This window comes from Brassica rapa, unplaced genomic scaffold (genome assembly GCF_000309985.2).
Source record: "Brassica rapa cultivar Chiifu-401-42 unplaced genomic scaffold, CAAS_Brap_v3.01 Scaffold0957, whole genome shotgun sequence".
NCBI lineage: Eukaryota > Viridiplantae > Streptophyta > Magnoliopsida > Brassicales > Brassicaceae > Brassica > Brassica rapa.
The window spans coordinates 62178-134266 of record NW_022610893.1 but is presented as its reverse complement, the minus strand read 5'-3'; the positions used below and the strand labels follow the sequence as shown (position 1 = coordinate 134266).

General features: G+C 41.6%; 2 protein-coding genes across 2 annotated transcripts in view; one reads left to right on the top strand and one right to left on the bottom strand.

Moving 5' to 3' along the window:
* LOC117131453 overlaps positions 1 to 5898 on the top strand; it is a 17789-nt gene extending 11891 nt beyond the window's left edge. The window contains exons 2-3 of the mRNA XM_033283583.1: positions 2780 to 5096; positions 5876 to 5898. Coding sequence (XP_033139474.1) covers positions 4085 to 5096; positions 5876 to 5898 — 1035 coding nt within the window. The 5' untranslated portion in view covers positions 2780 to 4084. The remainder of the gene's footprint in view (positions 1 to 2779; positions 5097 to 5875) is intronic.
* An 18308-nt stretch (positions 5899 to 24206) lies between these two features.
* LOC117131451 lies at positions 24207 to 52250 on the bottom strand (the record flags this gene model as incomplete). The annotated part of the gene is made up of 7 exons (XM_033283582.1): positions 24207 to 24446; positions 46086 to 46267; positions 46325 to 46691; positions 47280 to 47759; positions 47850 to 48368; positions 50559 to 51249; positions 51349 to 52250. Coding segments are annotated over 7 exons (3381 nt in total), but the record flags the coding sequence as incomplete, so codon positions are not given.
* Between the last annotated feature and the right edge of the window lie 19839 nt (positions 52251 to 72089).

The following is a 72089-nucleotide window of genomic DNA, read 5'->3' as shown; positions in this document are numbered from 1 at the left end:
AGACAGGAGATCAACCACAGGCTATTGCACATTCATTGGAGGCAACTTGGTTACTTGGAAGAGTAAGAAGCAGAAGGTGGTGTCTTGCTCAAGTGCAGAGGCTGAGTATAGAGCTATGCTGAAGCTTACCAACGAGCTGGTGTGGATCAAAGGTATCTTGAAGCATTTGGAGATTGATCAAGCCACGCCAATTACAATGCATTGTGATAACCAAGCTGCCATCCACATTGCCTCCAACTCGGTGTTCCATGAGAGAACCAAGCACATTGAAGTGGATTGTCACAAGGTGAGGCAGATGATCATCTTAGGAGTCATCCTACCATGCTACACAAGAAGTGAAGATCAGTTGGCTGATGTGTTCACTAAGGCTGCGAGACAGAAGACAATGGAGTCCATTCACATCAGGTTGGGCCTCATTGATCTTGGGAAGAGAAGGAGCTGATCCCCTTTGGCTGTGAGGTCTTTACTCTTTTTCCCTCATCAAGGTTTTGTCCCAATGGGTTTTCCTTGGTGAGGTTTTTAATGAGGAAGATCTCATGGCTATCCAAGCTTAGTCTTTCACAAAGCTAAGCTTGAGGGGGAGTGTTAAGTTGTGGAGATGATTAAGTGAAAGGATCAAGGGTTTACATGAGAAGAGAGATCAAAGGAAGAAATGGAGTAGTTGTGTGAAGTTAAGGAGAAGTGTACGGATAGGGCAAAGGCCGTACAACTTAGGTACCTTGGGAGGAAAGGCAAAGCTCACATCTATCCTAAAGTGGCCGATGACTCTACAAGAGGAAGAGGCTTTAGGATATGACCGTTGGAGGATAAGGTTGGGACGCGGCTTGAGCTGTTCCTAGCTGTAATGGCAAAAGGAGCATCTAGGCAAAGATACCTTTGGCATCAAGCGTGTAAAGCCTCACCTCCGTTCATTCAAATGAAGCGCGCCTCTCCTTGGTTTGACTCCACATGCTTAGTCTCTAGGATTTGCTTTCACTATTACAAAACCCTTGTATGCTGATCCATATAAATATGTTCAGCTTATCTTTGCCTCCATGGCTTACTCTTAGTCTTGTTCTCTAAACCTTACTCTCTACACTCGTTTCTTCTCTAATCTCTCTTAAATCTATTCTAAACACTCAGATTACTCTTCATTACTCTAAAAGTGATATTAGGATCAGCTAGAGTCAAGCTTGAGGGGGAGTGTTAACTTGAAGAGAAGAAGTGGAGAAGCAAAAGTGATGAGTTGAGTTGGTGCTTGTGCAAAGACATGGCAAGATCTTCAGAGATTGTATGTTAAGGCTTTGGGAGAGTCTTAAGGCTTCAGAAGTGGTCTGATGAGTGTGCAAAGATAGGGTTAAGTCCAGGAGGGACTTAGACACCATTTAGAGAAGATTTGGGTCAGACAGTAACTCCAAAGTTACCACAGTAACTTTGGAGAGTTACCACAGTAAGATTGGAGAAGTTTGGGCAAGTTGGTGTAAAAGTGAATAGTGAATCACTAGTCACTATTCAGGTTAACTATTCACTATTCAGGATGTGAAGAGTGCATAGTATATGGATAAGGCACCAAGGTTTGAATCTAGTCAAAGGGAATCAAGAAGATGCTGTGTGGAGCTGATTGGTTACTTTGGGGTATGGACAGGCTGGCTGGAGCTGTAAAGAGGAAGGCAGCCACGACCATGCACCTAGACTGATCTGTGGACAGATACAAAGGAGCCTAAGAAGAACCAATCAAAGCTCAGCCTTGGTTTGAATTAAAGTGAGCCAGCTTAGCTCATCCAATCAGCATACATCACTCAGATTACAACAAGACCAACTCATCCTCACCATCCATTCCTCTTAAGTTATTTCTATCCATTAGATATAGGTTTATGAGTTTGCAAGAGTGTAAAACCTATATAAAGACCCTCATGGGCGTGTGTAACTCTCTTAAGAGAGTATGGGGGTTTTCCCCATCTCCTTCATAAATATAAAAGTGTGTTCTTGCTCAGATTCTCTTAATCTACCCCTTTCTTAGTCTCTAATCTCTTAATCTCTCTAAGTCTCTTTGTTTCGAAATGATCTGCTTGAATCAGAAACAAAGAGACTTAGAGAGATTAAGAGATTAGAGACTAAGAAAGGGGTAGATTAAGAGAATCTGATCAAGAACACACTTTTATATTTATGAAGGAGATGGGGAAAACCCCCATACTCTCTTAAGAGAGTTACACACGCCCATGAGGGTCTTTATATAGGTTTTACACTCTTGCAAACTCATAAACCTATATCTAATGGATAGAAATAACTTAAGAGGAATGGATGGTGAGGATGAGTTGGTCTTGTTGTAATCTGAGTGATGTATGCTGATTAGATGAGCTAAGCTGGCTCACTTTAATTCAAACCAAGGCTGAGCTTTGATTGGTTCTTCTTAGGCTCCTTTGTATCTGTCCACAGATCAGTCTAGGTGCATGGTCGTGGCTGCCTTCCTCTTTACAGCTCCAGCCAGCCTGTCCATACCCCAAAGTAACCAATCAGCTCCACACAGCATCTTCTTGATTCCCTTTGACTAGATTCAAACCTTGGTGCCTTATCCATATACTATGCACTCTTCACATCCTGAATAGTGAATAGTTAACCTGAATAGTGACTAGTGATTCACTATTCACTTTTACACCAACTTGCCCAAACTTCTCCAATCTTACTGTGGTAACTCTCCAAAGTTGCTGTGGTAACTTTGGAGTTACTGTCTGACCCAAATCTTCTCTAAATGGTGTCTAAGTCCCTCCTGGACTTAACCCTATCTTTGCACACTCATCAGATGATATGATCATGGACCAGTCAAACAAAGAAGATAATGGGAGCATGGAAGATCCAGCTGATGGAGGAGCTCTAGCCATATCTGAAGGTCCTATGACTCGAGCCAGAAGCAAGCAACTCAAAGAAGCCATTGGAGGATTACTTAAGACATCACTGAAGCAAGAAGAGAGTCTTGGAAGAAGCTTGATCAACCAAGACACACTTACCACAATTCAAGCCATCTCAGCTCCAAGATAGACATCAAATGAGCAAGTAACATATGTGTGCTCTTTTTCCCTATCTTTGGTTTTGTCCCACTGGGTTTTCCAAAGATAGGTTTTTAATGAGGCCATATGTTGCTTTCCTATCACTCATTTGATGATCTCAGTTCAAGACTTTATTTTAATTATTTATCTTTGCTAGACTTGAGAATTAGGCTGCCAGACTTGAGAATTAAGCTGCCAGACTTGAAAGCCCTTATAAGGTTTTATATGGGTTTTATAAGGTTTATTTTTAAGGCCCATTTAGAGACCAAGGAGCATGTTCCTTGCTTTCTCTATAAATATGTGTCTGAAAATCCTAATAGAGTTATCCAATATTTATTTCTAAACTCTTGTTTCTCTCTAGTCGGCTGCAAGCTTGTCTTGTAGATCTGAGTGTTCTTGAGTCTTTGTTAGTGTGTCATATCTAACAAAACCACAAGAGTGATTGTCTTGGTGTGTCATATCCAAGGGATTCACTTAGGAGTATCAAGGAGACCTCTCACATCTCTTTGTGTCACCATTCAATCCACACACCTTGAAGTAGATTGAGTCTGTTGATTCTCTATTTGCAAGGATCTATCCCATTCCAACCAGAGAAGCATCCTAGGAGTGTATTATGTGATATCAGAGCAACTCTGGCTAGGGAAGTTCTCGATTTCTTTAAGCTTTTACTAGATCTATTCATTTTTTTTTTCATAACCATTGCTAGATCTGGGTTTGTTGTCTTATTTCTGTCGATCTGTTTCACTCTGAGTTCAATATTGATAGATCTGTTGTTCTGAGCTTTGAAAGTGATAAATCTGAGAATTTTTATTCTAGATCTGTACTGAATCTGTTCATCTTTTGGTGTTGTTGAGTTAGATCTATTGTTTCTATCAGTTTATCATCCGATCTGTTGATTAACTTGTGTAAACCTGATAGATCTGTTCTTGTTTGTCGAAAATCTGAGAAATTTTTATTCTAGATCTGTGCTGAATCTGTTTCATCTCTTGTTTGTTTTCCTTATTTGATTTTGATTTCGAACTCCTTACTGGTTGAGTGTTATCTTTTGGTTTCAGGTACCAATGGGTAATTCAACTGATGAAGAAGCAGAACTAATGAGGAAGAACAAGTTGTTGATGGAAGCCATGACTAATCAACTCAATCAGACTATGCTTACCAACATGACTGAGATGATGAAAGAAAGTCTGAAAGAGATCAGAGAAGAGATCAGACAAGCTACTGGTCAGGGTCACAGTAATGAATCCAGGAGGAACAGACGGACTCAACCACAACAGGAGCATGCTGGTTCACAAGAGACTGACAACTACTATGACCGCAACCGATCTGAGCGCAGTAGCTCTTCCTCTAGGGACAGTAGGAGGAGGCATAGGCGTGATCATGATGGAAGAAGACTTCACAGGGATGAGCTTGCTGGTTTAAAGCTTAAAATTCCCCCCTTTCATGGGAAAGTTGATCCGGATGCTTACTTAGATTGGGAGAAGAAGATAGAGCTTGTCTTCAATGTGCAACACTACTCCAATGCCCAAAGAATTCAGATTGCTGCCACTGAGTTCTATGACTATGCTTTGAGTTGGTGGGATCAGTTGGTGACGACTAGAAGACTTAACCAGGAATATCCAGTTGACTCATGGAATGAGATGAAGTCTCTTATGCGCAAGAGGTTTGTGCCAAGCCATTACCATCGAGATCTCCATCAGAAGCTTAGAAGACTTACCCAAGGATCTAAGACTGTGGAAGAGTACTATCAAGACATTGAGATGCTGATGTTAAGGGCTGGTATCTTGGAGGATAGAGAAACTACTATGGCCAGGTTCCTTGGAGGGCTTAACCGTGAGATACAAGACAGTGTGGAGATGCAACACTATGTGGAGATAGAAGAGATGTTGCACAAAGCTATTCTAGTGGAGCAGCAGCTCAAGAGGAAGGGTAACTCACGCAGCTATGGATCTTCTAGGTTCCACCACTCTAAGGAAGAGAAAACATCCTATCTGAAGGATAGCAAGCCTCAGCAGAAAGAAGAGACTAAGCCAAGCAGCACATCCAGCAAAGACAAAGGCAAAGCTGAAGCTACTAGTTCCAGAACCAGAGATGTTAAGTGTTTCAAATGTCAAGGGCGTGGGCATTATGCTAATGAGTGCACCAACAAAAAGGTTATGATTCTTCTTGAGAATGGAGAGTATGAATCAGAAGAAGAGAAGTCTGGGTCTGATCATGAGGAGTCTGGAGAAGAAAGTGAAGTAGAACCAGTGAAAGGAAGGTTGTTGGTGACAAGAAGGCTCTTGAACTTGCAAACTAAGCATGGAGAGCTTGAGCAGCGTGAGAATCTGTTTTACACAAGGTGTATGGTTCAGGGAAAGGTGTGCAGTCTCATTATTGATGGAGGAAGTTGTGTCAATGTAGCTAGTGAGACAATGGTGAAGAAATTGGGTTTGAAAATTCAGAAACACCCAAGACCATACAGATTGCAGTGGCTTAATGAGGAGGGCGAGATGAGAGTTTCTACTCAAGTGCTGGTTCCTATAGCCATTGGTAGATATGAAGATGAAGTCTTGTGTGATGTGTTGCCAATGGAAGCCAGTCATATACTCCTTGGAAGACCCTGGCAGTATGATAGACATGTGAATCATGATGGCTTCACCAACAAGCCATTTGAATTCAATGGAAAGAAGACTGTACTGGTGCCTTTATCTCCTAAAGAGGTTCATGAAGATCAACTCCAGCTTCAGAAAAAGAAAGAGAAAGAGATAGACCTCAAACCTGATCAGAACAAGCATCACAGCCTCTATGCCAAACAGGGAGATATCAAAAGAATTCTTTACTCTCAAAATTCTATTATCTTGCTTATGTTTAAGGAGACTTTACTAACAGTTACTGATCACACACCGGATCATCCGAGTGAACTAGTCTCTCTTTTACAGGAATATGCAGATGTGTTTCCAGAAGATAGCCCCATTGGATTGCCTCCAGTTCGTGGGATTGAGCACCAAATCGACTTTGTACCTGGTTCAACACTACCACAGACCTGCATACAGAGCTAATCCAGTGGAGACTAAAGAATTGCAAAGACAAGTAGAGGAGCTGATGGAGAAGGGTCATATCCGGGAGAGTTTAAGTCCTTGTGCAGTTCCGGTGCTCCTTGTGCCTAAGAAAGATGGGAGCTGGCGCATGTGTGTTGATTGTAGAGCAATCAACAACATAACAGTGAAGTATCGCCACCCTATTCCTAGATTAGATGATATGCTTGATGAGTTACATGGTTCTTGCTTCTTTTCTAAGATAGACTTGAAAAGTGGATATCATCAGATTAGGATGAAAGAAGGAGATGAGTGGAAAACTGCTTTTAAAACTAAACATGGCTTGTATGAGTGGTTAGTTATGCCATTTGGATTAACCAATGCTCCTAGTACATTCATGAGACTGATGAATCATATTCTTAGGTCTTTCATAGGCATCTTTGTTGTTGTGTACTTTGATGATATATTAGTTTACAGCAAATGCTTAGAAGATCATATAGAACATCTTAAGGCTGTTTTGGATGTTTTGATAAAAGAAAAGCTTTATGCCAATCTAAAGAAGTGCACTTTTTGCACAGATAACTTGGTCTTTCTAGGTTTTGTTGTAAGTGCAGATGGAGTAAAGGTGGATCAGGAAAAGATCAAAGCAATACAAGAGTGGCCGAGTCCAACTACAGTGGGAGAAGTAAGGAGTTTTCATGGACTGGCAGGTTTCTATAGGCGCTTTGTGAAGGATTTCAGCACTCTAGCAGCTCCCCTGACTGAGATAATCAAGAAGGATGTAGGATTCAAGTGGGGAAAGTTCAAGAAGCCGCATTCCAACTCCTTAAAGAGAAGCTTACTCAATGTCCTCTTCTCATACTTCCTGATTTTTCTAAAACATTTGAAATAGAATGTGATGCCTCAGGAATTGGAATTGGTGCTGTGTTGATGCAGGATAAAAGACCTATTGCTTACTTCAGTGAGAAACTCAGTGGAGCTACTCTCAACTATGCCACTTATGACAAAGAACTCTATGCCTTGGTGAGAGCTCTACAGACTTGGCAGCATTATCTCTGGCCAAAGGAGTTTGTCATTCACACAGACCATGAATCTCTCAAGTACCTCAAAGGACAAAGTAAGCTCAGCAAGAGACACGCCAGATGGGTAGAATTCATTGAAACCATCCCTTATGTGATCAAATACAAACAAGGTAAGGAAAATATAGTTGCTGATGCACTATCCAGAAGGTATGTCCTCTTGAATACTCTTGATGCTAAGTTGCTAGGCTTTGAGCAGATTAAAGAAATGTATGAATCTGATCCTGACTTTCAAGAAGCTTATAATTCATGTGCTAAGTATGCTGCTGGACATTATTTTAGGCATGATGGATTCTTATTCTATGACAATCGTTTATGTGTTCCTAATTGCTCTTTAAGAGATCTATTTGTCAGGGAATCCCATGGAGGAAGCTTGATGGGTCATTTTGGTATAGCAAAAACTCTTAAAGTTTTGCAGGATCACTTCTATTGGCCGCATATGAAAAGAGATGTGGAGAGAATCTGTGGAAGGTGCACAACTTGCAAGCTTGCAAAGTCTAAGGTTCAACCCCACGGTTTGTATACTCCTTTGCCTATTCCTACTCATCCTTGGAATGATATATCTATGGATTTTATTGTGGGATTGCCAAGAACTAGGACAGGAAAGGATTCTATCTTTGTAGTTGTGGATAGGTTTTTAAAATGGCACATTTCATTGCTTGCCATAAAACTGATGATGCATTGCATGTTGCTAACCTGTTCTTTAAAGAGATTGTGCGCATTCATGGCATGCCTAAGACTATAGTTTCTGATAGAGATACTAAGTTTCTTAGTTATTTTTGGAAGACTCTTTGGTCTAAGCTAGGTACTAAGCGTTATTCTCTACTACATGTCATCCCCAAACTGATGGCAAACTGAAGTAGTTAATAGAACTCTTGGAACTCTCTTGCGTGCATTCATTAAAAAGAATCTGAAATCATGGGAAGAGTATTTGCCTCACTGTGAATTTGCTTACAATCATGCTCAGCATTCTGCTTCTAAGTATTTCTCCTTTTTTGAAATTGTTTATGGGTTCAATCCCATCTCACCTTTGGATCTAATGCTTTACCTGAGTGTGAAAGGGTTAGTATGGATGGGAAAAGAAAGCAGAAATGGTGCAGCAGATTCATGAGCAGGCAAGAAGAAACATTGTGGAAAAAACCAAGCAGTACCTAAAAGAGCAAACAAAGGAAGGCGTGAGATGATCTTTGATGTAGGTGATAAAGTGTGGTTCACTTGCGCAAGGAGAGGTTTCCAAATGAAAGAAAGTCTAAGCTCAATGCCGCGGATTGATGGCCCTTTTGAAGTCATCCAGAAAATCAATGACAATGCCTACAAGCTTGATCTTCAAGGTAAGTATGATATAAGTAATAGCTTTAATGTTACTGACTTGCTCCTTTGTTGCAGATGAGCTAGATTTGAGGACAAATCCTTTTCAAGAGGGAGGGGATGATATGACCATGGACAGTCAAAGCAAAGAGATAATGGGAGTCATGGAAGATCCAGCTGATGGAGGAGCTCTAGCCATAATCTGAAGGTTCTATGACTCGAGCCAGAAGCAAGCAACTCAAAGAAGCCATTGGAGGATTACTTAAGACATCACTGAAGCAAGAAAGAGAGTCTTGGAAGAAGCTTGATCAACCAAGACACACTTACCACAATTCAAGCCATCTCAGCTCCAAGATAGACATCAAATGAGCAAGTAACATATGTGTGCTCTTTTTCCCTATCTTTGGTTTTGTCCCACTGGGTTTTCCAAAGATAGGTTTTTAAATGAGGCCATATGTTTGCTTTCCTATCACTCATTTGATGGATCAGGGAAGACTTTATTTTAATTATTTATCTTTTGCTAGACTTGAGAATTAGCTGCCAGAACTTGAGAATTAAGCTGCAAGACTTTGAAAGCCTTTATAAGGTTTTATAATGGGTTTTTATAAGGTTTATTTTTAAGGCCATTTAGAGACCAAGGAGCCTGTTCTTGCTTCTCCTATAAATATATGATCTGAAAACCCTAATAGAGTTATCCAATCTTTATTTCTATCTTGTTTCTCTCTAGTCGGCTTGCAAGCTTGTCTTGTAGATCTGCGTGTTCTTGAGTCTGTTGTTAGGTGTGTCATATCTAACAACCACCAAGAGTGATTGTCTTGGTGTGTCATATCCAAGGATTCATTAGGAGTATCAAGCAGAGCTCTCACTCTCTTTGTGTCACCATTCATTCCACACACCTTGAAAGTAGATTTGAGTCTGTTGATTCTCTATATTTGCAAAGGATCTATCCCATTCCAACCAGGAGAAGCATCCTAGGAGTGTATTATCAAGACCACTTCTGAAGCCTTAAGACTTTCCCAAAGCCTTAACATACATCTCTGAAGATCTTGCCATGTCTTTGCAGCAAGCTTGTGAACTCAAAACTCATCACTTTTGCTTCTCCCACTTCTTCTCTTAAGTTGGCAAAGAAGTTATCCCACTTTCAAATCAGGTGATTCCAGTTTCCCAGTTTGGGAATAGCACAGCTTCTTCGTCGTTCCAATCAAACCAGGATGAATCACTTTGTGAGAAGCTTGATTTGGATACATAAAGTGGTGGAGAATCACCAGGAAGTTGAATAAATCTCATAGGAGTTGGGATGAAGAAGTTATCCCACTTTCAAATCAGGTGATTCCAGTTTCCCAGTTTGGGAATAGGACAGCTTCTTCGTCGTTCCAATCAAACCAGGATGAATCACTTTGTGAAAAGCTTGATTAGGATACATAAAGTGGTGGAGAATCACCAGGAAGTTTAATAAATCTCATAGGAGTTGGCATGAAGAAGTTATCCCACTTTCAAATCAGGTGATTCCAGTTTCCCAGTTTGGGAATAACACAGCTTATTCGTCGTTCCAATCAAACCAGGATGAATCACTTTGTGAGAAGCTTGATTTGGATACATAAAGTGGTGGAGAATCACCAGGAAGTTGAATAAATCTCATAGGAGTTGGGATGAAGAAGTTATCCCACTTTCAAATCAGGTGATTCCAGTTTCCCAGTTTGGGAATAGCACAGCTTCTTCGTCGTTCCAATCAAACCAGGATGAATCACTTTGTGAGAAGCTTGATTTGGATACATAAAGTGGTGGAGAATCACCAGGAAGTTGAATAAATCTCATAGGAGTTGGGATGAAGAAGTTATCCCACTTTCAAATCAGGTGATTCCAGTTTCCCAGTTTGGGAATAGGACAGCTTCTTCGTCGTTCCAATCAAACCAGGATGAATCTCTTTGTGAGAAGCTTGATTTGGATACATAAAGTGGTGGAGAATCACCAGGAAGTTGAATAAATCTCATAGGAGTTGGCAAAGAAGTTATCCCACTTTCAAATCAGGTGATTCCAGTTTCCCTTTGGGAATAGCACAGCCTTCTTCGTCGTTCAAATCAAACCGGATGATCACTTTGTGAGAAGTTTTGATTTGGATACATAAAGTGGTGGAGAATCACCAGAAGTTGAATAAATCTCATAGGAGTTAGGAAAAGAAGTTATCCCACTTTTCCAAATCAGGTGATTCCAGTTTCCCAGTTGGGAATAGGACAGCTTCTCTGTCGTTCAAATCAAACCAGGATGAATCACTTTGTGAGAAGCTTGATTTGGATACATAAAGTGGTGGAGAATCACCAGGAAGTTGAATAAATCTCATAGGGTTGGCTATGAAGATGTTTATCCCACTTTCAAATCAGGTGATTCCAGTTTCCCAGTTTGGGAATAGCACTCAGCTTCTTCGTCGTTCCAATCAACCAGGATGAATCACTTTGTGAGAAGCTTGATTTGAATACATAAATAAAGGGTGAGAATCACCAGGAAGTTGAATAAATCTCATAGGAGTTGGGATGAAGAAGTTCATCCCACTTTCAAATCAGGGTGATTCCAGTTTCCCAGTTTGGGAATAGCACAGCTTCTTCGTCGTTCCAATCAAACCAGGATGAATCACTTTGGTGAGAAGCTTGATTGGATACATAAGTGGTGGAGACTCACCAGGAAGTTGAAGAAATCTCATAGGAGTTGGCGTGAAGAAGTTATCCCACTTTCAAATCAGGTGATTCCAGTTTCCAGTTTGGGAATAGCGCACAGCTTCCTCGTCGTTCAATCAAACCAGGATGAATCACTTTGTGAGAAGCTTTTTGGATACATAAAGTGGGTGTCGAATCACCAGGAAGTTGAATAAATCTCATAGGAGTTGGCGAAAAGAAGTTATCCACTTTCAATCAGGTGATCCAGTTTCCAGTTTGGGAATAGGACAGCTTCTCTGTCGTTCAAATCCAATCAAACCAGGATGAATCACTTTGTGAGAAGCTTGATTTGGATACATAAAGTGGTGGAGAATCACCAGGAAGTTGAAATAAATCTCATAGGAGTTGGCATGAAGAAGTTATCCACTTTCAAATCAGGTGATTCCAGTTTTCCCAGTTTGGGAATAGCACAGCTTCATCGTCGTTTCAATCAAACCAGGATGAATCACTTTGTGAGAAGCTTGATTTGGATACATAAAGTGGTGTGGAGAATCACCAGGAAGTTGAATAAATCTCATAGGAGTTGGCGAAAGAAGTTATCCCACTTTCAAATCAGGTGATTCCAGTTTCCCAGTTTGGGAATAGCACAGCTTCTTCGTCGTTCCAATCAAACCAGGATGAATCACTTGTGAGAAGCTTGATTTGGATACATAAAGTGGTGTAGAGAATCACCAGGAAGTTGAATAAATCTCATAGGAGTTGGGATGAGAAGTTATCCCACTTTCAAATCAGGTGATTCCAGTTTCCCAGTTTGGGAATAGCACAGCTTCTTCGTCGTTCCAATCAAACCAGGATGAATCACTTTGTGAGAAGCTTGATTTGGATACATAAAGTGTGGAGAATCACCAGGAAGTTGAATAAATCTCATAGGAGTTGGCAAGAAGAAGTTATCCCACTTTCAAATCAGGTGATTCCAGTTTCCCAGTTTGGGAATAGCACAGCTTCTTCGTCGTTCAATCAAACCAGGATGAATCACTTTGTGAGAAGCTTGATTTGGATACATAAAGTGGTGGAGAATCACCAGGAAGTTGAATAAATCTCATAGGAGTTGGGAGAAGAAGTTATCCCACTTTCAAATCAGGTGATTCCAGTTTCCCAGTTTGGGAATAGCACAGCTTCTTCGTCGTTCCAATCAAACCAGGATGAATCACTTTGTGAGAAGCTTGATTTGGATACATAAAGTGGTGGAGAATCACCAGGAAGTTGAATAAATCTCATAGGAGTTGGCGTGAAAGAAGTTATCCCACTTTCAAATCAGGTGATTCCAGTTTCCCAGTTTGGGAATAGCACAGCTTCATCGTCGTTCAATCAAACCAGGATGAATCACTTTGTGAGAAGCTTGATTTGGATACATAAAGTGGTGGAGAATCACCAGGAAGTTGAATAAATCTCATAGGAGTTGGCGAAAAGAAGTTATCCCACTTTCAAATCAGGTGATTCCAGTTTCCCAGTTTGGGAATAGCACAGCTTCTTCGTCGTTCCAATCAAACCAGGATGAATCACTTTGTGAGAAGCTTGATTTGGATACATAAAGTGGTGGAGAATCACCAGGAAGTTGAATAAATCTCATAGGAGTTGGGATGAAGAAGTTATCCCACTTTCAAATCAGGTGATTCCAGTTTCCCAGTTTGGGAATAGCACAGCTTCATCGTCGTTCAATCAAACCAGGATGAATCACTTTGTGAGAAGCTTGATTTGGATACATAAAGTGGTGGAGAATCACCAGGAAGTTGAATAAATCTCATAGGAGTTGGCGTGAAGAAGTTATCCCACTTTCAAATCAGGTGATTCCAGTTTCCCAGTTTGGGAATAGCACAGCTTCATCGTCGTTCCAATCAAACCAGGATGAATCACTTTGTGAGAAGCTTGATTTGGATACATAAAGTGGTGGAGAATCACCAGGAAGTTGAATAAATCTCATAGGAGTTGGCAAAAAGAAGTTATCCCACTTTCAAATCAGGTGATTCCAGTTTCCCAGTTTGGGAATAGCACAGCTTCATCGTCGTTCCCATCAAACCAGGATGATTCACTTTGTGAGAAGCTTGATTTGGATACATAAAGTGGTGGAGAATCACCAGGAAGTTGAATAAATCTCATAGGAGTTGGCGTGAAGAAGTTATCCCACTTTCAAATCAGGTGATTCCAGTTTCCCAGTTTGGGAATAGCACAGCTTCATCGTCGTTCAAATCAAACCAGGATGAATCACTTTGTGAGAAGCTTGATTTGGATACATAAAGTGGTGGAGAATCACCAGGAAGTTGAATAAATCTCATAGGAGTTGGGATGAAGAAGTTATCCCACTTTCAAATCAGGTGATTCCAGTTTCCCAGTTTGGGAATAGCACAGCTTCTTCGTCGTTCCAATCAAACCAGGATGAATCACTTTGTGAGAAGCTTGATTTGGATACATAAAGTGTTGGAGAATCACCAGGAAGTTGAATAAATCTCATAGGAGTTGGGATGAAGAAGTTATCCAACTTTCAAATCAGGTGATTCCAGTTTCCCAGTTTGGGAATAGTACAGCTTCTTCGTCGTTCAATCAAACCAGGATGAATCACTTTGTGAGAAGCTTGATTTGGATACATAAAGTGGTGGAGAATCACCAGGAAGTTGAATAAATCTCATAGGAGTTGGCAAGAAGAAGTTATCCCACTTTCAAATCAGGTGATTCCAGTTTCCCAGTTTGGGAATAGCACAGCTTCTCGTCGTTCAAATCAAACCAGGATGAATCACTTTGTGAGAAGCTTGATTTGGATACATAAAGTGGTGGAGAATCACCAGGAAGTTGAATAAATCTCATAGGAGTTGGGATGAAGAAGTTATCCCACTTTCAAATCAGGTGATTCCAGTTTCCCAGTTTGGGAATAGCACAGCTTCTTCGTCGTTCCAATCAAACCAGGATGAATCACTTTGTGAGAAGCTTGATTTGGATACATAAAGTGGTGGAGAATCACCAGGAAGTTGAATAAATCTCATAGGAGTTGGGATGAAGAAGTTATCCCACTTTCAAATCAGGTGATTCCAGTTTCCCAGTTTGGGAATAGCACAGCTTCTTCGTCGTTCCAATCAAACCAGGATGAATCACTTTGTGAGAAGCTTGATTTGGATACATAAAGTGGTGGAGAATCACCAGGAAGTTGAAAAATCTCATAGGAGTTGCGTGAAGAAGTTATCCACTTTCAAATCAGGTGATTCCAGTTTCCCAGTTTGGGAATAGCACAGCTTCATCGTCGTTCAATCAAACCAGGATGAATCACTTTGTGAGAAGCTTGATTTGGATACATAAAGTGGTGGAGAATCACCAGGAAGTTGAATAAATCTCATAGGAGTTGGCGTGAAGAAGTTATCCCACTTTCAAATCAGGTGATTCCAGTTTCCCAGTTTGGGAATAGCACAGCTTCTCGTCGTTCCAATCAAACCAGGATGAATCACTTTGTAGAAGCTTGATTTGGATACATAAAGTGGTGGAGAATCACCCAGGAAGTTGAATAAATCTCATAGGAGTTGGCGTGAAGAAGTTATCCCACTTTCAAATCAGGTGATTCCAGTTTCCCAGTTTGGGAATAGCACAGCTTCATCGTCGTTCCAATCAAACCAGGATGAATCCTTTGTGAGAAGCTTGATTTGGATACATAAAGTGGTGGAGAATCACCAGGAAGTTGAATAAATCTCATAGGAGTTGGCGAAAAGAAGTTATCCCACTTTCAAATCAGGTGATTCCAGTTTCCCAGTTTGGGAATAGCACAGCTTCTTCGTCGTTCCAATCAAACCAGGATGAATCACTTTGTGAGAAGCTTGATTTGGATACATAAAGTGGTGGAGAATCACCAGGAAGTTGAATAAATCTCATAGGAGTTGGCGATGAAGAAGTTATCCCACTTTCAAATCAGGTGATTCCAGTTTCCCAGTTTGGGAATAGCACAGCTTCATCGTCGTTCAATCAAACCAGGATGAATCACTTTGATGAGAAGCTTTGATTTGGATACATAAAGTGGTGGAGAATCACCAGGAAGTTGAATAAATCTCATAGGAGTTGGCGTGAAGAAGTTATCCCACTTTCAAATCAGGTGATTCCAGTTTCCCAGTTTGGGAATAGCACAGCTTCATCGTCGTTCAAATCAAACCAGGATGAATCACTTTGTGAGAAGCTTGATTTGGATACATAAAGTGTGGAGAATCACCAGGAAGTTGAATAAATCTCATAGGAGTTGGCGGTGAAGAAGTTATCCCACTTTCAAATCAGGTGATTCCAGTTTCCCAGTTTGGGAATAGCACAGCTTCTTCGTCGTTCCAATCAAACCAGGATGAATCACTTTGTGAGAAGCTTGATTTGGATACATAAAGTGGTGGAGAATCACCAGGAAGTTGAATAAATCTCATAGGAGTTGGCGAAAAGAAGTTATCCCACTTTCAAATCAGGTGATTCCAGTTTCCCAGTTTGGGAATAGCACAGCTTCTTCGTCGTTCCAATCAAACCAGGATGAATCACTTTGTGAGAAGCTTGATTTGGATACATAAAGTGGTGGAGAATCACCAGGAAGTTGAATAAATCTCATAGGAGTTGGCGAAAAGAAGTTATCCACTTTCAAATCAGGTGATTCCAGTTTCCCAGTTTGGGAATAGACAGCTTCTCGTCGTTCCAATCAAACCAGGATGAATCACTTTGTGAGAAGCTTGATTTGGATACATAAAGTGGTGGAGAATCACCAGGAAGTTGAATAAATCTCATAGGAGTTGGCATGAAGAGAGTTATCCCACTTTCAAATCAGGTGATTCCAGTTTCCAGTTTGGGAATAGCACAGCTTCTTCGTCGTTCCAATCAAACCAGGATGAATCACTTTGTGAGAAGCTTGATTTGGATACATAAAGTGGTGTAGAATCACCAGGAAGTTGAATAAATCTCATAGGAGTTGGGATGAAGAAGTTATCCCACTTTCAAATCAGGTGATTCCAGTTTCCCAGTTTGGAATAGCACAGCTTCATCGTCGTTCCAATCAAACCAGGATGAATCACTTTGTGAGAAGCTTGATTTGGATACATAAAGTGGTGGAGAGAATCACCAGGAAGTTGAATAAATCTCATAGGAGTTGGCAAAAAGAAGGTTATCCCACTTTCAAATCAGGTGATTCCAGTTTCCCAGTTTGGGAATAGCACAGCTTCATCATGGTTCCAATCAAACCAGGATGAATCACTTTGTGAGAAGCTTGATTTGGATACATAAAGTGGTGGAGAATCACCAGGAAGTTGAATAAATCTCATAGGAGTTGGCAAGAAGAAGTTATCCCACTTTCAAATCAGGTGATTCCAGTTTCCCAGTTTGGGAATATGACAGCTTCTTCGTCGTTCCAATCAAACCAGGATGAATCACTTTGTGAGAAGCTTGATTTGGATACATAAAGTGGTGGAGAATCACCAGGAAGTTGAATAAATCTCATAGGAGTTGGGATGAAGAAGTTATCCCACTTTCAAATCAGGTGATTCCAGTTTCCCAGTTTGGGAATAGCACAGCTTCATCGTCGTTCCAATCAAACCAGGATGAATCACTTTGTGAGAAGCTTGATTTGGATACATAAAGTGGTGGAGAATCACCAGGAAGTTGAATAAATCTCATAGGAGTTGGCGAAGAAGTTATCCCACTTTCAAATCAGGTGATTCCAGTTTCCCAGTTTGGGAATAGCACAGCTTCATCGTCGTTCAATCAAACCAGGATGAATCACTTTGTGAGAAGCTTATTTGGATACATAAAGTGGTGGAGAATCACCAGGAAGTTGAATAAATCTCATAGGAGTTGGCGGAAAAGAAGTTATCCCACTTTCAAATCAGGTGATTCCAGTTTCCCAGTTTGGGAATAGGACAGCTTCTCTGTCGTTCCAATCAAACCAGGATGAATCACTTTGTGAGAAGCTTGATTTGGATACATAAAGTGGTGGAGAATCACCAGAAGTTGAATAAATCTCATAGGAGTTGGCATGAAGATGTTATCCCACTTTCAAATCAGGTGATTCCAGTTTCCCAGTTTGGGAATAGCACAGCTTCATCGTCGTTCCAATCAAACCAGGATGAATCACTTTGTGAGAAGCTTGATTTGGATACATAAAGTGGTGGAGAATCACCAGGAAGTTGAATAAATCTCATAGGAGTTGGCGAAAAGAAGTTATCCCACTTTCAAATCAGGTGATTCCAGTTTCCCAGTTTGGGAATAGCACAGCTTCTTCGTCGTTCCAATCAAACCAGGATGAATCACTTTGTGAGAAGCTTGATTTGGATACATAAAGTGGTGGAGAATCACCAGGAAGTTGAATAAATCTCATAGGAGTTGGGAGAAGAAGTTATCCCACTTTCAAATCAGGTGATTCCAGTTTCCCAGTTTGGGAATAGCACAGCTTCTTCGTCGTTCCAATCAAACCAGGATGAATCACTTTGTGAGAAAGCTGATTTGGATACATAAAGTGGTGGAGAATACCCAGGAAGTTGAATAAATCTCATAGGAGTTGGCAATGAAGAAGTTATCCCACTTTCAAATCAGGTGATTCCAGTTTCCCAGTTTGGGAATAGCACAGCTTCATCGTCGTTTCCAATCAAACCAGGATGAATCACTTTGTGAGAAGCTTGATTTGGATACATAAAGTGGTGGAGAATCACCAGGAAGTTGAATAAATCTCATAGGAGTTGGCGAAAAGAAGTTATCCCACTTTCAAATCAGGTGATTCCAGTTTCCCAGTTTGGGATAGCACAGCTTTTCGTCGTTCCAATCAAACCAGGATGAATCACTTTGTGAGAAGCTTGATTTGGATACATAAAGTGGTGGAGAATCACCAGGAAGTTGAATAAATCACATAGAGTTGGCGTGAAAAAGTTATCCCACTTTCAAATCAGGTGATTCCAGTTTCCCAGTTTGGGAATAGCACAGCTTCATCGTCGTTCAAATCAAACCAGGATGAATCACTTTGTGAGAAGCTTGATTTGATACATAAAGTGGTGGAGAATCACCAGGAAGTTGAATAAATCTCATAGGAGTTGGCGATGAAGAAGAAGTATCCCACTTTCAAATCAGGTGATTCCAGTTTCCCAGTTTGGGAATAGCACAGCTTCTTCGTCGTTCCAATCAAACCAGGATGAATCACTTTGTGAGAAGCTTGATTGGATAATAAAGTGGTGGAGAATCACCAGGAAGTTGAATAAATCACATAGGAGTTGGCGAGAAGAAGTTATCCCACTTTCAAATCAGGTGATTCCAGTTTCCCAGTTTGGGAATAGCACAGCTTCTTCGTCGTTCCAATCAAACCAGGATGAATCACTTTGTGAGAAGCTTGATTTGGATACATAAAGTGGTGGAGAATCCCAGGAAGTTGAATAAATCTCATAGGAGTTGGCGTGAAGAAGTTATCCCACTTTCAAATCAGGTGATTCCAGTTTCCCAGTTTGGGAATATCACAACTTCATCGTCGTTCAAATCAACCAGGATGAATCACTTTGTGAGAAGCTTGATTTGGATACATAAAGTGGTGGAGAATCACCAGGAAGTTGAATAAATCTCATAGGAGTTGGCGAAAAGAAGTTATCCCACTTTCAAATCAGGTGATTCCAGTTTCCCAGTTTGGGAATAGCACATCTTCTTCGTCGTTCCAATCAAACCAGGATGAATCACTTTTTGAGAAGCTTGATTTGGATACATAAAGTGGTGGAGAATCACCAGGAAGTTGAATAAATCACATAGGAGTTGGCGTGAAGAAGTTATCCCACTTTCAAATCAGGTGATTCCAGTTTCCCAGTTTGGGAATAGCACAGCTTCATCGTCGTTCAAATCAAACCAGGATGAATCACTTTGTGAGAAGCTTTATTTGGATACATAAAGTGGTGGAGAATCACCAGGAAGTTGAATAAATCTCATAGGAGTTGGCGAAAAGAAGTTATCCCACTTTCAAATCAGGTGATTCCAGTTTCCCAGTTTGGGAATAGCACAGCTTCTTCGTCGTTCCAATCAAACCAGGATGAATCACTTTGTGATAAGCTTGATTTGGATACATAAAGTGGTGGAGAATCACCAGGAAGTTGAATAAATCTCATAGGAGTTGGCGTGAAGAAGTTATCCCACTTTCAAATCAGGTGATTCCAGTTTCCCAGTTTGGGAATAGCACAGCTTCATCGTCTTTCAAATCAAACCAGGATGAATAACTTTGTGAGAAGCTTGATTTGAATACATAAAGTGGTGTAGAATCACCAGGAAGTTGAATAAATCTCATAGAGAGTTGGCGAAAAGAAGTTATCCCACTTTCAAATCAGGTGATTCCAGTTTCCCAGTTTGGGAATAGGACAGCTTCTCTGTCGTTCAAATCAAACCAGAATGAATCACTTTTGAGAAGCTTGATTTGGATACATAAAGTGGTGGAGAATGACCAGGAAGTTGAATAAATCTCATAGGTGTTGAACTGAAGAGAAGATGGAGCTTGTACAATAATAGGGCAAGCTCTAGAAGATGTCAAGAAGAGTTCAATCAAGCTTCAGAAGTGTTCTGAAGTAGTTATCTGGTGAAGTTAAGTCTAGGGAAGACTTAGACTGATCATGGGAAGGCTTTGGAGGAGTTAGAGAGAAGATGGTCCAAGGTGCAATTATAGGGCGGCCTTGTACGGACTGGTACGGCCAAGGACGAACCAAAGAAGATGGTGGATCGACCAAAGAAGTGAGGAAGAGTGTTGGGCAAATATAGGGCAAGTGGTACGGACAGGAGGTCCGTACCATCGACCGTACTGCCAATCATCTCGCCCACACATCCGGTTAAGCAATGTTGAAGAAGTGCAAAGTCTGGGCGTGTTTATCTTGGCTATGAGGACCGTTGGGAGCTACAGGAAACAAAGGGAATATCCCTTAGGATCAGAGTGATCCAAGAGACAGGCTGGAAAGAGAAAAGCACTTTACCTTTCCAGCCACCTTTCCATACGAGTCCATCTTAGCCTTTCATTCAAAATGGATCAATCCCACCTTCCATTCAGTCAAGGCACGACCACACTTTCCAGCTAGCATCAAGACCAGTCTACTCTCATCCTAGCCATCCATTCTATCATTTATTTACAACCTTAGGATGTAGGGTTTATGAGTGTAATGTAAAGGCATATAAAAGCCTTGTATATGTGATTGTAAACACTAAGTGAGAAAGGGGGGAAACCCTTCTCCTTCCTGTTCGTTGAAAGTCTGTTCTTGATACTAAGTCTCTTCTCTAAGTCTCTCAGTCTCTTTAATCTCGTTACCTAGTCTCTTTCATACTCTAAATCTCTCCCCATACTCATAAGTCTCAAATCTGTTCACATAAACTCTCCTAAACACTTTCTCACACACACCTTGAGTAAATCCTTATAAAATCTCATGGTATCAGAGCCAGGTTCATCAGAACCTGGTATCTAACTTCCGCAAAGCTCAAGCCCACTTCCATGGCTGTTTGAAGCAAAGAAGAAGCTCTTTAGTCCAGCCAACGGTTGTTCATCTTCAGGAGGAAGATAAACACATCCGAGGTGCCTAAGAAGCTGTATGTGCTCTATTCTGACTTATCAAGCTCGACTGAAGAAAGGAGACCCTGAAGAACAAAGCCTTGAAGCGGTTTGACAACACTCTTCAAGAGCTAGATCCGTGAGTCTTAGTGGTGGTTCAAGAAGAAAGGTGACAGCTTTCTACTTGGTACTGGTTTTGGCGACTTGAAAGGGAGGAAAGGAGGTGTCTCAGCCATGGGTGGGTTCAAGAGGATGGTTCATGGAAGAAGAAGAGGTGTGATACAACACCAGGAACTCAACATCTGGCCATGAACCATGGAGATTCAAGGAACTAGCAAAAGTTCCTTGGCTGTAAGCTGAATCTCTTTCCCTCTTTTAAAAAGCTTGAGTATAGAAATGCTGAGGTGGTGTGGTGATTGATGTGCTGTGTATATGCCAGGATGCCTTAAAGGCTTGTTTAGTGCTTTGAAGAATAAAAAGATTGATCTAGTTCGGTCATGAGTTTGCTAAGACATTGAAACTTATTATTTGAATCCTGTGCTCATGAACTGAAATTGATTGAATTAGTGCTGAGAACTGTGTATCTCCGGTTCATAATGATGCTTGTTGTGATTGATTGAATCTGCTTGCATACATGGATTGAAACCGAATTGAAAGCTGTGGCATATAGTCTTGTGGCTGTCTTACATTGAAGCATTAGATTCATTTCTAAATGCTGAGTAAAGAAGCTTTAAAATTGCCTTAGTAGCTTGCATAATCTGAAAAAGAAAATGCTTGTGCTTAGAGAGATTGCTTGCAAAGATAGAACTTGAAAATGACTTGTTTTAATCTGTTGCAATTATGAGATTTGAGAGCTTTGGCTGTGTATGTGTATGAGAAGCCATTAGAGGCAAAGAATAAGGTCTTGAACTAGTTGAATAAGAGGTCTGATGAAACTAGTATGAACTTGAATCAGAAACAAAGAGACTTTGAGAGATTAAGAGATTAGAGACTAAGAAAGGGGTAGATTAAGGGAATCTGATCAAGAACACACTTTTATAATTATGAAGGAGATGGGGAAAACCCCCATACTCTCTTAAGAGAGCTTTCAATTTCGTCCATACACATGCCTTATATAGGCTTTACATGTTTGCAACTTAGAAACCTAAATCTAATGGATAGAAATGACTTGAGAGGAATGGATGGTGAGGATGAGTTGGTCTTGTTGTAATCTGAGTGATGTGTGCTGATTGGATAAGCTAAGCTGGCTCACTTTAATTCAAACCAAGGCAAGCTGGCTCCTTGCTTGTGATTGGCTCTCCTTAGGCTCCTCCTAATCTTCCCATGCATCTGTCCAGGTTCATGGTCGTGGCTCCCTTCTCTTTACAGCAAGAGACAGCCTGTCCAAGACCAGAACTAGCCAATCACACACAAGGAAGCTCCCATTGGTTGTTTGCCTCCACAAAGCATCTTCTTGATTCCATTTGACTAGATTCAAACCTTGGTGCCTTATCCATATACTATGCACACTCTTCACATCCTGAATAGTGACCCAAATAGTGAATAGTCAACCTGAATAGTGACTAGTGATTCACTATTCACTTTTACACCAACTTACCCAAACTTCTCCAATCTTACTGTGGTAACTCTCCAAAGTTACTGTGGTAACTTTGGAGTTACTGTCTGACCCAAATCTTCTCTAAATGGTGTCTAAGTCCCTCCTGGACTTAACCCTATCTTTGCACACTCATCAGACCACTTCTGAAGCCTTAAGACTCTCCCAAAGCCTTAACATACAATCTCTGAAGATCTTGCCATGTCTTTGCACAAGCACCAACTCAACTCATCACTTTTGCTTCTCCACTTCTTCTCTTCAAGTTAACACTCCCCCTCAAGCTTGACTCTAGCTGATCCTAAGTCAAGCTTGGAACCTTGAAGAACTTCCTCATTAAAAACCTCACCAAGGAAAACCCTTTGGGACAAAACCTTGATGAGGGAAAAAGAGTAAAGTCTCCAAGGCCTAGGGATTGGCCAGTGAGTCTTTGTGCCTTACCAACAATGTAAGGGACACAAAGACTCTGGATCATGGCCTCTACAATCATCCCACGCCTTGTACTCTCCTTACTGCCTAATCTTGGTCTCTCCCCCTTTCACCTAACCTCTTGTTAGGTTGAAGTGCTCGGACACACCAGATCAGCCTCTTCTTGGAGATACAACTTCTCTTACTGAGTCTTGGCTGCTTCTTCTTCTTATAGAGTCGCCACCTTGTTGCTTGAGCTACATGAGGATGCTTCAGCCACTCTCCAATCACCTCAACACTTGAAGCCGCCTTGGATATTGCTTCTTCATCCTTCATCATACTTCTCAACAGGTTGCTTCCTCTTCTAGAATAACCACCAAGCTCTCTTGGATCATGTAAGCTTCAACACTCCCCCTCAAGCTTGAGACTCTCACAGGAACAAGCTTGAATGGATTGCTTCATGATCCTCACACACACACCATTGCAGCCTCTCTTCTGATCTTGCCATCTTTATGGAATGCTTGTGGAAGCTTCAGCTATCTCTCCAATCACCTCACACTAAAGGCCGCCTTGATAGAGTAGTCTTCATCTTCTCACAGCCAAGAGTACTCTGTCTTAGTTTGAGTACTCTCTTGAATAGACTCGCCACAGCCTAAGCCCGGATGGCTCCTTCTTCAGATGCTAGCAATGGACTTCTTGGATCGCTTGGAAGCTCACTAAACTCCCCTCCTCAAGCTTGGATTGAGTATAGGTCCAAGCTTGCAAGTGAGCTTCAGTGAGACTTCACACCAGTGGCGCATCACCACTTCTTTCTCAACTCTCCATTGCTCCACACAATGGGCAAAGTCTTCCTCTTTCAACTCGGATGGATGGTGAACCAAGAACACCTCTTGTGAACCTGAAACATCACTCAAACTCCAGCAAAGATAAGACACAAGTGCATTGGGTCAACCCTTGATGCATCATCAAGTTTGAACACCAATGTCTTTAAGCAATGCAACAGATTAAACTAGACATTTTCAAGTTCTAATCTTTGCAAGCAAACTCTCTAAGCACTAGCATGATCCTAACAGATTCAATACAAGCTACTTAGGCAATTTTTAAAGCTTCTTTACTCAGCATTTAGACATGAATCTAATGCTTCAATGTAAGACAGCCATTTGACAGTATGCACTAGCCTTAATCAGTTTTAATTCATGAATGCAACAATACAATCCATCACACATTCATTTATAACTTAGGCTAAGCATTACTATCATCACTTAACATCAGACAATGCATTACTTTCAATCTGTTTTCAGTTCATGAGCTTCAAACAATATCATTTCACATTTAGCAAACTCATTACTTAACAGGAGCAAGCATTTTACTCTTTAAACACTAAACAAGCCTTTAAAGCATCCTGGGACAGATTCAACTAATTATATTTAGCAATCACACATTATCCTCAGGTTTTTCAATCAATACACATCACAATAACCAGGCAATAACACAACACAAGCTCATTATCAAGAAGGGATAGTAATAGCTTACACAAGGAACCAGGTTGGTTCCTTAAGCCTCCAAAGGCAATCTGGCCATGATATGGTTGGATTCAAGAGTCTAGGTCGTCACCCAACTCCTTCTCCTTCAGTCCATGGCCTCCTTCTTGTTTCTCACACCCAAAGACCCCTCCTTGCTCCATACTATCAAGCCTGCTTCTCTTCACTTCATCTTTCTTGTAGCAGGATGTAACAAGCTCTTGGACAAGGAGTTTTGGCTTGAGGTTCATGACGCCTCTCCATCCTCCTTTGCTTCCAATGAGACTCTCTCCATCAGGTACAGACAGCAACGGCTTGAGGGACAGGATAACACTCCATGGCTTCAAGTCTCTTCTTCTTCAAGAGCTGAACTCGGATGGATATGACTTCAAGGGTTTGGTTTGAGCTGAGATGAGAGCTGTGGATTTGCGGAAGCTCAGCTCAGGTTCTGATGAACCTGGCTCTGATACCATATGAGATTTGAGAGCTCTGGCTGTGTATGTGTATGAGAAGCCATTAGAGGCAAAGAATAAGGTCTTGAACTAGTTGAATAAGAGGTCTGATGAAACTAGTATGAACTTGAATCAGAAACAAAGAGACTTTGAGAGATTAAGAGATTAGAGACTAAGAAAGGGGTAGATTAAGGGAATCTGATCAAGAACACACTTTTATAATTATGAAGGAGATGGGGAAAACCCCCATACTCTCTTAAGAGAGCTTTCAATTTCGTCCATACACATGCCTTATATAGGCTTTACATGTTTGCAACATTAGAAACCTAAATCTAATGGATAGAAATGACTTGAGAGGAATGGATGGTGAGGATGAGTTGGTCTTGTTGTAATCTGAGTGATGTGTGCTGATTGGATAAGCTAAGCTGGCTCACTTTAATTCAAACCAAGGCAAGCTGGCTCCTTGCTTGTGATTGGCTCTCCTTAGGCTCCTCCTAATCTTCCCATGCATCTGTCCAGGTTCATGGTCGTGGCTCCCTTCTCTTTACAGCAAGAGACAGCCTGTCCAAGACCAGAACTAGCCAATCACACACAAGGAAGCTCCCATTGGTTGTTTGCCTCCACAAAGCATCTTCTTGATTCCCTTTGACTAGATTCAAACCTTGGTGCCTTATCCATATACTATGCACACTCTTCACATCCTGAATAGTGACCCAAATAGTGAATAGTCAACCTGAATAGTGACTAGTGATTCACTATTCACTTTTACACCAACTTGCCCAAACTTCTCCAATCTTACTGTGGTAACTCTCCAAAGTTACTGTGGTAACTTTGGAGTTACTGTCTGACCCAAATCTTCTCTAAATGGTGTCTAAGTCCCTCCTGTACTTAACCCTATCTTTGCACACTCATCAGACCACTTCTGAAGCCTTAAGACTCTCCCAAAGCCTTAACATACAATCTCTGAAGATCTTGCCATGTCTTTGCACAAGCACCAACTCAACTCATCACTTTTGCTTCTCCACTTCTTCTCTTCAAGTTAACAGCAATGCTTGTGAGCGTGGGAATCAAACTTGATGATTAATCAAGGATTGATCCCATTACTCTTGTGTCTTATCCATGCTGGAGTTTGAGTGGTGTTTCAGGTTCACAAGAAGTGTTCTCTGCTCACCAACTATCCAAGACAAGGGGAAGACTTGAACCATTGTGTGGAGCAATGGGAAGATACTTGTGTGTAGAAGCTGGTTTAAGAAGCGCAGGCCACGAGGTTGTTGAGCTCCTGGTTCAAGACATACAAGCGGAAGACCAACCATTGTGTGGAGCAATGGGAAGGTTCTTGTGTGTAGGAGCCGGTTTAAGAAGCGCAGGCCACGAGGTTGTTGAGCTCCTGGTTCAAGGCACACAAGAAGAAGAAGGTCACCACCTAAGCCATGAGGAAGGCCGGTGATCTGAGGGTACTTGAAGCTGAAGGCAAAAGGGTGGATCAGTGATTTAAGCGCAGCTGTTAGGGTGATGTGCTCCTGGTCTTGAAGTTCATTGAGGCTCATTTCAAGCTTGGATCTCCCCTATTCTTGGTCTCAAGCTTGCGGTGCTAAGTATTCAAATGAGCAACCTGAAAAGCTAAAGTTCAAGACCTGTTTCCTCCTTATCATTACAATAGAATGATAAAATGAAGCCTGTTGCCAACATTCTGTGGGAGGTCCACAGCCTGCTCCAAAGAGGGTAGAGAGGATGTTGTGACAATGGAGAGATGACTTGTTGTTCTGTCCATGGTGGTTTAGTCACCATAGCCTACACATCAGATGAGTGTAGAGAGGACAGTCGACATACAAAGAAGAGCATCACCAGGAGGGTGAGGCAATTTAAACCAAGACCATCATGGAGTGATCCAGCCAAAGTAGAGGCAATTTGAACCAAGACCATTGCAAGCTGATCATGGAGTGATCCAGCCGAAGTAGAGGGAAGAAGAAAGCTACTCAATAAGCTTCTGGTGTGAGATGCTTGGAGGGTGAGCATTGCAAGAGGGATGGGCACACCAAGGAGAGGTGTTGGGTACTGAATCCAAGCATCAAACCTGCCAAGTTCAAGTGAACCGTGCCCATGGAGGTTCAAGAGATCAGCTCGGATCTCTTGTTTGTAAGCAAACCTCCTAACCCTTAATAAGAGCTTGTGTCTTTATTTATTATGCTGTGAGTGGTGTCTAGAGTCCCAGAATCTCATGTTTTGTTTATTGCATTGTCTTGTGTGTTGCCCATGCTTGAATCAGGATGAATGTGTTGTAGAATTGAGTAGAATGTTTCTACTGCTGGCATCATGTTTGAAAAGCTGTTTTGCATACATAAGCAAGTCTCATATTGTCTCTATTTGCTTGCATCATTGGTCTTGATTGAAACGGTTGTGCATAGCTTTAATATGTCTCATGGATTGAACATGTTGCATTCATGTAGTTAATGCTTTAAGATTGTGCATTCATGTATTGATGCATTTTTTAAAAATGAGCCTAAATTGTCATTGTATTGTATAAAGCTTGCATTGTCATTTTAGAGATTGAAAACTACTTGTTCTTGCCTTGATTGATTAGCTTGTTTCAAGGTATATATATTTGCTGTGGCATTGGTGATCAAACAGGATGGATAATCTTGGTTTGATCCCAATGGGATGATCTGATCTTGCATTGAGTTGTGGTGGTGTTAGGTACACAAGGAATGTGATACATGTAACTCGTCAACAACCAAGAATGTAAAGACAAAGGTCTTGTGCCATTGCATATCATCACTAGGACATGTTAGTCCATAATCTACAGGAAGTGTAGTGTGATTGAATATGCAATGAGAGATGGCCATTGCATAATACCATTGGACATATCTAGTCCTTAGTCTACAGGAAGTGTAGCATGGGTCATTATGCAATGAGAAGTGTGTCGTGTGAGACTCTCTATGGTGATTCAAACACCCTAGTTCCTGGTTAAGGAAGAGAGTAAACTCACAAGAAGAAAGCTATCATGAAAGATGACCGTTATTAGACCATGGAGATGCATAGGATCATCACAAGCTTAGCTCCTTCTAGTCTCGGTTCTAAGCTTGAGGGGGAGTCTTAATGCATATGATCCATGGTCAGTAACAAGTCTTTTTGCAAAAGCTTCTACAAGGATCATCAACCGGACCAAGTCAGTGGCATGTCTAGGCAAGAGGCTGTTCAGAGCAGCCTTGGCAAGTGAGGAAGAAGGCTCTCCATCAATGCGGCTTCAATGAGAGGTGATTGAGGAGAAGCTGATCGATCCATTCTGCCTTTCCAAGAAGTTGATGATGCCATGAAGATGGTGCATTGAGAGAGTTTGGAAACTCACATAAACACAAGGGAAGTTCCCTTAGACTTTTAAAACTCTTTTCAATCTTTTTCATTCATCTTATTCATTGCTTATGCTTGAAAAGATACTTAAGATTATGATTGAATTGTGAGATTGTGTGCATCAAGTGTGATGCAGGATATTCATTTTCTTGTTTTTGATAGGTACTGATGCACCTTTGGGATAATGTATCAGGTACCATTGCTTGAGCCTCACTAAAGATGTTCCTGGTCAGTTCCTAGCTTCTCTAAGATGGCTGAGAAGTCTGTTGAGAGGAGGAGATCCAAACCAGTTCTATGAAGGGGGCAAGCCGTGTGTGAAGTGTTGATCAGCCTTACTGGTGTTTTGAAGATGATCTGGTCGTGTCCTAGCTTCTCTAAGATGGCTGTGAAGTCAGTTGAGAGGGGGAGACTTCAAACTGGTTCCATGAAGAGGTGAAGCTGAAGTGTGAAGTGTGAAGTGTGCGCAAAGCTGTGAAGAGTTGCTGCACCTGTTAGGCCGTGATCCAGAGCTTCTTGTGTCCAACCACATTGGTTCTAAGGCACAAGAGCTCACTGGCCAATCCCTAGGCTTTGGAGAGCTCTACTCTTTTTCCCTTGCAAGGTTTTGTCCCAATGGGTTTTCCTTGTAAGGTTTTTAATGAGGGAGACTCTTCAGAGTTCCAAGCTTGGCTTAGGATCTCCTAAAGTCAAGCTTGAGGGGGAGTGTTGAACTGAAGAGAAGATGGAGCTTGTACAATAATAGGGCAAGCTCTAGAAGATGTCAAGAAGAGTTCAATCAAGCTTCAGAAGTGTTCTGAAGTAGTTATCTGGTGAAGTTAAGTCTAGGGAAGACTTAGACTGATCATGGGAAGGCTTTGGAGGAGTTAGAGAGAAGATGGTCCAAGGTGCAATTATAGGGCGGCCTTGTACGGACTGGTACGGCCAAGGACGAACCAAAGAAGATGGTGGATCGACCAAAGAAGTGAGGAAGAGTGTTGGGCAAATATAGGGCAAGTGGTACGGACAGGAGGTCCGTACCATCGACCGTACTGCCAATCATCTCGCCCACACATCCGGTTAAGCAATGTTGAAGAAGTGCAAAGTCTGGGCGTGTTTATCTTGGCTATGAGGACCGTTGGGAGCTACAGGAAACAAAGGGAATATCCCTTAGGATCAGAGTGATCCAAGAGACAGGCTGGAAAGAGAAAAGCACTTTACCTTTCCAGCCACCTTTCCATACGAGTCCATCTTAGCCTTTCATTCAAAATGGATCAATCCCACCTTCCATTCAGTCAAGGCACGACCACACTTTCCAGCTAGCATCAAGACCAGTCTACTCTCATCCTAGCCATCCATTCTATCATTTATTTACAACCTTAGGATGTAGGGTTTATGAGTGTAATGTAAAGGCATATAAAAGCCTTGTATATGTGATTGTAAACACTAAGTGAGAAAGGGGGGAAACCCTTCTCCTTCCTGTTCGTTGAAAGTCTGTTCTTGATACTAAGTCTCTTCTCTAAGTCTCTCAGTCTCTTTAATCTCGTTACCTAGTCTCTTTCATACTCTAAATCTCTCCCCATACTCATAAGTCTCAAATCTGTTCACATAAACTCTCCTAAACACTTTCTCACACACACCTTGAGTAAATCCTTATAAAATCTCAATAGGAGTTGGCATGAAGATGTTATCCCACTTTCAAATCAGGTGATTCCAGTTTCCTAGTTTGGGAATAGCACAGCTTCTTCGTCGTTCCAATCAAACCAGGATGAATCACTTTGTGAGAAGCTTGATTTGAATACATAAAGTGGTGTAGAATCACCAGGAAGTTGAATAAATCTCATAGGAGTTGGGATGAAGAAGTTATCCCACTTTCAAATCAGGTGATTCCAGTTTCCCAGTTTGGGAATAGCACAGATTCATCGTTGTTCAAATCAAACCAGGATGAATCATTTTGTGAGAAGTTTTATTTGGATACATAAAGTGGTGGAGAATCACCAGGAAGTTGAATAAATCTCATAGGAGTTAGCAAAAAGAAGTTATCCCACTTTCAAATCAGGTGATTCCAGTTTCCCAGTTTGGGAATAGGACAGCTTCTCTGTCGTTCAAATCAAACCAGGATGAATCACTTTGTGAGAAGCTTGATTTGGATACATAAAGTGGTGGAGAATCACCAGGAAGTTGAATAAATCTCATAGGAGTTGGCATGAAGATGTTATCCCACTTTCAAATCAGGTGATTCCAGTTTCCCAGTTTGGGAATAGCACAGCTTCTTCGTCGTTCCAATCAAACCAGGATGAATCACTTTGTGAGAAGCTTGATTTGAATACATAAAGTGGTGTAGAATCACCAGGAAGTTGAATAAATCTCATAGGAGTTGGGATGAAGAAGTTATCCCACTTTCAAATCAGGTGATTCCAGTTTCCCAGTTTGGGAATAGCACAGCTTCTTCGTCGTTTCAATCAAACCAGGATGAATCACTTTGTGAGAAACTTGATTTGGATACATAAAGTGGTGGAGAATCACCAGGAAGTTGAATAAATCACATAGGAGTTGGCGTGAAGAACTTATCCCACTTTCAAATCAGGTGATTCCAGTTTCCCAGTTTGGGAATAGCACAGCTTCATCGTCGTACAAATCAAACCAGGATGAATCAGTTTGTGAGAAGCTTTATTTGGATACATAAAGTGGTGGAGAATCACCAGGAAGTTGAATAAATCTCATAGGAGTTGGCGAAAAGAAGTTATCCCACTTTCAAATCAGGTGATTCCAGTTTCCCAGTTTGGGAATAGCACAGCTTCTTCGTCGTTCCAATCAAACCAGGATGAATCACTTTTTGAGAAGCTTGATTTGGATACATAAAGTGGTGAAGAATCACCAGGAAGTTGAATAAATCACATAGGAGTTGGCGTGAAGAAGTTATCCCACTTTCAAATCAGGTGATTCCAGTTTCCCAGTTTGGGAATAGCACAGCTTCATCATCGTTCAAATCAAACCAGGATGAATCACTTTGTGAGAAGCTTGATTTGGATACATAAAGTGGTGGAGAATCACCAGGAAGTTGAATAAATCTCATAGGAGTTGGCGAAAAGAAGTTATCCCACTTTCAAATCAGGTGATTCCAGTTTCCCAGTTTGAGAATAGCACAGCTTCTTCGTCGTTCCAATCAAACCAGGATGAATCACTTTGTGAGAAGCTTGATTTGGATACATAAAGTGGTGGAGAATCACCAGGAAGTTGAATAAATCACATAGGAGTTGGCGTGAAGAAGTTATCCCACTTTCAAATCAGGTGATTCCAGTTTCCCAGTTTGGGAATAGCACAGCTTCATCGTCGTTCAAATCAAACCAGGATGAATCACTTTGTGAGAAGCTTTATTTGGATACATAAAGTGGTGGAGAATCACCAAGAAGTTGAATAAATCTCATAGGAGTTGGCGAAAAGAATTTATCCCACTTTCAAATCAGGTGATTCCAGTTTCCCAGTTTGGGAATAGCACAGCTTCTTCGTCGTTCCAATCAAACCAGGATGAATCACTTTGTGAGAAGCTTGATTTGGATACATAAAGTGGTGGAGAATCACCAGGAAGTTGAATAAATCACATAGGAGTTGGCGTGAAGAAGTTATCCCACTTTCAAATCAGGTGATTCCAGTTTCCCAGTTTGGGAATATCACAGCTTCATCGTCGTTCAAATCAAACCAGGATGAATCACTTGGTGAGAAGCTTTATTTGAATACATAAAGTGGTGGAGAATCACCAGGAAGTTGAATAAATCTCATAGGAGTTGGCGAAAAGAAGTTATCCCACTTTCAAATCAGGTGATTCCAGTTTCCTAGTTTGGGAATAGCACAGCTTCTTCGTCGTTCCAATCAAACCAGGATGAATCACTTTGTGAGAAGCTTGATTTGGATACATAAAGTGGTGGAGAATCACCAGGAAGTTGGATAAATCACATAGGAGTTGGCGTGAAGAAGTTATCCCACTTTCAAATCAGGTGATTCCAGTTTCCCAGTTTGGGAATAGCACAGCTTCATCGTCTTTCAAATCAAACCAGGATGAATCACTTTGTGAGAAGCTTTATTTGGATACATAAAGTGGTGGAGAATCACCAGGAAGTTGAATAAATCTCATAGGAGTTGGCGAAAAGAAGTTATCCCACTTTCAAATCAGGTGATTCCAGTTTCCCAGTTTGGGAATAGGACAGCTTCTCTGTCGTTCAAATCAAACCAGAATGAATCACTTTGTGAGAAGCTTGATTTGGATACATAAAGTGGTGGAGAATCACCAGGAAGTTGAATAAATCTCATAGGAGTTGGCATGAAGATGTTATCCCACTTTCAAATCAGGTGATTCCAGTTTCCTAGTTTGGGAATAGCACAGCTTCTTCGTCGTTCCAATCAAACCAGGATGAATCACTTTGTGAGAAGCTTGATTTGAATACATAAAGTGGTGTAGAATCACCAGGAAGTTGAATAAATCTCATAGGAGTTGGGATGAAGAAGTTATCCCACTTTCAAATCAGGTGATTCCAGTTTCCCAGTTTGGGAATAGCACAGCTTCATCGTCGTTCAAATCAAACCAGGATGAATCACTTTGTGAGAAGCTTTATTTGGATACATAAAGTGGTGGAGAATCCCCAGGAAGTTGAATAAATCTGATAGGAGTTAGCGAAAAGAAGTTATCCCACTTTCAAATCAGGTGATTCCAGTTTCCCAGTTTGGGAATATGACAGCTTCTCTGTCGTTCAAATCAAACCAGGATGAATCACTTTGTGAGAAGCTTGATTTGGATAAATAAAGTGGTGGAGAATCACCAGGAAGTTGAATAAATCTCATAGGAGTTGGCATGAAGATGTTATCCCACTTTCAAATCAGGTGATTCCAGTTTCCCAGTTTGGGAATAGCACAGCTTCTTCGTCGTTCCAATCAAACCAGGATGAATCACTTTGTGAGAAGCTTGATTTGAATACATAAATATGACTTTTAGAGTAATGAAGAGTAATCTGAGTGTTTAAGAGAGATTAGAGAAGAACTGAGTGTAGAGAGTAAGATAAGAGATCGAGACTAAGAATAAGCCATGGAGGCAAAGATAATCAGAACTGTTTAACTTTCATTAATGAGAAGAGTTCACAATATATAGAGAGACAGCTTAGGCGACTAGGGTTTAGAATAAGCCACTATTACAAAGGATAAGCTTTTGCTTTAATTCAAATGCTCCAATTAGCTCTCCTCTTAAGGATAAGGTTGCTTTAGCTTTTCCCAGCCTTAGACAGGCTGTCATGCGCTCCCCTTCTTCCCATTCAACGGTCTTGATGTCTTTGGTAGCAAGGCAAGACTCCTTCTCATCTCACAAAGTTACTTAGGTAACTTTGTTTCACCTTTGGCCGAGTTACTCTCTCAACCTGTACGGCCTTGTACGGCTCATGTACGGCCTTGTACGGATGCTTACTTCAGCTTGCCTTCACTCTCCCTTAGATCATCCTTTCCTCATCTCCTTAGCTTCTCATATACTGACCTCTTCTTAACACTCCCCCTCAAGCTTAGCTTTGTGAAAGCCTAAGCTTGGACAGCCATGAGATCTTCCTCATTAAAAACCTTACCAAGGAAAACCCATTGGGATAAAACCTTGATAAGGGAAAAAGAGTAAAGACCTCACAGCCAAAGGGGATCAGCTCCTTCTCTTCCCAAGATCAATGAGGCCCAACCTGATGTGAATGGACTCCATTGTCTTCTGTCTTGCAGCCTTGGTGAACACATCCGCTAACTGATCTTCACTTCTTGTGTAGCATGGCAAGATAACTCCTAAGATGATCATCTGTCTCACCTTGTGGCAATCCACTTCAATGTGCTTGGTTCTCTCATGGAACACCGAGTTGGAGGCAATGTGGATGGCAGCTTGGTTATCACAATGCATTGTCATTGGCGTGGCTTGATCAATCTCCAAATGCTTCAAGATGCCCTTGATCCACACCAGCTCGTTGGTCAGCTTCAGCATAGCTCTATACTCAGCTTCTGCACTTGAACAAGACACCACCTTCTGCTTCTTGCTCTTCCAAGTAACCAAGTTGCCTCCAATGAATGTGCAATAGCCTGTGGTTGATCTCCTGTCTGCTCTATCACCAGCCCAATCCGCATCACAGTATCCAACCACTTCAGTGCTCCCATTGCAACCCATCCATACTCCTTGATCAGGTGAGCCGTTGAGATACATCAAGATCCTCTCCACCATGCGCCAATGATGTTCCTTAGGCACTTGCATGTGTTGACTCACCTGATTCACAGCAAAGCAAATGTCAGGCCTAGTTATTGTAAGGTAAATCAATTTACCAACTAGCTTTCTATAGAGTTTAGGATCCTGATAAGGCTTGCTGTCTTCAATCTCCCCCTCTCGTGGGACTTTGTAGCCATCCTCCATAGGCATCCTTGCTGTCTTGCCTCCATAAGCACCTGCACCTTTCAAAAGATCAAGTGTATACTTCCTTTGGGACATGAACAAACCTTCCTTGGATCTACATATCTCAATTCCAAGAAAGTATTTCATTTCTCCCAAGTCTTTAATCTCAAACATGGACTTAAGGAACTCCTTGGTTGCTATGATACCTTCCTTATCACTTCCTGTGATAATGATATCATCAACATACACAAGGAGTGCAATCATACCTGAGGAAGTAGTGAGAGTGAAGAGGGTGTGGTCTAGTTCAGACTTCTTGAAGCCTCGGCCATTCAGAGTAGTACTCAGCTTGTTGTACCAAGCTCTTGGTGATTGCTTCAGTCCATATATAGCTTTCTTCAGTCTCAACACATTCCCTCTCTTCACTAAGTGTTCCAAGCCTGGAGGTGGATGCATATACACTTCATCCTCCAGCTCTCCTTGTAGAAATGCATTCTTCACATCCATTTGCCATAAGCCCCATCCAAGGTTCACAGCTAAGCTTAAGACAATCCGGATTGTGTGAAGTTTAGCTACTGGTGCAAAGGTCTCAATGTAATCTTCTCCATAAGTTTGAGTAAAGCCTCTTGCAACCAATCTTGACTTCTTCCTCTCCACCTTTCCATCAGCCTTATACTTGATTGTGAAGATCCATCTACCAGTCACCGCCTTCTTCCCTTTTGGTAACTCACTCTCATACCATGTATCATTCTTGATCATAGCTCCTGCCTCAGCTCCAACTGATTCCTTCCATTCTTTATCCATCATTGCCTCTTCATAGCTTCTTGGTATGTAGTTCTCATCCAAGTTTACCATAAAAGCACAATGTTCTTCAGGGTATTGAGCAAAGGAACACACAGCTTGAGAAGGATGCTCCACAGCCTGGGCATTGTAGTACACTCTCGTGCTTACCCAGTTGGAAGCATCTCTCCTAATCCGTGTGCTTCTTCTCAATGCTGGTTCCGGTTGTTCCACTTCCACTTGTGATTCTTCTCCACTTTCTTGTGGTACAGAAGTAGACATTTCAACTGCCTCTTCTTCTCCTAGCTGACTTGCTTCAGCTCCATCTTGCTGTTCACTTACTTCCACATCTTGATCATGTGTACCAGATGCTCCACTACTCTCTTGAGTTGTCTCTGGTTCACTCCTTTCCCCCCCATGATCAGAAGTGGGAGTTGCTGAACTTCCACCATTTGGTGGTTGAGATCCTGGGTTACTGCCAGATCCTTGCTGATCTTGTCTCACCTTGACTCCAATACTTTCTAAGATGATCCGCAAGGTAGTGGCTCTCTCCGAGGTAAGATCCTTCAAGTCTTCTTTGTTTTGCTCCTCATAATATCCTCTCTCTTCAACAAACTTCACATCCCTTGATACCAGCACCCTTCTAGTGTCTGGATTATAACACTTGTATCCCTTTTGAGTTGTAGAGTAGCCAATAAACATTGCCTTAGTACTCCTAGCTTCAAGCTTGTTTCTCAACTCCCCGGGTATCAAAACATAACATAAACACCCAAAGATCCTAATATGTTCTAATGAGGGTTTATGTTTGTTGAGAACCTCAAATGGTGATTGCCCTTTCAGGATCAGTGTGGGAGTCCTGTTGATTAGATAGCAGGCCGTAGCTACTGCATCACTCCAAAACTTCTTAGGTACATTGGCTTGGAACATCATTGATCTTGCAACTTCCATAAGGTGCCTATTCTTCCTCTCAGCCACACCATTCTGTTGTGGAGTGTAGGGACAGCTTGTTTGATGAAGAATTCCATACTGAGATAAGTGTTGCTTGAAAGCTTGTCCAATGTATTGTCCTCCATTATCTGACCTGAAAATCTTAATCTTGGCTTGATAATGGTTAGTTACATAGGATTGAAAATTTTTAAATGCATCAAGTACCCTATCTTTAGTTGGAATTAAGGTTAACCAGGTGTATTTAGATTTTTCATCAATGAATGAGACATAATACTTATGATTCTCTCTAGATAAACAAGGAGCAGTCCATACATCAGAGTGAATAAGATCAAAGCAATTCTCATAAACGGTAGAAGAGTTTGGAAATACAGTTCTACAATGCTTGCCTAAAATGCAAGCTTCACAATCATTGTTTTCAAAAGAAACACCTGGCAACATCAGTTTTAAAGCCTTATTATGAGGGTGTCCTAGTCTAGCATGCCACAATGCATTCTTATTTAAACTAGGAACAGAAGCAGTAGTAAACGAGCAGCTAATGTCAGAAACAGGAGCAAGATCTTCAAGCAAATATAAGTCTCCTTTTGTTACTCCTTTTCCAATCACTTTGCTGCTTTCAATATCCTGAAACTTCACATCATTAGGACTAAATATGACATTGCATTGCAAGTCAGTTGCACATTTCTTGACAGATAATAGGTTTGAAGTAAAGTCAGGCATATAGAAAGCTTTTGAGTCTTTACTAAACAGTTTAAGTGTTCCTATTCCTTTAATTGGAACCTTATCACCATTTGCAATCATCACATGACCCTTAGTAGGCACAATGTTCTTAATTAACTTAGTATCACTAATCATGTGATGTGATGCACCTGAATCTACAATAAGCGGTCTAGTGGCTCTCTCCGAGGTAAGATCCTTCAAGTCTTCTTTGTTTTGCTCCTCATAATATCCTCTCTCTTCAACAAACTTCACATCCCTTGATACCAGCACCCTTCTTGTGTCTGGATTATAACACTTGTATCCCTTTTGAGTTGTAGAGTAGCCAATAAACATTGCCTTAGTACTCCTAGCTTCAAGCTTGTTTCTCAACTCCCCGGGTATCAAAACATAACATAAACACCCAAAGATCCTAATATGTTCTAATGAGGGTTTATGTTTGTTGAGAACCTCAAATGGTGACTGCCCTTTCAGGATCAGTGTGGGAGTCCTGTTGATTAGATAGCAGGCCGTGGCTACTGCATCACTCCAGAACTTCTTAGGTACATTAGCTTGGAACATCATTGATCTTGCAACTTCCATAAGGTGCCTATTCTTCCTCTCAGCCACACCATTCTGTTGTGGAGTGTAGGGACAGCTTGTTTGATGAAGAATTCCATACTGAGATAAGTGTTGCTTGAAAGCTTGTCCAATGTATTCTCCTCCATTATCTGACCTGAAAATCTTAATCTTGGCTTGATAATGGTTAGTTATGTTGAGATGAGCTGAGGAATATAAGGAGAGTTGTTCAGGGTTGAAGAGGTTGTGATGTGGAGAAGAGGAGAAGGATTGGCCTTAGGGAGAACCGTCCGTACCGGTCCGTTCAGGTCCGTACCATGGCCGTACGGCCGTACAGACGGTATCGACCATGCGGTAAAGAAATGTTACCGCGAGAAGAAGTTCACGGTCTGATCACGTTTTGCCTTGACCAAAGAAGGCATATGACCGTTTATGGATAGAGGAAGAGCATCTCTACAGGCTGGCACAGGCTGGAAGGATAAGGTTCACTTTTAGCATAGTGACCACGCGTGTGGAGAGGCTCATTGGTCCGGTTCAAATTAAAGGCTCCCTTAGACTTGACCTCACATGCTTAGTCTCTTCTTAAAACCTAGATAACACTCCTATATATTGTAAACACTCTCTCATTAATGGAAAAATGCGAATCATGTTACTCTCTCTCTAGTCTCTCTCTTGTTCATCATGGTTCATACATAAATCTCCCCATTTCTTTCACAATCTCTCCTAAACTTCTCTTAATCTCTTACCAAATCTCTCTTAATCTCTCAATACCTATTCTACTCTCTAATCTCATATGGTATCAGAGCCAGGTTGGCTTTGGTATTGAGAGATCCTTGTTCCTTTCTTTACATTTGCGAGTTTGTTCTTGTGTGATAAAGAAGAGGAGATGGAGACGACCAACTTTAGCAAACTGGTGACGGTTCCGGTTGCACTGAAGGGAGGCTCGAACTACTTGATGTGGTCCCAGTTGGTGAGGACTACCATTGGAAGGCTAGGGCTGTGGAACCACATCACAGATGATGGTCCGGAGCCAGTGGCCAAAGAAGATGAAGAAGAAGGCGACGGGAAGACTCTTGCGGTAGCTGAAGCAAAGAGATGGGTCCAAGAGGATTTGATGGTGCTGTCTGTGCTCCATGCCTCCCTGGAGCTCCCCATACTTGAAGCTTACGTGCACTTTGAGACTCCTAAGCGCCTTTGGGACATGCTCCATAAGAGGTATGGAAACAAGTCCAACATAAGTCGGGTGTTTGATCTGAAGCAAACCATCAGTGTCTTGAGGCAAGATGGAGAAGATCTCACCAAGCACATGGGGAAGTTTGGAGCTTTGTGGTCCGAACTTGAGAGTCTTAGACCCAACACAACTGATGAGGAATCGCTCATTGAGAGGAGAGAGCAAGATCAGGTGTTTGGGCTATTGATGACTCTAGATGAAAGCTACCAGGATGTGATCAAGCATATCCTGAGATCACCTACTCTCCCATCCATGGAGGAGGTATGCGCACAACTTCAGAAGGAGGAAGGCTCTCTTGGGTTGTTTGGAGGCAAGAAGGGAATGTCCACGGCTCATAAAGCAGAAGAGGCGCAAGCAAACAAGGCAGCGTACCGTGGAGATGGAAGGAAGTATGAGAAGTATGAGGGAAGCTGTGAGCATTGCAAGCGGCAGGGGCATAAGAAGAGTCAGTGCTGGATCCTACATCCACACCTCAGGCCTAGCAAGTTCAACAAGGATAGAGAAGCTAAGGCTCACCTTTCTGCTGAGGCAAGTGGTGCCGGCTCATCAGGGGCTAGTCCAAATGTCAAGGCGGGTGAAAGTGAAGGCAGAGCTCTAACTTCTCAGGAGGTGATCACCAAGGCTGACTTTGAGGCTTTCATCCGAGCCCTCAAGGAGTCTGGTAAAATGCTAGGCAACACTCTTGGATACTCATACTCTGCTCATACATTACCTAGTATCTCTGATAAACTGTTAGACATTTTTAAAATCTCATGTACTGCCACTGCTCATACTAGCATAACTGATAGATTGTTAGGAGTAGTTAAGAGCCTGAAAGCTGAAAATGAAACATCTAGAACCAAGACTGCTAGTAGCTTGCATAAACCATTGATAATTGACTCTGGTGCATCTCATCACATGATTAGTGATAACAATCTGATAAAAGACATAGAACCTGCCCTTGGACATGTTATGATTGCGAATGGAGATAGAATTCCCATTAGGGGCATTGGTAAACTGAACTTGTTTAATAAGGATTCAAAAGCTTTTTACATGCCTGAGTTCACCTCTAATCTTTTATCAGTTAAGAAATGCACTACTGATCTTCAATGCAATGTTATTTTCAGTCCTAATGATGTTAAGTTTCAGGATATTAAGAGCAGTAAGTTGATTGGGCAAGGAGCAACCAAGGGGGATCTTTACATGATTGAAGACCTTGCACCTATTTCTAGTTCTTGTTTCTCGTTTAGTTCTGTTTCTTCCTTAAGTACTGATGCTCTGTGGCATGCTAGGCTAGGACATCCACATGTTAGGGCCTTAAGCATTATGTTACCAGGTGTCATGTTTAAAAATAATGATTGTGAGGCATGTATTTTGGGCAAACATTGTAAGACTGTTTTTCAGAGATCATCTACTCTTTATGCAAACTGCTTTGATTTAATTCACTCTGATGTTTGGACGGCACCTTGCTTATCTAGGGATGATTACAAGTATTATGTCACATTCATTGATGAAAAATCCAAATACACCTGGTTAACATTGATTAAAACTAAAGATAGGGTCCTTGATGCATTTAAAAATTTTCAAGCCTATGTGACTAACCAATATCATGCCAAGATTAAGATTTTCAGGTCTGATAATGGTGGGGAGTATACTGGGCATGCATTTCGTGATCACCTTGCTCAACATGGGATTCTTCACCAGACTAGCTGCCCATACACTCCACAGCAGAATGGAGTTGCGGAAAGGAAGAACAGACATCTCATGGAGGTGTCTCGGTCCATGATGTTCCACAAAGGGGTTCCCAAGAGGTATTGGAGTGATGCTGTGATGACTGCGTGCTACCTGATCAACAGGATACCAACCAGGATCTTGGCAGATCAATCTCCATTTGAGGTACTCAACAAGAGCAGGCCAGTCTTGGATCACCTGAGGACCTTTGGATGTGTGTGTTATGTTCTTGTACCAGGCGAGCAGAGAAACAAACTAGAAGCAAAGAGCACCAAGGCTATGATGATTGGGTATTCCACTTCACAGAAGGGATACAAATGCTATGATCCTACAGCTAGGAGAGTCCTAGTGTCAAGGGATGTCAGATTCATGGAAGACAAAGGATACTATGATGGGCAGACATGGGAAGACTTGGAGGATCTCTCCCAGCCATCAGAAAGAGCTGCTTGCTTGAGAAACATCCTAGAGGGGCTCGGAATTGGAGTGTCCCAGGATCAGAGTAGGCGTCCAGAACCTACTCCAGCTGCAGCAGAAGAACCATCCCACTTTGCACATGAGGGGGGAAGTGAATCAGTATCTGAACTAGAGGACCAAGGCTTAGAAGAGGCCGGTGAGCTAGGAAACAGAGGAACTGATTCTCCTGTCCAAAGTGGAGAAGGATCAGCAACAGGAGAACTGAATGAAGAAGATCAGAGACAAGGAGAGGCTAGAGCTGAAGCTGAAGAACAGACTGAAGCAGTGACTCCACAAGTAGAAGAAGAACAAGAGATGGCACAAGAAGGGCCAGTGTTGAGAAGGAGTACAAGGCTGAGGAAGGATCCTTCCAGTTGGGTAAACACGAGAGTGTACTACAATGCCCAAGCTGTGAAGCATCCTACTCAGGCTGTGTGTTCCTTTGCTCAATATCCAGAAGCACATTGTGCATTTATGGTAAACTTAGATAAGAATCACATTCCAAGAAGCTATGAAGAGGCAATGGAAGATAAGGAATGGAAGGAATCAGTAGGAGCTGAGGCAGGAGCTATGATAAAGAATGACACATGGTATGAGAGTGAACTACCAAAAGGGAAGAAGGCTGTGTCTAGTAGATGGATCTTTACAGTCAAGTACAAGGCTGATGGGTCGATTGAGAGGAAGAAGACTAGACTGGTAGCAAGAGGGTTCACTCAGACTTATGGAGAAGACTACATTGATACATTTGCTCCAGTTGCAAAGCTACACACCATTCGAATAGTCCTATCAGTGGCTACTAACCTTGGGTGGGATCTTTGGCAGATGGATGTTAAGAATGCATTTCTCCAAGGAGAGTTAGAAGATGAAGTTTACATGCTACCACCTCCGGGCCTAGAGGGGATGGTGAAACCAGGGAATGTGCTGAGATTGAAGAAGGCCATCTATGGATTAAAGCAATCACCAAGGGCATGGTATCACAAGCTGAGCACAACTCTAAATGGAAGAGGTTTCAGGAAATCAGAGCTTGATCACACTCTCTTCACTCTTACTACACCTGCTGGCATTGTTGTGCTTCTTGTATATGTGGATGACATAGTTATCACAGGAAGTGATAAGGTGGGAATCAAGGAGACCAAGGAGTTTCTGAAATCTGTGTTTGACATCAAAGACTTGGGAGAAATGAAGTACTTCCTTGGAATTGAGCTGTGCAGATCAGAAGAAGGGTTGTTCATCTCACAAAGGAAGTATATCTTGGATCTGTTGAAGGAGGCTGGTGCGTATGGAGGAAAGACAGCCAAGATGCCCATGGAGGATGGGTATAAAGCTCCACGTGAGGGGGAGCTAGAAGATAGTAAGCTATTTCATGATCCAAAGCTATACAGGAAGCTTGTGGGGAAGCTGATCTATCTAACCATCACTAGGCCAGACATCTGTTTTGCTGTGAACCAAGTGAGTCAGCATATGCAAGCTCCAAGAGAGCATCACTGGCGCATGGTAGAAAGAGTTCTCATGTATCTGAATGGAACTCAAGGGCTTGGTATATGGATGGGTTGTAACGGGAGTACTGAAGCAGTGGGATATTGTGATGCAGATTGGGCTGGAGACAGAACAGATAGAAGATCTACAACCGGCTATTGCACATTCATTGGTGGAAACATGGTTACTTGGAAGAGTAAGAAGCAGAAGGTGGTGTCATGCTCAAGTGCCGAGGCTGAGTATAGAGCAATGCTAAAGCTCACAAATGAGTTGGTATGGATTAAAGGAATACTGAAGCACTTGGAGATTGAGCAAGCAACACCAATGACCATGCACTGTGACAATCAAGCAGCCATTCACATAGCCACAAACTCGGTGTTCCATGAAAGAACCAAGCATATTGAAGTGGACTGTCATAAGGTGAGGCAGATGATAGTCTTGGGAGTGATACTGCCGTGCTACACAAGGAGTGAGGATCAGTTGGCAGATGTATTCACTAAGGCGGCTAGGCAAAAGACAATGGAGTCAATTCACATAAGGTTGGGACTCCTTGATCTTTCGCCTAAGGGCTGATCTATACACTCTCCTGATCATGAGGTCCTTACTCTTTTTCCCTCATCAGAGTTTTGTCCCAATGGGTTTTCTTTGATGAGGTTTTTAATGAGGAGGAGCTCATGATCCTTCCAAGCTTGACTTGTTCCACATGGTCAAGCTTGAGGGGGAGTGTTGAGATGAGCTGAGGAATATAAGGAGAGTTGTTCAGGGTTGAAGAGGTTGTGATGTGGAGAAGAGGAGAAGGATTGGCCTTAGGGAGAACCGTCCGTACCGGTCCGTACAGGTCCGTACCATGGCCGTACGGCCGTACAGACGGTATCGACCATGCGGTAAAGAAATGTTACCGCGAGAAGAAGTTCACGGTCTGATCACGTTTTGCCTTGACCAAAGAAGGCATATGACCGTTTATGGATAGAGGAAGAGCATCTCTACAGGCTGGCACAGGCTGGAAGGATAAGGTTCACTTTTAGCATAGTGACCACGCGTGTGGAGAGGCTCATTGGTCCGGTTCAAATTAAAGGCTCCCTTAGACTTGACCTCACATGCTTAGTCTCTTCTTAAAACCTAGATAACACTCCTATATATTGTAAACACTCTCTCATTAATGGAAAAATGCGAATCATGTTACTCTCTCTCTAGTCTCTCTCTTGTTCATCATGGTTCATACATAAATCTCCCCATTTCTTTCACAATCTCTCCTAAACTTCTCTTAATCTCTTACCAAATCTCTCTTAATCTCTCAATACCTATTCTACTCTCTAATCTCATAAGTTACATAGGATTGAAAATTTTTAAATGCATCAAGTACCCTATCTTTAGTTGGAATTAAGGTTAACCAGGTGTATTTAGATTTTTCATCAATGAATGAGACATAATACTTATGATTCTCTCTAGATAAACAAGGAGCAGTCCATACATCAGAGTGAATAAGATCAAAGCAATTCTCATAAACCGTAGAAGAGTTTGGAAATACAGTTCTACAATGCTTGCCTAAAATGCAAGCTTCACAATCATTGTTTTCAAAAGAAACACCTGGAAACATCAGTTTTAAAGCCTTATTATGAGGGTGTCCTAGTCTAGCATGCCACAATGCATTCTTATTTAAACTAGGAACAGAAGCAGTAGTAAACGAGCAGCTAATGTCAGAAACAGGAGCAAGATCTTCAAGCAAATATAAGTCTCCTTTTGTTACTCCTTTTCCAATCACTTTGCTGCTTTCAATATCCTGAAACTTCACATCATTAGGACTAAATATGACATTGCATTGCAAGTCAGTTGCACATTTCTTGACAGATAATAAGTTTGAAGTAAAGTCAGGCATATAGAAAGCTTTTGAGTCTTTACTAAACAGTTTAAGTGTTCCTATTCCTTTAATTGGAACCTTATCACCATTTGCAATCATCACATGACCCTTAGTAGGCACAATGTTCTTAATTAACTTAGTATCACTAATCATGTGATGTGATGCACCTGAATCTACAATAAGAGGTCTAGTTGATTGATTACTAGCAAGGTGAGCGAGTATACTAGATGGCTTATATGCATTGTAGTTATTTGCATTTCTTAGCAACCTAGCTATACTATCAGTTCTAGTGATGCAATCTAAGTCTCCTACAGTCCTAGCAATCATGGAAGCACCATAAGAATAACCATTGATGTTACCGTTATCCTTGAACATCTTGATGAGTGCATCAATGTCAGCCTTCCTTATGAAGTCCTGATCATTGTTGCGGCTGCTAGGAGCTCCCATGTACGCCACCAGAGACTTGCCATCACTTGTACCACCTTCTTGAGCCTTGCTAGTACCCACATCACTTGACCCGTCAGACATGTGAGCTCTAGCTTCCCTTTCCTTCATGAACTTTGCCGGTTTGAGGTGTGGGTGGAGTATCCAACACTGGCTCTTCTTGTGGCCTTGCTTCTTGCAATGATCACAGCTCCCATTGAACCTCCTATCCTCAAACTTCCCATTCGTAGCTCTGTTAGCTTGTGGAGTCTCTCCTTGCTCAGCTTGCGCGGCTTGGTTAGCTAAAGACAACTCCCCCTTCTTCCCAAACAACCCAATTGACCCTTGCTCTTTCTGAATCCGAGAACACACTTCCTCCAAGTCAGGTAGAGTATCATCTCTCAGCATGTGTTGTATCAGCCCACTGTATGCCGGATTCAGTGTCAAGAGCAGTCCAAAGACCTTGTCCTGCTCACGCCTCTTGATTAGCTCACTGGGATCAACCGTGCTTGGCCTCAACATCTCTAGCTCGGACCAGAGTGACCTGAACCTTCCTAGGTGCTTGGTAAACTCCATGTCTTCTTGAGTCAAGTTGTTGATTTCTTGCTTCACCTCAAAGACTCTACTCAGGTTGGATGTGTTTCCATACACCCTCTTTAAGGTATCCCACAACTCCTTTGCTGTCTCACAGTAGCAGTATGCATCCAGAATCGCCGGCTCTAAGGAAGCATGAAGAACTGACATCACCATCATGTCTTCCTGCTCCCACCTCTCGAATGGATCCTTTGCTGTCTCATCCTTGTCTTCTTCTTGAGCAACCGGCTTTGGGGCCGTTCCAGAGGTAATGTGTCCCCACAAGCCTTTGCTTCCAACTGCGGTCTTCACCATCCGTGACCACACTAGGTAGTTGTTCCCCTTGAACACCACCGCGACCTTCATCTTCATCCCACTATCTAATACGTCCCTAGATTGCTTCTCTGGATAGTATGGGATAGATCCTTGCTAGAACGAATCAAAGACTCAAGCTCTACAAGGTTGTGGATCGATTGGTGACACAAGAGGCTGCGGAAAGGCTCCTTGATACTCCTAAGTGACTAGATCGGATATGACACACCGAGATAGACACTCTTGGGTTGCTGGATACTACACACCAACAAGAACACTCAACAACTCGCGGACAAGCAGTAGAGAGAACAAAGAAAGGTTTTGATAAAAAGATAATTGATTATTGATAATGGGGTTCAAAGCACACTTATATAAGAGAAGTTGGAACAGACTCCAAGCTTCTCGAAAACTATCAAGAGAGTAAAAGCACACGCTATCTTGGAACTAGAAACAAAAGACAAGTTTGAAAACATGAAATGAAAGACATAATATAACATAAGGTTGATCCGGGATAAGGTTGGATCGAGATCATCATCTAAGGGTTTTGAGAAGCAAATCTATGGCCTCGTTAAAAACCTATCTTTGGAAAACCCATTGGGACAAAACCAAAGATAGGGAAAAAGAGCACACATAGATTGCTTGCTTAGTTGATGATCAGCTTGATGGTGAAGTTGCTTGAATGGTGATAAGTGTGTCTTGGTTGATCAAGCTTCTACCAAGACATTCCTCTTGCTTCCATGACCTCTTAACCAATCCTCCAATAACTTGCGTGAGCTTCCTTGATCTTGATCGAGTCATAGGTCCTTTAGGCAAGGCTAGATCATCTCCATCAGTCGGCTTATCCAGATCCTCATCATCTCCACTAGATAGTTGGTCCATGATCACATCATCCCCTCCCTCTTGAAAAGGATTTGACCTCAAATCTGGCTCATCTGCAACAAAAGGGATCAAGTCAGTAACATTGAAGCTATCACTTATGTCGTACTTACCTTGCAGATCAAGTTTGTAGGCATTGTCATTGATCCTCTTGGTGACTTCAAAAGGGCCATCAATCCTCGGCATTAGCTTAGACTTCCTCTCTTTTGGAAACCTTTCTTTCCTCAAGTGAACCCATACTTGATCTCCAACTTCAAAGATCATCTCACGCCTTCCCTTGTTGGCTTGTTTGGCGTATTGCTTAGTTTTCTCTTCTAGATTGCGCTTAGCTTGCTCATGAATCTGCTGAACCATCTCAGCTTTCTTTTTCCCATCCATACTAACCCTTTCACACTCAGGTAAAGGTATTAGATCCAAAGGTGAGATGGGATTGAACCCATAAACAATTTCAAACGGAGAAAACTTAGAAGCAGAATGCATAGCATGATTGTATGCAAATTCACAATGAGGTAAGTAATCTTCCCATGATTTCAAGTTCTTTTTGATGAATGCACGCAGGAGAGTACCTAAGGTTCTATTAACTACTTCAGTCTGCCCATCAGTTTGTGGATGACAAGTAGTAGAAAACAATAGCTTAGTTCCTAGTTTAGACCACAATGTTTTCCAAAAGTAGCTAAGGAATTTAGTATCTCTATCTGAAACTATAGTCCTAGGCATTCCATGCAAACGTACCACTTCTTTAAAGAACAAATTTGCTACATGTAATGCATCATCAGTCTTATTGCAAGCTATGAAATGTGCCATTTTAGAGAATCTATCAACAACCACAAAGATAGAATCCTTTCCAGTCCTAGTTCTAGGCAAACCCATAACAAAATCCATAGATATATCATTCCAAGGATGAGTAGGAATAGGCAAAGGAGTATACAAACCGTGAGGTTGAACTTTAGACTTTGCAAGCTTGCAAGTTGTGCACCTTCCACAGATTCTCTCCACATCTCTTTTCATATGCGGCCAATAGAAGTGATCCTGCAAAACTTTAAGGGTTTTTGCTATACCAAAATGACCCATCAAGCTTCCTCCATGGGATTCCCTTCGGGATAGTGCATCAGCAACTATATTCTCCTTACCTTGTTTGTATTTGATCACATACGGGAAGGTTTCAATGAATTCTACCCATCTAGCATGTCTCTTGCTGAGCTTACTTTGTCCTTTAAGATACTTGAGAGACTCATGGTCGGTGTGAATGACAAACTCCTTTGGCCAGAGATAATGCTGCCAAGTCTGTAGAGCTCTCACCAAGGCGTAGAGTTCTTTGTCATAAGTGGCATAGTTGAGAGTAGCTCCACTGAGTTTCTCACTGAAGTAAGCAATAGGTCTTTTATCCTGCATCAACACAGCACCAATTCCAATTCCTGAGGCATCACATTCTATTTCAAATGTTTTAGAAAAATCAGGAAGTATGAGTAGAGGAGATTGAGTAAGCTTCTCTTTAAGGAGTTGGAATGCGGCTTCCTGAGCTTCTCCCCACTTGAATCCTACATCCTTCTTGATTATCTCAGTTAGGGGAGCTGCTAGAGTGCTGAAATCCTTCACAAAACGCCTATAGAAACCTGCCAGTCCATGAAAACTCCTTACTTCTCCCACTGTAGTTGGACTCGGCCACTCTTGTATTGCTTTGATCTTTTCCTGATCCACTTTTACACCATCTGCACTTACAACAAAACCTAGAAAGACCAAGTTATCTGTGCAAAAAGTGCACTTCTTTAGATTGGCATAGAGCTTTTCTTTTCTCAAAACATCCAAAACAGCCCTAAGATGTTCTATATGATCTTCTAAGCATTTGCTGTAAACTAAGATATCATCAAAGTACACAACAACAAAGATGCCTATGAAAGACCTAAGAATATGATTCATCAATCTCATGAATGTACTAGGCGCATTGGTTAATCCAAATGGCATAACTAACCATTCATACAAGCCATGTTTAGTTTTAAATGCAGTTTTCCACTCATCTCCTTCTTTCATCCTAATCTGATGATATCCACTTTTCAAGTCTATCTTAGAAAAGATGCAAGAACCATGCAATTCATCAAGCATATCATCTAATCTAGGAATAGGGTGGCGATACTTCACTGTTATGTTGTTGATTGCTCTACAATCAACACACATGCGCCAGCTCCCATCTTTCTTTGGCACAAGGAGCACTGGAACTGCACAAGGACTCAAACTTTCTCGGATATGACCCTTCTCCATCAGCTCCTCTACTTGTTTCTGCAGTTCTTTGGTTTCAACTGGATTGGTCCTGTATGCTGGACAAAGCTAGATAGTTATTACATTGGAAATGATAAAACTAGTGCATGGAGGAGAGAGAGTGTTCTTGAAACAAGCATTCTTTGCATGTAGGAGAGAGAAGCTTTCCATGCAATTAACCACCTAATTTTCGTCACTCTCTTTGGACAGCAAAGAAACCACTTGATTTTGAATCTTCTTGGGCTTGTAACATGATAAAAATGGGCTGGACATGCTACCTAACATCATGGATCAATTTCTGAATGTCTTTCATGTCCGTAGATTCATATATCAGCCCATGATCACATCATACTCCTCCTCTTCAAAAAGATTTGTCCTCAAATCTTGCTCTCCGAAGAAAGAAAAACTTGAATACACAATTCCCAAAAGATCCAGCAGATTTGTAAAACATAAATAACAAAACTTTTTTTTTTCTTTTTTTTTTAGAAGATGGATAGATGAGAATGGTGAATAACAGAAGTGAATACCGCTTTCAGAGTGGCTCTGATACCAAATGATAAAAACCTCCCAAGGAATACACTCTGAAATTGGTAAGGGATAAGCCTTGCACCGAATGAGCCCGAAAGCAACAAACGATCAAGGGATGTGGATCGAAAGGTGACACAAGAGAGGCGGAAAGTCTCTTGATACTACCCTATAATGATCGCCTCTAGATATGACACACTAGATTAGACCAAGTTAGACTGAAGGATATTACACACCAACAATCATAAAAGTTTTTACCAATGGATATGACACACCATGATCGAAAACAAGTTTGAGAATCACTCTCAAGGTTCCAAAAATAATCACTCAAAGCTTATTTTATTTCATTGGAGATTACAACTTATTTATAAGAGACTAAACTTGCTCACAAAGCTAGATAGTTATTACATTGGAAATGATAAAACTAGTGCATGGAGGAGAGAGAGTGTTCTTGAAACAAGCATTCTTTGCATGTAGGAGAGAGAAGCTTTCCATGCAATTAACCACCTAATTTTCGTCACTCTCTTTGGACAGCAAAGAAACCACTTGATTTTGAATCTTCTTGGGCTTGTAACATGATAAAAATGGGCTGGACATGCTACCTAACATCATGGATCAATTTCTGAATGTCTTTCATGTCCGTAGATTCATATATCAGCCCATGATCACATCATACTCCTCCTCTTCAAAAAGATTTGTCCTCAAATCTTGCTCTCCGAAGAAAGAAAAACTTGAATACACAATTCCCAAAAGATCCAGCAGATTTGTAGAACATAAATAACAAAACTTTTTTTTTTCTTTTTTTTTTTAGAAGATGGATAGATGAGAATGGTGAATAACAGAAGTGAATACCGCTTTCAGAGTGGCTCTGATACCAAATGATAAAAACCTCCCAAGGAATACACTCTGAAATTGGTAAGGGATAAGCCTTGCACCGAATGAGCCCGAAAGCAACAAACGATCAAGGGATGTGGATCGAAAGGTGACACAAGAGAGGCGGAAAGTCTCTTGATACTACCCTATAATGATCGCCTCTAGATATGACACACTAGATTAGACCAAGTTATCTGTGCAAAAAGTGCACTTCTTTAGATTGGCATAGAGCTTTTCTTTTCTCAAAACATCCAAAACAGCCCTAAGATGTTCTATATGATCTTCTAAGCATTTGCTGTAAACTAAGATATCATCAAAGTACACAACAACAAAGATGCCTATGAAAGACCTAAGAATATGATTCATCAATCTCATGAATGTACTAGGCGCATTGGTTAATCCAAATGGCATAACTAACCATTCATACAAGCCATGTTTAGTTTTAAATGCAGTTTTCCACTCATCTCCTTCTTTCATCCTAATCTGATGATATCCACTTTTCAAGTCTATCTTAGAAAAGATGCAAGAACCATGCAATTCATCAAGCATATCATCTAATCTAGGAATAGGGTGGCGATACTTCACTGTTATGTTGTTGATTGCTCTACAATCAACACACATGCGCCAGCTCCCATCTTTCTTTGGCACAAGGAGCACTGGAACTGCACAAGGACTCAAACTTTCTCGGATATGACCCTTCTCCATCAGCTCCTCTACTTGTTTCTGCAGTTCTTTGGTTTCAACTGGATTGGTCCTGTATGCTGGACGGTTGGGCAGTGTAGAACCAGGTACAAAGTCTATTTGGTGCTCAATCCCACGCACTGGAGGCAATCCAATGGGGCTATCTTCTGGAAACACATCTGCATACTCCTGTAAAAGAGAAACTAGTTCACTCGGATGATCCGGTGTGTGATCAGTAACTGTTAGAAGAGTCCCTTTAAACCTAAACAAGATAATAGAATTTTGTGAGTAGAGAATTCTTTTGATATCTCCCTGTTTGGCATAGAGGCTGTGATGCTTGTCATGATCAGGTTTGAGATCAATCTCTTTCGCTTTCTTTTTCTGAAGTTGGATTTGATCTTCATGAACCTCTTTAGGAGATAAAGGCACCAGCACAGTCTTCTTTCCGTTGAATTCAAAAGAATGTTTGTTGGTGAAGCCATCATGATTCACACGTCTATCATACTGCCAGGGTCTTCCAAGGAGTATATGACTGGCTTCCATTGGCAACACATCACACAAGACTTCATCTTCATATCTACCAATGGCTATAGGAACCAGTACTTGAGTAGACACTTTCATCTCGCCCTCTTCATTGAGCCACTGCAATCTGTAGGGTCTTGGGTGTTTCTGAATCTTCAAACCCAATTTCTTCACCATAGTCTCACTAGCTACATTGACACAACTTCCTCCATCAATAATGAGACTGCACACCTTTCCCTGAACCATACACCTTGTGTAGAATAGATTCTCTCGCTGCTCAAACTCTCCATTCTTGGCTTGTACGTTCAAGAGCCTTCTTGTCACCAACAATCTTCCTTTCACGGGTTCTACTTCACTTTCTTCTTCAGACTCCTCATGATCAGAACCAAACTTCTCTTCCTCTGATTCATACTCTCCATTCTCAAGAAGAATCATAATCTTTTTGTTGGTGCATTCATTAGCATAATGCCCACGCCCTTGACATTTGAAGCACTTAACATCTCTAGTTCTTGAACTAGTAATTTCAGCTTTGCCTTTGTCTTTGCTGTATATGCTGCTCGGCTTAGTCTCTTCTTTCTGCTGAGGCTTGCTATCCTTCAGATAGGATGTTTTCTCTTCTTTAGAGTGGTGGAACTTAGACGATCCATAGCTGCGTGAGTTACCCTTCCTCTTGAGCTGCTGCTCCACTAGAATAGCTTTGTGCAACATCTCTTCTATTTCCACATAGTGTTGCATCTCCACATTGTCTTGTATCTCACGGTTAAGCCCTCCAAGAAACCTTGCCATAGTGGCTTCTCTATCCTCCAAGATACTAGCTCTCAACATCAGCAACTCCATGTCTTGATAGTATTCTTCAACAGTTCGTGTTCCTTGGGTAAGTCTTCGCAGCTTTTGATGTAGGTCGCGGTGATAGTGACTTGGAACAAACCGTTTGCGCATGAGTGACTTCATCTCGTGCCATGAATCAACCGGATTCTCTTGGTTAAGCCGTCTAGTAGTTACAAGTTGATCCCACCAACTCAACGCATAATCATAGAATTCAGTTGCTGCAATCTTGATCCTTTGGGCATTGGAGTAGTGTTGGCAATTGAAGACAAGCTCGATCTTCTTTTCCCATTCCAAGTAGGCATCTGGATCCACCTTGCCATGGAAGGGTGGAATCTTAAGCTTAAGTCCTGAAAGCTTGTCTTTGCGTGACCCCCTTCCATCATGTTCACGCCTTGATCTTCCTCTGCTCAGTTCAGAAGAAGAACTACTGCGCTCAGTTGGGTTGTGCTCAGTTCTATTGTGCGAGTAGTAGTTGTCGGTCTCTTGTGAACCCGCATGCTCTTGCCGTACTGGAGTAGGCCGGTTCCTTCTAGACTCATTGCTATGTACCTGGCCAGTAGCTTGCCTCAACTCTTGTCTCATCTCCTCACGTAATTCCTTCATGCTAGCCTTAAGCATATCAGCCATAGTAGAGATCATGGTCTGATTCATTTGCTCGGTCATTTGATCTCTCAGCATCTTGTTCTTTCTTACTAGCTCGGCTTCTTCTTCTGATTCTTTCCCCATTGGTACCTAGAATCAAAAACAACACTCAACCAGTAAATAGTTCCAATAAACTGATCGTAATCAGTAGATGATTAAGAGATTTTAAACTGAAAAATACTGGCGGTAAAAGAAGACTTGATTATCAAGCAAAGGAGGATTCAAATCGACAACTTGAAAATCACAATAGAAACGCGATCAGGGTAGGTTTGTTAATCAGATTTCGACGACACACAAGTAGATCTAGTTGTTATAGGTGATTTAAACAGATCACACGATCAATTAGATTCAAACAAAAGATCAAATCTAGAATATGAATCGATAACAATCGGATCTAAAAAAGCGAAACCTAGATCTATCAATTTCAAACTTTTAACAATTAGATCGACACAAAATGATTAGATCACACACTCAAACGACCACGGATCACAGATCAATCAATGGATATTGCGAAACAAAGAACAGATCAGTTGAAACAAAACGGATCGATCTAAAAACTGATCAAGAAGATGAACAGGTTAAATCGAAACAAAAGAGAAACGAGTACTTCCCTAACCAGAGATGCTCTGATACCACATAATACGTCCCTAGATTGCTTCTCTGGATAGTATGGGATAGATCCTTGCTAGAACGAATCAAAGACTCAAGCTCTACAAGGTTGTGGATCGATTGGTGACACAAGAGGCTGCGGAAAGGCTCCTTGATACTCCTAAGTGACTAGATCGGATATGACACACCGAGATAGACACTCTTGGGTTGCTGGATACTACACACCAACAAGAACACTCAACAACTCGCGGACAAGCAGTAGAGAGAACAAAGAAAGGTTTTGATAAAAAGATAATTGATTATTGATAATGGGGTTCAAAGCACACTTATATAAGAGAAGTTGGAACAGACTCCAAGCTTCTCGAAAACTATCAAGAGAGTAAAAGCACACGCTCTCTTGGAATAGAAACAAAAGACAAGTTTGAAAACATGAAATGAAAGACATAATATAACATAAGGTTGATCCGGGATAAGGTTGGATCGAGATCATCATCTAAGGGTTTTGAGAAGCAAATCTATGGCCTCGTTAAAAACCTATCTTTGGAAAACCCATTGGGACAAAACCAAAGATAGGGAAAAAGAGCACACATAGATTGCTTGCTTAGTTGATGATCAGCTTGATGGTGAAGTTGCTTGAATGGTGATAAGTGTGTCTTGGTTGATCAAGCTTCTACCAAGACATTCCTCTTGCTTCCATGACCTCTTAACCAATCCTCCAATAACTTGCGTGAGCTTCCTTGATCTTGATCGAGTCATAGGTCCTTTAGGCAAGGCTAGATCATCTCCATCAGTCGGCTTATCCAGATCCTCATCATCTCCATTAGATAGTTGGTCCATGATCACATCACTATCCATCTTGAAGCAGCTAGACGTAAACAGCTTGCTAAATCTTGGACTGAGAGTAGTAATCACACCAACAAGACCAAAGACACAACCGGAGAAGACTTGAAGCTTGAATCTTCAACGCCCAGCTCCTAGCTTCTATCCTTTGTCTTGATACAAACCTCAACAAGAACTCAGATTCTCACGAACCTGGCTCTGATACCATATGACTTTTAGAGTAATGAAGAATCTGAGTGTTTAAGAGAGATTAGAGAAGAACTGAGTGTAGAGAGTAAGATAAGAGATCGAGACTAAGAATAAGCCATGGAGGCAAAGATAATCAGAACTGTCTAACTTTCATTAATGAGAAGAGTTCACAATATATAGAGAGACAGCTTAGGCGACTAGGGTTTAGAATAAGCCACTATTACAAAGGATAAGCTTTTGCTTTAATTCAAATGCTCCAATTAGCTCTCCTCTTAAGGATAAGGTTGCTTTAGCTTTTCCCAGCCTTAGACAGGCTGTCATGCGCTCCCCTTCTTCCCATTCAATGGTCTTGATGTCTTTGGTAGCAAGGCAAGACTCCTTCTCATCTCACAAAGTTACTTAGGTAACTTTGTTTCACCTTTGGCCGAGTTACTCTCTCAACCTGTACGGCCTTGTACGGCTCATGTACGGCCTTGTACGGATGCTTACTTCAGCTTGCCTTCACTCTCCCTTAGATCATCCTTTCCTCATCTCCTTAGCTTCTCATATACTGACCTCTTCTTAACAATAAAGTGGTGTAGAATCACCAGGAAGTTGAATAAATCTCATAGGAGTTGGGATGAAGAAGTTATCCCACTTTCAAATCAGGTGATTCCAGTTTCCCAGTTTAGGAATAGCACAGCTTCTTCGTCGTTCCATTCAAACCAGGATGAATCACTTTGTGAGAAGCTTGATTTGGATACATAAAGTGGTGAAGAATACCCAGGAAGTTGAATAAATCTCATAGGAGTTGGCAAGAAGAAGTTATCCCACTTACAAATCAGGTGATTCCAGTTTCCCAGTTTGGGAATAGCACAGCTTCATCGTCGTTCAAATCAAACCAGGATGAATCACTTTGTGAGAAGCTTGATTTGGATACATAAAGTGGTGGAAAATCACCAGGAAGTTGAATAAATCTCATAGGAGTTGGCGAAAAGAAGTTATCCCACTTACAAATCAGGTGATTCCAGTTTCCCAGTTTGGGAATAGCACAGCTTCATCGTCGTTCAAATCAAACCAGGATGAATCACTTTGTGAGAAGCTTGATTTGGATACATAAAGTGGTGGAAAATCACCAGGAAGTTGAATAAATCTCATAGGAGTTGGCGAAAAGAAGTTATCCCACTTTCAAATAAGGTGATTCCAGTTTCCCAATTTGAGAATAGCACAGCTTCTTCGTCGTTCCAATCAAACCAGGATGAATCACTTTGTGAGAAGCTTGATTTGGATACATAAAGTGGTGGAGAATCACCAGGAAGTTGAATAAATCACATAGGAGTTGGCGTGAAGAAGTTATCCCACTTTCAAATCAGGTGATTCCAGTTTCCCAGTTTGGGAATAGCACAGCTTCATCGTCGTTCAAATCAAACCAGGATGAATCACTTTGTGAGAAGCTTTATTTGGATACATAAAGTGGTGGAGAATCACCAGAAGTTGAATAAATCTCATAGGAGTTGGCGAAAAGAAGTTATCCCACTATCAAATCAGGTGATTCCAGTTTCCCAGTTTGGGAATAGCACAGCTTCTTCGTCGTTCCAATCAAACCAGGATGAATCACTTTGTGAGAAGCTTGATTTGGATACATAAAGTGGTGGAGAATCACCAGGAAGTTGAATAAATCACATAGGAGTTGGCGTGAAGAAGTTATCCCACTTTCAAATCAGGTGATTCCAGTTTCCCAGTTTGGGAATAGCACAGCTTCATCGTCGTTCAAATCAAACCAGGATGAATCACTTGGTGAGAAGCTTATTTGGATACATAAAGTGGTGGAGAATCACCAGGAAGTTGAATAAATCTCATAGGAGTTGGCGAAAAGAAGTTATCCCACTTTCAAATCAGGTGATTCCAGTTTCCTAGTTTGGGAATAGCACAGCTTCTTCGTCGTTCCAATCAAACCAGGATGAATCACTTTGTGAGAAGCTTGATTTGGATACATAAAGTGGTGGAGAATCACCAGGAAGTTGGAATAAATCACATAGGAGTTGGCGTGAAGAAGTTATCCCACTTTCAAATCAGGTGATTCCAGTTTCCCAGTTTGGGAATAGCACAGCTTCATCGTCTTTCAAATCAAACCAGGATGAATCACTTTGTGAGAAGCTTATTTGGATACATAAAGTGGTGGAGAATCACCAGGAAGTTGAATAAATCTCATAGGAGTTGGCGAAAAGAAGTTATCCCACTTTCAAATCAGGTGATTCCAGTTTCCCAGTTTGGGAATAGGACAGCTTCTCTGTCGTTCAAATCAAACCAGAATGAATCACTTTGTGAGAAGCTTGATTTGGATACATAAAGTGGTGGAGAATCACCAGGAAGTTGAATAAATCTCATAGGAGTTGGCATGAAGATGTTATCCCACTTTCAAATCAGGTGATTCCAGTTTCCTAGTTTGGGAATAGCACAGCTTCTTCGTCGTTCCAATCAAACCAGGATGAATCACTTTGTGAGAATAATACGTCCCTAGATTGCTTCTCTGGATAGTATGGGATAGATCCTTGCTAGAACGAATCAAAGACTCAAGCTCTACAAGGTTGTGGATCGATTGGTGACACAAGAGGCTGCGGAAAGGCTCCTTGATACTCCTAAGTGACTAGATCGGATATGACACACCGAGATAGACACTCTTGGGTTGCTGGATACTACACACCAACAAGAACACTCAACAACTCGCGGACAAGCAGTAGAGAGAACAAAGAAAGGTTTTGATAAAAAGATAATTGATATTCATAAGGGGTTCAAAGCACACTTATATAAGAGAAGTTGGAACAGACTCCAAGCTTCTCGAAAACTATCAAGAGAGTAAAAGCACACGCTCTCTTGGAAATAGAAACAAAAGACAAGTTTGAAAACATGAAATGAAAGACATAATATAACATAAGGTTGATCCGGGATGAGGTTGGATCGAGATCATCATCTAAGGGTTTTGAGAAGCAAATCTATGGCCTCGTTAAAAACCTATCTTTGGAAAACCCATTGGGACAAAACCAAAGATAGGGAAAAAGAGCACACATAGATTGCTTGCTTAGTTGATGATCAGCTTGATGGTGAAGTTGCTTGAATGGTGATAAGTGTGTCTTGGTTGATCAAGCTTCTACCAAGACATTCCTCTTGCTTCCATGACCTCTTAACCAATCCTCCAATAACTTGCGTGAGCTTCCTTGATCTTGATCGAGTCATAGGTCCTTTAGGCAAGGCTAGATCATCTCCATCAGTCGGCTTATCCAGATCCTCATCATCTCCATTAGATAGTTGGTCCATGATCACATCATCCCCTCCCTCTTGAAAAGGATTTGACCTCAAATCTGGCTCATCTGCAACAAAAGGGATCAAGTCAGTAACATTGAAGCTATCACTTATGTCGTACTTACCTTGCAGATCAAGTTTGTAGGCATTGTCATTGATCCTCTTGGTGACTTCAAAAGGGCCATCAATCCTCGGCATTAGCTTAGACTTCCTCTCTTTTGGAAACCTTTCTTTCCTCAAGTGAACCCATACTTGATCTCCAACTTCAAAGATCATCTCACGCCTTCCCTTGTTGGCTTGTTTGGCGTATTGCTTAGTTTTCTCTTCTAGATTGCGCTTAGCTTGCTCATGAATCTGCTGAACCATCTCAGCTTTCTTTTTCCCATCCATACTAACCCTTTCACACTCAGGTAAAGGTATTAGATCCAAAGGTGAGATGGGATTGAACCCATAAACAATTTCAAACGGAGAAAACTTAGAAGCAGAATGCATAGCATGATTGTATGCAAATTCACAATGAGGTAAGTAATCTTCCCATGATTTCAAGTTCTTTTTGATGAATGCACGCAGGAGAGTACCTAAGGTTCTATTAACTACTTCAGTCTGACCAATAGCTTAGTTCCTAGTTTAGACCACAATGTTTTCCAAAAGTAGCTAAGGAATTTAGTATCTCTATCTGAAACTATAGTCCTAGGCATTCCATGCAAACGTACCACTTCTTTAAAGAACAAATTTGCTACATGTAATGCATCATCAGTCTTATTGCAAGCTATGAAATGTGCCATTTTAGAGAATCTATCAACAACCACAAAGATAGAATCCTTTCCAGTCCTAGTTCTAGGCAAACCCATAACAAAATCCATAGATATATCATTCCAAGGATGAGTAGGAATAGGCAAAGGAGTATACAAACCGTGAGGTTGAACTTTAGACTTTGCAAGCTTGCAAGTTGTGCACCTTCCACAGATTCTCTCCACATCTCTTTTCATATGCGGCCAATAGAAGTGATCCTGCAAAACTTTAAGGGTTTTTGCTATACCAAAATGACCCATCAAGCTTCCTCCATGGGATTCCCTGACAAATAGATCTCTCAAAGAGCAATTAGGCACACATAAACGATTGTCATAGAATAAGAATCCATCATGCCTAAAATAATGTCCAGAAGCATACTTAGCACATGATTTATAAGCTTCTTGAAAGTCAGGATCAGATTCATACATTTCTTTAATCTGCTCAAAGCCTAGCAACTTAGCATCAAGAGTAGTTAAGAGGACATACCTTCGGGATAGTGCATCAGCAACTATATTCTCCTTACCTTGTTTGTATTTGATCACATACGGGAAGGTTTCAATGAATTCTACCCATCTAGCATGTCTCTTGCTGAGCTTACTTTGTCCTTTAAGATACTTGAGAGACTCATGGTCGGTGTGAATGACAAACTCCTTTGGCCAGAGATAATGCTGCCAAGTCTGTAGAGCTCTCACCAAGGCGTAGAGTTCTTTGTCATAAGTGGCATAGTTGAGAGTAGCTCCACTGAGTTTCTCACTGAAGTAAGCAATAGGTCTTTTATCCTGCATCAACACAGCACCAATTCCAATTCCTGAGGCATCACATTCTATTTCAAATGTTTTAGAAAAATCAGGAAGTATGAGAAGAGGAGATTGAGTAAGCTTCTCTTTAAGGAGTTGGAATGCGGCTTCCTGAGCTTCTCCCCACTTGAATCCTACATCCTTCTTGATTATCTCAGTTAGGGGAGCTGCTAGAGTGCTGAAATCCTTCACAAAACGCCTATAGAAACCTGCCAGTCCATGAAAACTCCTTACTTCTCCCACTGTAGTTGGACTCGGCCACTCTTGTATTGCTTTGATCTTTTCCTGATCCACTTTTACACCATCTGCACTTACAACAAAACCTAGAAAGACCAAGTTATCTGTGCAAAAAGTGCACTTCTTTAGATTGGCATAGAGCTTTTCTTTCTCAAAACATCCAAAACAGCCCTAAGATGTTCTATATGATCTTCTAAGCATTTGCTGTAAACTAAGATATCATCAAAGTACACAACAACAAAGATGCCTATGAAAGACCTAAGAATATGATTCATCAATCTCATGAATGTACTAGGCGCATTGGTTAATCCAAATGGCATAACTAACCATTCATACAAGCCATGTTTAGTTTTAAATGCAGTTTTCCACTCATCTCCTTCTTTCATCCTAATCTGATGATATCCACTTTTCAAGTCTATCTTAGAAAAGATGCAAGAACCATGCAATTCATCAAGCATATCATCTAATCTAGGAATAGGGTGGCGATACTTCACTGTTATGTTGTTGATTGCTCTACAATCAACACACATGCGCCAGCTCCCATCTTTCTTTGGCACAAGGAGCACTGGAACTGCACAAGGACTCAAACTTTCTCGGATATGACCCTTCTCCATCAGCTCCTCTACTTGTTTCTGCAGTTCTTTGGTTTCAACTGGATTGGTTCTGTATGCTGGACGGTTGGGCAGTGTAGAACCAGGTACAAAGTCTATTTGGTGCTCAATCCCACGCACTGGAGGCAATCCAATGGGGCTATCTTCTGGAAACACATCTGCATACTCCTGTAAAAGAGAAACTAGTTCACTCGGATGATCCGGTGTGTGATCAGTAATGGTTAGAAGAGTCTCTTTAAACATAAGCAAGATAATAGAATTTTGAGAGTAGAGAATTCTTTTGATATCTCCCTGTTTGGCATAGAGGCTGTGATGCTTGTCATGATCAGGTTTGAGATCAATCTCTTTCGCTTTCTTTTTCTGAAGCTGGATTTGATCTTCATGAACCTCTTTAGGAGATAAAGGCACCAGCACAGTCTTCTTTCCGTTGAATTCAAAAGAATGTTTGTTGGTGAAGCCATCATGATTCACACGTCTATCATACTGCCAGGGTCTTCCAAGGAGTATATGACTGGCTTCCATTGGCAACACATCACACAAGACTTCATCTTCATATCTACCAATGGCTATAGGAACCAGTACTTGAGTAGACACTTTCATCTCGCCCTCTTCATTGAGCCACTGCAATCTGTAGGGTCTTGGGTGTTTCTGAATCTTCAAACCCAATTTCTTCACCATAGTCTCACTAGCTACATTGACACAACTTCCTCCATCAATAATGAGACTGCACACCTTTCCCTGAACCATACACCTTGTGTAGAATAGATTCTCTCGCTGCTCAAACTCTCCATTCTTGGCTTGCACGTTCAAGAGCCTTCTTGTCACCAACAATCTTCCTTTCACGGGTTCTACTTCACTTTCTTCTTCAGACTCCTCATGATCAGAACCAAACTTCTCTTCCTCTGATTCATACTCTCCATTCTCAAGAAGAATCATAATCTTTTTGTTGGTGCATTCATTAGCATAATGCCCACGCCCTTGACATTTGAAGCACTTAACATCTCTAGTTCTTGAACTAGTAATTTCAGCTTTGCCTTTGTCTTTGCTGTATATGCTGCTCGGCTTAGTCTCTTCTTTCTGCTGAGGCTTGCTATCCTTCAGATAGGATGTTTTCTCTTCTTTAGAGTGGTGGAACTTAGACGATCCATAGCTGCGTGAGTTACCCTTCCTCTTGAGCTGCTGCTCCACTAGAATAGCTTTGTGCAACATCTCTTCTATTTCCACATAGTGTTGCATCTCCACATTGTCTTGTATCTCACGGTTAAGCCCTCCAAGAAACCTTGCCATAGTGGCTTCTCTATCCTCCAAGATACTAGCTCTCAACATCAGCAACTCCATGTCTTGATAGTATTCTTCAACAGTTCGTGTTCCTTGGGTAAGTCTTCGCAGCTTTTGATGTAGGTCGCGGTGATAGTGACTTGGAACAAACCGTTTGCGCATGAGTGACTTCATCTCGTGCCATGAATCAACCGGATTCTCTTGGTTAAGCCGTCTAGTAGTTACAAGTTGATCCCACCAACTCAACGCATAATCATAGAATTCAGTTGCTGCAATCTTGATCCTTTGGGCATTGGAGTAGTGTTGGCAATTGAAGACAAGCTCGATCTTCTTTTCCCATTCCAAGTAGGCATCTGGATCCACCTTGCCATGGAAGGGTGGAATCTTAAGCTTAAGTCCTGAAAGCTTGTCTTTGCGTGACCCCCTTCCATCATGTTCACGCCTTGATCTTCCTCTGCTCAGTTCAGAAGAAGAACTACTGCGCTCAGTTGGGTTGTGCTCAGTTCTATTGCGCGAGTAGTAGTTGTCGGTCTCTTGTGAACCCGCATGCTCTTGCCGTACTGGAGTAGGCCGGTTCCTTCTAGACTCATTGCTATGTCCCTGGCCAGTAGCTTGCCTCAACTCTTGTCTCATCTCCTCACGTAATTCCTTCATGCTAGCCTTAAGCATATCAGCCATAGTAGAGATCATGGTCTGATTCATTTGCTCGGTCATTTGATCTCTCAGCATCTTGTTCTTTCTTACTAGCTCGGCTTCTTCTTCTGATTCTTTCCCCATTGGTACCTAGAATCAAAAACAACACTCAACCAGTCAATAGTTCCAATAAACTGATCGTAATTAGTAGATGATTAAGAGATTTTAAAATGAAAAATACTGGCGGTAAAAGAAAACTTGATTATCAAGCAAAGGAGGATTCAAATCGACAACTTGAAAATCACAATAGAAACGCGATCAGGGTAGTTGTTATAGGTGATTTAAACAGATCACACGATCAATCAGATTCAAACAAAAGATCAAATCTAGAATATGAATCGATAACAATCGGATCTAAAAGAGCGAAACCTAGATCTATCAATTTCAAACTTTTAACAATTAGATCGACACAAATTGATTAGATCACACACTCAAACGACCACGGATCACAGATCAATCAATGGATATTGCGAAACAAAGAACAGATCAGTTGAAACAAAACGGATCGATCTAAAAACTGATCAAGAAGATGAACAGGTTAAATCGAAACAAAAGAGAAACGAGTACTTCCCTAACCAGAGATGCTCTGATACCACATAATACGTCCCTAGATTGCTTCTCTGGATAGTATGGGATAGATCCTTGCTAGAACGAATCAAAGACTCAAGCTCTACAAGGTTGTGGATCGATTGGTGACACAAGAGGCTGCGGAAAGGCTCCTTGATACTCCTAAGTGACTAGATCGGATATGACACACCGAGATAGACACTCTTGGGTTGCTGGATACTACACACCAACAAGAACACTCAACAACTCGCGGACAAGCAGTAGAGAGAACAAAGAAAGGTTTTGATAAAAAGATAATTGATATTCATAAAGGGGTTCAAAGCACACTTATATAAGAGAAGTTGGAACAGACTCCAAGCTTCTCGAAAACTATCAAGAGAGTAAAAGCACACGCTCTCTTGGAAATAGAAACAAAAGACAAGTTTGAAAACATGAAATGAAAGACATAATATAACATAAGGTTGATCCGGGATGAGGTTGGATCGAGATCATCATCTAAGGGTTTTGAGAAGCAAATCTATGGCCTCGTTAAAAACCTATCTTTGGAAAACCCATTGGGACAAAACCAAAGATAGGGAAAAAGAGCACACATAGATTGCTTGCTTAGTTGATGATCAGCTTGATGGTGAAGTTGCTTGAATGGTGATAAGTGTGTCTTGGTTGATCAAGCTTCTACCAAGACATTCCTCTTGCTTCCATGACCTCTTAACCAATCCTCCAATAACTTGCGTGAGCTTCCTTGATCTTGATCGAGTCATAGGTCCTTTAGGCAAGGCTAGATCATCTCCATCAGTCGGCTTATCCAGATCCTCATCATCTCCATTAGATAGTTGGTCCATGATCACATCAGAGAAGCTTGATTTGAATACATAAAGTGGTGTAGAATCACCAGGAAGTTGAATAAATCTCATAGGAGTTGGGATGAAGAAGTTATCCCACTTTCAAATCAGGTGATTCCAGTTTCCCAGTTTGGGAATAGCACAGCTTCATCGTCGTTCAAATCAAACCAGGATGAATCACTTTGTGAGAAGCTTTATTTGGATACATAAAGTGGTGGAGAATCCCCAGGAAGTTGAATAAATCTGATAGGAGTTAGCGAAAAGAAGTTATCCCTGTTGAACTGAAGAGAAGATGGAGCTTGTACAATAATAGGGCAAGCTCTAGAAGATGTCAAGAAGAGTTCAATCAAGCTTCAGAAGTGTTCTGAAGTAGTTATCTGGTGAAGTTAAGTCTAGGGAAGACTTAGACTGATCATGGGAAGGCTTTGGAGGAGTTAGAGAGAAGATGGTCCAAGGTGCAATTATAGGGCGGCCTTGTACGGCCTGGTACGGCCAAGGACGAACCAAAGAAGATGGTGGATCGACCAAAGAAGTGAGAAAGAGTGTTGGGCAAATATAGGGCAAGTGGTACGGACAGGAGGTCCGTACCATCGACCGTACTGCCAATCATCTCGCCCACACATCCGGTTAAGCAATGTTGAAGAAGTGCAAAGTCTGGGCGTGTTTATCTTGGCTATGAGGACCGTTGGGAGCTACAGGAAACAAAGGGAATATCCCTTAGGATCAGAGTGATCCAAGAGACAGGCTGGAAAGAGAAAAGCACTTTACCTTTCCAGCCACCTTTCCACACGAGTCCATCTTAGCCTTTCATTCAAAATGGATCAATCCCACCTTCCATTCAGTCAAGGCACGACCACACTTTCCAGCTAGCATCAAGACCAGTCTACTCTCATCCTAGCCATCCATTCTATCATTTATTTACAACCTTAGGATGTAGGGTTTATGAGTGTAATGTAAAGGCATATAAAAGCCTTGTATATGTGATTGTAAACACTAAGTGAGAAAGGGGGGAAACCCTTCTCCTTCCTGTTCGTTGAAAGTCTGTTCTTGATACTAAGTCTCTTCTCTAAGTCTCTCAGTCTCTTTAATCTCGTTACCTAGTCTCTTTCATACTCTAAATCTCTCCCCATACTCATAAGTCTCAAATCTGTTCACATAAACTCTCCTAAACACTTTCTCACACACACCTTGAGTAAATCCTTATAAAATCTCATGGTATCAGAGCCAGGTTCATCAGAACCTGGTATCTAACTTCCGCAAAGCTCAAGCCCACTTCCATGGCTGTTTGAAGCAAAGAAGAAGCTCTTTGGTCCAGCCAACGGTTGTTCATCTTCAGGAGGAAGATAAACACATCCGAGGTGCCTAAGAAGCTGTATGTGCTCTATTCTGACTTATCAAGCTCGACCTGAAGAAAGGAGACCCTGAAGAACAAAGCCTTGAAGCGGTTTGACAACACTCTTCAAGAGCTAGATCCGTGAGTCTTAGTGGTGGTTCAAGAAGAAAGGTGACAGCTTTCTACTTGGTACTGGTTTTGGCGACTTGAAAGGGAGGAAAGGAGGTGTCTCAGCCATGGTGGGTTCAAGAGGATGGTTCATGGAAGAAGAAGAGGTGTGATACAACACCAGGAACTCAACATCTGGCCATGAACCATGGAGATTCAAGGAACTAGCAAAAGTTCCTTGGCTGTAAGCTGAATCTCTTTCCCTCTTTATTAAAAGCTTGAGTATAGAAATGCTGAGGTGGTGTGGTGATTGATGTGCTGTGTATATGCCAGGATGCCTTAAAGGCTTGTTTAGTGCTTTGAAGAATAAAATGATTGATCTAGTTCGGTCATGAGTTTGCTAAGACATTGAAACTTATTATTTGAATCCTGTGCTCATGAACTGAAATTGATTGAATTAGTGCTGAGAACTGTGTATCTCCGGTTCATAATGATGCTTGTTGTGATTGATTGAATCTGCTTGCATACATGGATTGAAACCGAATTGAAAGCTGTGGCATATAGTCTTGTGGCTGTCTTACATTGAAGCATTAGATTCATGTCTAAATGCTGAGTAAAGAAGCTTTAAAATTGCCTTAGTAGCTTGCATAATCTGAAAAAGAAAATGCTTGTGCTTAGAGAGATTGCTTGCAAAGATAGAACTTGAAAATGACTTGTTTTAATCTGTTGCAATGCTTGTGAGAGTGGGAATCAAACTTGATGATTAATCAAGGATTGATCCCATTACTCTTGTGTCTTATCCATGCTGGAGTTTGAGTGGTGTTTCAGGTTCACAAGAAGTGTTCTCTGCTCACCACCTATCCAAGACAAGGGGAAGACTTGAACCATTGTGTGGAGCAATGGGAAGATACTTGTGTGTAGAAGCTGGTTTAAGAAGCGCAGGCCACGAGGTTGTTGAGCTCCTGGTTCAAGACATACAAGCGGAAGACCAACCATTGTGTGGAGCAATGGGAAGGTTCTTGTGTGTAGGAGCCGGTTTAAGAAGCGCAGGCCACGAGGTTGTTGAGCTCCTGGTTCAAGGCACACAAGAAGAAGAAGGTCACCACCTAAGCCATGAGGAAGGCCGGTGATCTGAGGGTACTTGAAGCTGAAGGCAAAAGGGTGGATCAGTGATTTAAGCGCAGCTGTTAGGGTGATGTGCTCCTGGTCTTGAAGTTCATTGAGGCTCATTTCAAGCTTGGATCTCCCCTATTCTCGGTCTCAAGCTTGCGGTGCTAAGTATTCAAATGAGCAACCTGAAGAGCTAAAGTTCAAGACCTGTTTCCTCCTTATCATTACAATAGAATGATAAAATGAAGCCTGTTGCCAACATTCTGTGGGAAGTCCACAGCCTGCTCCAAAGAGGGTAGAGAGGATGTTGTGACAATGGAGAGATGACTTGTTGTTCTGTCCATGGTGGTTTAGTCACCATAGCCTACACATCAGATGAGTGTAGAGAGGACAGTCGACATACAAAGAAGAGCATCACCAGGAGGGTGAGGCAATTTGAACCAAGACCATTGCAAGCTGATCATGGAGTGATCCAGCCGAAGTAGAGGCAATTTAAACCAAGACCAGTGCAAGCCCATTGCAAGCTGATCATGGAGTGATCCAGCCGAAGTAGAGGGAAGAAGAAAGCTACTCAATAAGCTTCTGGTGTGAGATGCTTGGAGGGTGAGCATTGCAAGAGGGATGGGCACACCAAGGAGAGGTGTTGGGCCGTGCCCATGGAGGTTCAAGAGATCAGCTCGGATCTCTTGTTTGTAAGCAAACCTCCTAACCCTTAATAAGAGCTTGTGTCTTTATTTATTATGCTGTGAGTGGTGTCTAGAGTCCCAGAATCTCATGTTTTGTTTATTGCATTGTCTTGTGTGTTGCCCATGCTTGAATCAGGATGAATGTGTTGTAGAATTGAGTAGAATGTTTCTACTGCTGGCATCATGTTTGAAAAGCTGTTTTGCATACATAAGCAAGTCTCATATTGTCTAAGTTGCTTGCATCATTGGTCTTGATTGAAACGGTTGTGCATAGCTTTAATATGTCTCATGGATTGAACATGTTGCATTCATATAGTTAATGCTTTAAGATTGTGCATTCATGTATTGATGCATTTTTAAAAATGAGCCTAAATTGTCATTGTATTGTATAAAGCTTGCATTGTCATTTTAGAGATTGAAAACTGCTTGTTCTTGCCTTGATTGATTGGCTTGTTTCAAGGTATATATATTTGCTGTGGCATTGGTGATCAAACAGGATGGATAATCTTGGTTTGATCCCAATGGGATGATCTGATCTTGCATTGAGTTGTGGTGGTGTTAGGTACACAAGGAATGTGATACATGTAACTCGTCAACAACCAAGAATGTAAAGACAAAGGTCTTGTGCCATTGCATATCATCACTAGGACATGTTAGTCCATAATCTACAGGAAGTGTAGTGTGATTGAATATGCAATGAGAGATGGCCATTGCATAATACCATTGGACATATCTAGTCCTTAGTCTACAGGAAGTGTAGCATGGGTCATTATGCAATGAGAAGTGTGTCGTGTGAGACTCTCTATGGTGATTCAAACACCCTAGTTCCTGGTTAAGGAAGAGAGTAAACTCACAAGAAGAAAGCTATCATGAAAGATGACCGTTATTAGACCATGGAGATGCATAGGATCATCACAAGCTTAGCTCCTTCTAGTCTCGGTTCTAAGCTTGAGGGGGAGTCTTAATGCATATGATCCATGGTCAGTAACAAGTCTTTTGCAAAAGCTTCTACAAGGATCATCAACCGGACCAAGTCAGTGGCATGTCTAGGCAAGAGGCTGTTCAGAGCAGCCTTGGCAAGTGAGGAAGAAGGCTCTCCATCAATGCGGCTTCAATGAGAGGTGATTGAGGAGAAGCTGATCGATCCATTCTGCCTTTCCAAGAAGTTGATGATGCCATGAAGATGGTGCATTGAGAGAGTTTGGAAACTCACATAAACACAAGGGAAGTTCCCTTAGACTTTTAAAACTCTTTTCAATCTTTTTCATTCATCTTATTCATTGCTTATGCTTGAAAAGATACTTAAGATGATTATGATTGAATTGTGAGATTGTGTGCATCAAGTGTGATGCAGGATATTCATTTTCTTGTTTTTGATAGGTACTGATGCACCTTTGGGATAATGTATCAGGTACCATTGCTTGAGCCTCACTAAAGATGTTCCTGGTCAGTTCCTAGCTTCTCTAAGATGGCTGAGAAGTCTGTTGAGAGGGGGAGATCCAAACCAGTTCTATGAAGGGGGCAAGCCGTGTGTGAAGTGTTGATCAGCCTTACTGGTGTTTTGAAGATGATCTGGTCGTGTCCTAGCTTCTCTAAGATGGCTGTGAAGTCAGTTGAGAGGGGGAGACTTCAAACTGGTTCCATGAAGAGGTGAAGCTGAAGTGTGAAGTGTGAAGTGTGCGCAAAGCTGTGAAGAGTTGCTGCACCTGTTAGGCCGTGATCCAGAGCTTCTTGTGTCCAACCACATTGGTTCTAAGGCACAAGAGCTCACTGGCCAATCCCTAGGCTTTGGAGAGCTCTACTCTTTTTCCCTTGCAAGGTTTTGTCCCAATGGGTTTTCCTTGTAAGGTTTTTAATGAGGGAGACTCTTCAGAGTTCCAAGCTTGGCTTAGGATCTCCTAAAGTCAAGCTTGAGGGGGAGTGTTGAACTGAAGAGAAGATGGAGCTTGTACAATAATAGGGCAAGCTCTAGAAGATGTCAAGAAGAGTTCAATCAAGCTTCAGAAGTGTTCTGAAGTAGTTATCTGGTGAAGTTAAGTCTAGGGAAGACTTAGACTGATCATGGGAAGGCTTTGGAGGAGTTAGAGAGAAGATGGTCCAAGGTGCAATTATAGGGCGGCCTTGTACGGCCTGGTACGGCCAAGGACGAACCAAAGAAGATGGTGGATCGACCAAAGAAGTGAGAAAGAGTGTTGGGCAAATATAGGGCAAGTGGTACGGACAGGAGGTCCGTACCATCGACCGTACTGCCAATCATCTCGCCCACACATCCGGTTAAGCAATGTTGAAGAAGTGCAAAGTCTGGGCGTGTTTATCTTGGCTATGAGGACCGTTGGGAGCTACAGGAAACAAAGGGAATATCCCTTAGGATCAGAGTGATCCAAGAGACAGGCTGGAAAGAGAAAAGCACTTTACCTTTCCAGCCACCTTTCCACACGAGTCCATCTTAGCCTTTCATTCAAAATGGATCAATCCCACCTTCCATTCAGTCAAGGCACGACCACACTTTCCAGCTAGCATCAAGACCAGTCTACTCTCATCCTAGCCATCCATTCTATCATTTATTTACAACCTTAGGATGTAGGGTTTATGAGTGTAATGTAAAGGCATATAAAAGCCTTGTATATGTGATTGTAAACACTAAGTGAGAAAGGGGGGAAACCCTTCTCCTTCCTGTTCGTTGAAAGTCTGTTCTTGATACTAAGTCTCTTCTCTAAGTCTCTCAGTCTCTTTAATCTCGTTACCTAGTCTCTTTCATACTCTAAATCTCTCCCCATACTCATAAGTCTCAAATCTGTTCACATAAACTCTCCTAAACACTTTCTCACACACACCTTGAGTAAATCCTTATAAAATCTCAATCCCACTTTCAAATCAGGTGATTCCAGTTTCCCAGTTTGGGAATAGGACAGCTTCTCTGTCGTTCAAATCAAACCAGGATGAATCACTTTGTGAGAAGCTTGATTTGGATAAATAAAGTTGTGGAGAATCACCAGGAAGTTGAATAAATCTCATAGGAGTTGGCATGAAGATGTTATCCCACTTTCAAATCAGGTGATTCCAGTTTCCCAGTTTGGGAATAGCACAGCTTCTTCGTCGTTCCAATCAAACCAGGATGAATCACTTTGTGAGAAGCTTGATTTGAATACATAAAGTGGTGTAGAATCACCAGGAAGTTGAATAAATCTCATAGGAGTTGGGATGAAGAAGTTATCCCACTTTCAAATCAGGTGATTCCAGTTTCCCAGTTTGGGAATAGCACAGCTTCTTCGTCGTTCCATTCAAACCAGGATGAATCACTTTGTGAGAAGCTTGATTTGGATACATAAAGTGGTGAAGAATACCCAGGAAGTTGAATAAATCTCATAGGAGTTGGCAAGAAGAAGTTATCCCACTTACAAATCAGGTGATTCCAGTTTCCCAGTTTGGGAATAGCACATCTTCATCGTCGTTCAAATCAAACCAGGATGAATCACTTTGTGAGAAGCTTGATTTGGATACATAAAGTGGTGGAAAATCACCAGGAAGTTGAATAAATCTCATAGGAGTTGGCGAAAAGAAGTTATCCCACTTTCAAATAAGGTGATTCCAGTTTCCCAGTTTGAGAATAGCACAGCTTCTTCGTCGTTCCAATCAAACCAGGATGAATCACTTTGTGAGAAGCTTGATTTGGATACATAAAGTGGTGGAGAATCACCAGGAAGTTGAATAAATCACATAGGAGTTGGCGTGAAGAAGTTATCCCACTTTCAAATCAGGTGATTCCAGTTTCCCAGTTTGGGAATAGCACAGCTTCTGAGATTTTAGAGAGTAGAGTAGGTATTGAGAGATTAAGAGAGGTTTGGTAAGAGATTAAGAGAAGTTTAGGAGAGATTGTGAAAGAAATGGAAAGGTTAAGTATGATCCATGATGAACAAGAGAGAGACTAGAGTAAGAGTGACATAATCCGCTTAATCTTATTGATGAGAGAGTGTTTACAATATATAGGAGTGTGATACTAGGGTTTAAGAAGAGACTAAGCATGTGAGGTCAAAGCTAAGGTAGCCTTTACTTTGAACCGGACCAATGAGCCTCTCCACACGCGTGGTCACTATTCTAAAAGTGAACCTTATCCTTCCAGCTTGTGCCAGCCTGTAGAGACGCTCCTCCTCTTTCCATCAACGGTCATAGGCCTTCTCTGGTCAAGGTAAAACATGATCTGGTCGAGTAACTTCTTCCCGCGGTAACACTCCTTTACCGCATGGTCGATACCATCTGTACGGCCGTACGGCCATGGTACGGACCTGTACGGACCTGTACGGACAGTTCTCCCTAAGACCAATCCTTCTCCTCTACTCAACATCTCATCCTCTTCAACCCTGAACAACTCTCCTCATATTCCTCAGCTCATCTCAACACTCCCCCTCAAGCTTGACCATGTGGAACAAGTCAAGCTTGGAATGATCATGAGCTCCCCCTCATTAAAAACCTCATCAAAGAAAACCCATTGGGACAAAACTCTGATGAGGGAAAAAGAGTAAGGACCTCATGATCAGGAGAGTGTATAGATCAGCCTTAGGCGAAAGATCAAGGAGTCCCAACCTTATGTGAATTGACTCCATTGTCTTTTGCCTAGCCGCCTTAGTGAATACATCTGCCAACTGATCCTCACTCCTTGTGTAGCACGGCAGTATCACTCCCAAGACTATCATCTGCCTCACTTTATGACAGTCCACTTCAATATGCTTGGTTCTTTCATGGAACACCGAGTTTGTGGCTATGTGAATGGCTGCTTGATTGTCACAATGCATGGTCATTGGTGTTGCTTGCTCAATCTCCAAGTGCTTCAGTATTCCTTTAATCCATACCAACTCATTTGTGAGCTTTAGCATTGCTCTATACTCAGCCTCGGCACTAGAGCATGACACCACCTTCTGCTTCTTACTCTTCCAAGTAACCATGTTTCCACCAATGAATGTGCAATAGCCGGTTGTAGATCTTCTGTCTGTTCTGTCTCCAGCCCAATCTGCATCACAATATCCCACTGCTTCAGTGCTCCCGTTACAACCCATCCATATACCAAGCCCTTGAGTTCCATTCAGATACATGAGAACTCTTTCTACCATGCGCCAGTGATACTCTCTTGGAGCTTGCATATGCTGACTCACTTGGTTCACAGCAAAGCAGATGTCTGGCCTAGTGATGGTTAGATAGATCAGCTTCCCCACTAGCTTCCTGTATAGCTTTGGATCATGAAATGCCTTACTATCTTTTAGCTCCCCCTCACGTGGAGCTTTATACCCATCCTCCATGGGCATCTTGGCTGTCTTTCCTCCATACGCACCAGCATCCTTCAACAGATCCAGGACATACTTCCTTTGTGAGATGAACAACCCTTCTTCTGATCTGCACAGCTCAATTCCAAGGAAGTACTTCATTTCTTCCAAGTCTTTGATGTCAAACACAGATTTCAGAAACTCCTTGGTCTCCTTGATTCCCACCTTATCACTGCCTGTGATAACTATGTCATCCACATATACAAGAAGTACAATAATGCCTGCAGGTGTAGTAAGAGTGAAGAGAGTGTGATCAAGCTCTGATTTCCTG